The sequence below is a fragment of the Rattus rattus genome, chromosome 2 (genome assembly GCF_011064425.1).
Source record: "Rattus rattus isolate New Zealand chromosome 2, Rrattus_CSIRO_v1, whole genome shotgun sequence".
In the NCBI taxonomy this organism is placed as follows: Eukaryota; Metazoa; Chordata; class Mammalia; order Rodentia; family Muridae; genus Rattus; species Rattus rattus.
In genome coordinates this window covers 101751216-101812163 of record NC_046155.1, presented here as the reverse complement: position 1 = coordinate 101812163, position 60948 = coordinate 101751216, and the positions used below count along the sequence as shown (strand labels likewise).

The following is a 60948-nucleotide window of genomic DNA, read 5'->3' as shown; positions in this document are numbered from 1 at the left end:
TGGTAATGGGGGGAGGATGGGTAGGGGAACACCCATATAGAAGGGGAGGTGGAGGGGTTAGGGAGATGTTGGCCCGGAAACTGGGAAGGGGAATAACAATCGAAATATAAATAAGAAATACTCAAGTTAATAAAGATTAAAAAAATAATAAAAAAATATAACTGGTGCTAGTGGGCAGCCCATGGAGGACGGTGTCACCCCTCAGCACGTGTTTCATGATGCTATAAGAAAGCAGACTAAGCAAGCCATGAGGAACAATCAATAAACAGTGTTCCTCCATGTCCTCTGCTTTAGTTCCTCCCTCCAGGTTCATGACTTGAGGTCTTGCTCTGACATCCCCCCATCCATCCCCAAGTGAGTAAGAATTGAGAGGACTGAGATATGTAAATGTTTTCCTCCCCAATGGCTTTTATCATGGTGCTTTATCATATGATAGAAATACTAAGATCTCCAACTCCCAATTTCTCTGCATGGTTCTTTGTTCAATCTGTCTACTTTGTCAATTTTTTCTTTTAGATCTCTATAGATCTTCCAAAACGTACATTCTTTCTGTTCTTATTTTCCCCATATAATACCCTTTCACTTCTCAGGCTAAGAAGAATGTCTGTAGTTTGGTTTCTTGATGTTGAAGGCTGGAATGTAAAGAGAAGAGGTATTTCTGATTCAGTGTAGCACCCTAGCACTCCAAAGCTCCCTCTCTTTTTATCATCAAGGCCTTTGGATCTTCATCCCCTGCCTAAACCGAGAACAGGATGATCCTTTTCTATTTATAGTGTTTCTCTACCTTATCTAGGTGTTTCACTATTCAGAAACATCTTTCTTCATCTTGGTCATCACCAGCAACAAATATTCAATAGTAATGGCACTTGATGTCCCTTGCGAATACACATACATTATAATCCAGTTGTGTTTTTCAAATTTTAAAATATATTTTTCATTGTTTAGAATTCCATACCGATATACAATGTATTTTGATCACAACTGCTCTCTCAAGTCATTTCCCCAGTCTTCCCAGAAACTCTTACCTGATCCTTACTTTATATCCTCCTTTTGTGACCCACTAGAGTTCAGCTAGTTCTGCTCATATATGCATAGATGTAAGAGCAACAATTGGAGCACAGGCAAACCTCTAGGATCCACAATCTGAATTAAAATTAAATAAATATAAATATATAAATAAAAACTGCCTTTCAAGGGGTTGGGGATTTGGCTCAGTGGTAGAGCGCTTGCCTAGGAAGCGCAAGGCCCTGGGTTCGGTCCCCAGCTCTGAAAAAAAGAACCAAAAAAAAAAAGCAAAAAAAAACTGCCTTTCTCTCATTAAGTTACCAAACAAATTAAAACGGATTCTGTGTTGTTCCTTGATCCCAGAAGATTTACACAATTTTTAATAGCCTCTCCTCCATTGATGGAAGATTTCTCTTCCCATTTTACCTATCTCAACTCCTCAGTGGATGCACATAATCAAAATTCACTTAGATTTTTCTTGGCCATGGAGAAAATAATAAGTTCTTCTTCAGCTTTCTCCAATTCAGTTAAGAATTACATATGCATATTTATTATTGCACATAATATATTACATATACTGGTACAATTTTAATAGTCTTCACTAACACCCTAGTAAATCTTCCTACTTATAGGCTCTCTAGGACCTTTCCCAGCCCTAGAAAAAAACAAAGTAACAACATAAAGAAAAATGAAATTTAGCTAATTTTTTTTACTTGGGAGAAGCTGTAAAGGTGGACATATCTCCTTGTGCATAGAAAATAATGTTCCAGTACTCTTGAGGAAATGTCCAAGGCCTCTGTAGTAATTGTCAGCCAGAGCCACGGCTACAGTAGCCACAAATATCTGCAAAGCAGCCTGCACTGCTGGGGTGAATTCCTTGCCAAAGTGGAGAAACAGTATAATCTCTACCATGTTTCCCAAGAGCTGTGGGGAAGAACACACACACACACACACACACACACACACACACACACGGTTAACAGAAACCAAGCTAGTCTTCTAAGAAATTACACCAACACCATGGATTTTCAGGAAATTACTTCTAAAATAAAAAGAATGTAAATGTATGTATTTCTGCATTTGTAATAATATTTATATTTACCACTTAATTATTTAGTTCCATGGTGGGCTCTTTTTCAGCATCTGCGGTTGCCTCATCTCTAATATGACTTTCAGGCCTTCTAGCCTCAGACATTCATTCTTCTTCTTTCCTTATCTTTGCAATCACTATGCCTAAAAATCATGAAATTCTTATTATTTAAAGAATGGTGCACAGACTCTAGAACCATGTGCATCTCTTCCCTAATGAGCCTCTCAAAGGCTTAAGGGATGGTAACAATAAAAGGATGTTTTCCAAATGTACAGTAGATGAGAGGCAGTATGCATTACTCAGGAAGTGGTCCTACAAAGAGGATTCGAAGATGAATAAAGGGTGGGACTTTGGGGAAGGGACGGAGAAAGAGGGAAAGAGATTTGTTAAAGATTATGGGGAAAAGGGGTAATGTAGGCTTGTGAAGGAAAGTTGAGAAAATAAGAATGTTAAGTGAAGAAAAATAAAGGGAGATGTGGAGAAAAAAGCAAATGAGAAAGAAGTGATAAAATGCACAAGAACATGAACAGAGGGCAGAGCATCTGGTCCACTTAACCCTGAAGTTCTCAGGATCCACATGCAGTTTGTCATGATGCAGCTTCATTCATGCTGGAAAAGGTACCCTTGAGGTTGTCCAGGTATTTCAGATGAATAGAGAAAATTAGTTTCTGCCAGGCATTCTGCTCTTTCTTCACCTACCAAGCTTCCACGTGTCCAGCTTACACAATATAATACATCTCCAGTGACTCGCCATCAATGTTCCCCAAGTTTCCCTTTTCCCACAGGCCACCTCTCATTGTCAGTCAATGCACTCTGGCATGGGGTTGCTACTAGTGAACAACCTGTGTCAGAAGCAGGTACAGGCACAGCTAGCCCTGCTCTACCTTTTATGCCCAGCCCAGAACAGCTGACCTGCCTGGATAATGTTACTTGTGCATATGTTTTCAAGTCTGAGCATTTGGTAGTGAGTAGCCACTCGGTTTGCTCTTCTCTGGGCAAGACTATTTCTCTAGTGTTCAGCATTCTTTAGTTGCCTGTTGTTCTTCGTTGGAGGGCTGAGGCCCCTTGCGTGTATTGTCCCCTATCCACTAGCATGTATTGTCATTGTTCTTCTGTACCCACTTGCATAATAGTGGTGTGAATGTTATGAAAGTAACTAACCACAATCTGATTGAATTTAAGGTCTGCTTCACAAGATAGTACTCGTGCCTGATACAGTTAACTGGGCCCAAAACATTGCTGCTTAACTCATAAGGAAACACTAATATAATTATTCTCTTAAATAAATAGGTATAAAAGTAAATTGATCCCTAAGTACTTACCCTTATACCCATAGAATAGGACAGTTTTCAACTCTCATTAGAGAAGCTCCTTCCTTGGCACAGATATCAATAGATAGAGAAACATAAACCTGGTCAATGTGCAGAGAATAAGATTGCGGTAGCTCTTAATGGGATTCCTACATCATAGCTCCTTCTTCAAAGGCTAAAGGATCATTTGGAAGAGGAAGGGGTGAAATATTTTAAGAACCAGAAGTAGTGGACACCTACAGCAAAGTGGTATTTGCCATGAATGACAAGGCAAATGACTGGCTTTAAAAATAAGCCATATGAAGTTGAAAAGGAAAGGGGGTCAGGTAGATAAGGGAAGAGATGAAAGGGAAGGACTGAAGGGTGGATTTGGTCAAAACATTTATATGTATGTAAAGAGAATTTAACTGCTTCTAAATGTATACTCCAGCAAATTAATATAATAATCTTAGTTTATAATTTAAACATTTATAAAATTTTAATTTAATAAAAATTAAACAAATTACACAATTCTTTCTTTCAAACCAATTGCTATCCTCTCTTTTAAAAAAAATCTCGATTTCATTTATTAAAATTTTTTCATATTTATTTATTTATGGGATATTTTATGTATTTACATTTCAAATGTTATCCTCTTTCCCCATTTCCCCTCTGGAAACCCCCATTCCATCCTTCCCCTCCCTGCTTCTATGAGAGTGCTCACCCTCCCACCCACCTACCCATTCGTACCTCAACCCCCTGGCATTCACATGCACTGGGGAATTGAGCCTTCTCAGGGCCAAGGGTCTCTCCTCCTATTGATCCCAAACAATGCTCTGCTACATATGCTTGCTGACAGGAGCCTGATATAGCTGTCTCCTGAGAGGCTCTTCCAGAGCCTAAAATATACAGAAGCAGATGCTCACAGCCAACCATTGGATTGAGCATGGTAACTTCAATGGAAGAGTTAGAGAAAGGACTGAAGGAGCTGAAGGGGTTTGCAACCCCATAAGAAGAACAACATCAACCAACCAGACCACCCCAGAGCTCCCAGGGACTAAACCACCACCCAAAGAATACACATGGTGGGACCCATCCTTTTCTTTTTGTCACACAAATCCTTGCCTATTCAATAATGACAATCCATTTAAAGGGCAGATAAAGAGGTTTCTTAGGCTCTTAATTCAAAGGAGAATTTACATTCAAGTCCATTTATCCCTTCATGTCTCAAAGCTCATATCTGCACATAGATGGGGATGACTACATGGCCAAATAGGAGAGCTTTTTATATCAGAAGTAACTTTTTAATTTATAGCTGCAACAAGTTTTAGATCTTTTATATAGGAATGACTATAGAGAGGTACAGAATGTAGAGAGTGAAATAATACCATCTAGATTCTACTTGTGAGTCAATAGTTTGCATACAACTCTTTCAACATAGCCAAATATCCCATTGGTTTCAAAGTTGGAGATCTGACCTTGTAGGATACCCGGATGTCCAATATCTAAACTTCAAGGCTCTTAACTAGTAAGCCTCTCCTGTGTCTCTTTAGACACTTAGGATATCTGTGAAATTAGGTGCAGAAAAATCAATGTCATCACCTTACTAGTGTTCAAGGAGTCATCTTTAACAATTGCTATCCTCTTCAGCTTTTGGGGCTATTTCTTCCAAAGGTCAATTAATTCCTATATATTTATAAATATTGTACCATCATTTCTTACATGCCATTGCTCACACCTGAATGGTTACCTACAAGCAGCTTCTGGGATTCTTTCTCTTTCTCTCTTTCTTTTTTTCTTTCTTTCTTTCTTTCTTTCTTTCTTTCTTTCTTTCTTTCTTTCTTTCTTTCTTTAATTTGTTTATTCATTTTGCTCCTAGGTCACAGTACCTGCTCCTTCCTTTCCTCCCAGTTCCATCCTCCAAAACACCTCCTTCAATTACCCCTCCCCTTCTCTTCAGAGAAGGGGAAACCCCCACTTAGGTACTACACACCCTGAGACAGCAGATTGCACCAGGACTGAGTGCTCACTCACTTGGGCCCAGACCAGCTAGAGGAAAGGAATACAAAAGCAGGCAACAGAGTCAAAAAAAGCTTCCTTTCCATGAAAATCAAGCTGTACATCTGCTACCAGTGTGTAGGGGGCCTAGGTCCAATCCATGCATGCTCTTTGGTTGGTGGTTCAATCTCTGTGAACACTCACCGGCCCAGTTTAGTTGACTCACTAGATCTTCTTGTAGTGTCCTTACCCCTCTGGCTCTCTCAATCCTCTCCCCTACTCTTCTACACCACCCCCTGAGCTCTGCCTGATGTTTAGCTGTGGACTTCTGTATCCATTTCCATCAACTGCTGGATAAAGCCTCTCTGAAGACAGTTATAGTAGGTTCCTGTCTGAAAGCATAGCAGAGTATCATCAATAGTTTCAGGGATTGGCTCCCTCCTACAGGATGGGTCTCAAATTGGGTCAGCCATTGGTTGGCCATTCCCTCAGTCTCTGTTCCATTTTTATCCCTGCACATCTTGTGGCCAGGACAAATTTGGGGTGGAGGTTTTGTGGACAGGTTGATGTCCCCCTCCTCCACTGGAAGCCCTGCCTGGTTACAGGAGGTGATCACTTCAGTCTCCATATCCCCAGTTGCTAAGAGTCTCAGTTAGGGTCAACCCTCCATTGTCTTCTGGAATCCTCCCCTTTCCCAGTCTCTGACTAGTCCCAGAGACACCTCCACCAATTTCTGTTCACTCTCCCAGGCCTCCCACCCTATCCCATCCCTGTTCCGACACTTGATCCCCATTCCTATTCATCCTCGCCCCCTCTCTCACCCAGTTTCTTTCCCCCTGGTTCAGCCATTAAGGCTAGGCTTACAGTTTCATATTATAACAAGCATTCATTCAACAACTATTTGTTGAGTAACTATATCATAATAATCCTTAGTCCTAAGAATTTATGAAATGAAAGACAAAATTAAATTTTCCTCTAGGCTCATAAACTAGGAGATGATAAATATGGAAAATTAAAAGAGTAAATCAATTGAATATTATTAATATGATTTTCTAAGAATATTAATAGTAGGGATTCATAAGAGTAGGACATGGTTATATCACGATCATTCTCTCTAGGATAAAGTTACTATTCTATATCGAAATGACCAGTCATGAAAAATTCTTGTGTGTGTGTGTGTGTGTGTGTGTGTTTTCTTTCTGAGACTCAATGACTTCAAAAAGAAAGAGAAGCCAGGTTCTGAATAACAAGTAAATCTAAAAGAAGCCAATAAGATACCAATTTCAAGGAATACATTTGAGTCAGGAATTTCTAAAAACCCTTCTAATTTCATATATAGCAGAAAGAGCATTCAAAGAAAGAAATTATTCTACACATGATCAGAAGTCTCTGGTTTCTTCTTCTTTCCTTCCTGTAGTTTGTAGCATTTATAAGAGTAGAGCTTTATATTAACCTATTATTATTCAGATTAGCTCCAGCCCCAGATGTTTCAATGTAGGGAATAATGGTTCCATTATCCATGATTATTTCATTGAATTAACCTCAGCTTACTATCTATTTAATAACTTAATTTGAAAATACAATTTAATTGCAAGAACAGTGTAAATATCTCTCTTACAAAACAAAAATTTGTAAAGCATGCCCATGTGTGTGCACACATGTGTGCATATGTGCAAAAGTGCATGTGTGGGAGTGTATGTATGATTTAAAAAAATTTGAAAAGTTGTTAGAGTGAGAAAGTTTACAAAGATTTCTTTAGGCAGTATTAGTTAATTGATTAAGGGGCCAACATAATTCGGGAGCTAAATTTTAAATTGATATTGGGGGGCTAGAAAGACAAAGACAAAGAGGTTTTTTAATCATTATTTTTATTGAAGGGAGACTTGCTATGATGTAGTGTAGGGTAAAATCTACAGATAAAGGAAGAATCAAGGCAATGCTTTGGATAGTCAGTATGCATTAAATTGGTGCTATCATTGCATGATAATTGTTAGATCACAATAGTAGCTAGCCTTGAGCCTTTTTTTCCAGTTTGAGGTCTCTAATAAATCTTCTAAAATGATAGGACCCTCTCTATATGAACCACTTATGCAAATCCTATGTTTTGTCTTCCCTTAGTATCTATATAGAGATTCTTCCAACTATTTGCATAAACACTCAGTAGCTCCTTCCTTATAGATCCTCTATGGTGTTGCACATCCTAAGGAGGTAAATTAAATAATAGACCATGAAATTATTTATTGGGCACATGCTATATCATGAGGATTGACATTTTCTCCCAAACTTCAAAAGACAGGATTCTAGGGAAGGATTGTCCAATGACCATGCAAAAGGAGAAGTCTCAACAGTACTTGTAAGCCATAGCAGCAGCGACAGCAGCGACCAGCCTCTGAAAAGCAGCCTGAACTGCTGGAGTAAATTTGTTGCCAAAGTGTCGAGACAGCACAATCACTATCATGCTGCCCAGGAGCTGTGGGGAAGAGGAAGACAGACAAATACATATGATACATAGAGAAATGAATCTTGGCTTCTGAAGAGCTGTACCCACACCATGAGTTTCTCCCAACATTCTATCCCAATTTGATCCCTAGGTAATTTCTTACAAAATAAAAAATATCCAACATGTGTGACACATATTGACCACGTAACTGCTTAAAATTAGAATGTGACCAAAGACCACAAAGGAAGGACAAACCACACCGATTTTTATTCAAATGGGCTAACAGAGGTTCTACTTTAGTTGTATTTTATAATAACTTATATAATTTCTTATAATTTATTTATAGCAACTTTTATGTTTTGTCATTTATTTCCTTATCTAACTGTTTATTTAGACAGGTTTCAAACTCTGTTACTCTGGTTGGCCTAGAACTCACTATACATATCAGCTTGGCCTCAAATATAGCCTCTGCCCGCTAGTGCTGGGATTAAGAGCATATACTATGCCAGATTCTTATCATTCCTACACATAAGTGGACTTGAGAAGTAAATTAGAGCCAAAGCACTACAGCACAATCCTATCAGGGAAAGAAGAGGCAGGACTACCTGTGTTTCCAGGCAGGCCCATGAGGCTGCTAGACACTGAAAGGGACATTATAAGAGGAAGTCAAGTTCATCAGTGTGCTCTGGTGCCCACTGTATTTGATGCCCCCTAAAGCAAGTCAACAGGAAATATTGAGTATGTAACTTGGGAGCCCTCAAAGAACACAACCAGTTTGAGAATGGAAGAAGACTTAGAAACAAATCTCACTGTGTACCTTAAACTTCTACCTTTAAAAAATAGCAGATAATACACTTACTAAAATATCCTGGAAATCTTGCAACACATTTATGATCATGAACCTTTGACCCCTTTTATGAAACTGAAAATTGATTCTGAGGTTAAGTAAAAGAATGCATGCTGTTACATGATTTCAATTCCAAAGCCACTGTCAAATTTTTTGTTACACGGGAATAGCACTGAGAGCAGTAGTATAATAGAAGGAAGCCTTAAACTAGATAGACGTTAGTCATTTAATACATGTTATTGATCACAGGAAATAAAACAAGAAAAGTCAAGAACTAAGTTTCTACTTTGAGAGGGGCACACAAGCATGTTGTAACTAAAGCAGTTGAAACTGGTGGAAAAGCCTTGGCAGAAAAACTGAAAAACCACCAGCTACCTTTAGGGTACCTAGAAGAGAGCTGTATAAATGAGTCCAATAGACACTTCAGCATGCCTGGGTATTTGGCACTGAGGTCAGAAGAGCTAGGATTATATTTAAGGTATGGATTATGCAAATAACACTGAAGAGTCTAAAAAGTAGTGTGGTAACTACAAATTAATGTGTTGACCGTGAAACTTTAATGAGCATAAGAAAATCTGAGGTAAAATACAGTCCAAAATTACCCAGTGTTTTTTTTTAAATCAGCATTGACTTCAATTAAGGAAATGCCAATTTTGATAGGATGGAGGGGAAGAGGAATACAATCTACTATTGGTGTCAGAGTAGATGAGAGACAAGACTCTGGAGATTGACAGTGAAAGGTTTTGTCAAATGACACAAAAATTTGCACAGCTAGGATGATGATTAACAGTAAAAAGGAGAGAGTGGAAATCATTGAGTGCAAGACGTGTATGTGAGAAAGGTAGGCCACAGAATAAAAGAAAGAAAGAAAGAAAGAAAGAAAGAAAGAAAGAAAGAAAGAAAGAAAGAAAGAAAGAAAGAAAGAAAGATAGAAAAGATTGTAGGGTGACACAGACTCAAATGTAAATACTTTCTGCCAGTTTACCACATGGCTATCCTGATCTGCTTAAACATTTGTGTTTAATCAGTAAGTGTAAAATAACTCAATAATTAGGCTCAGTTCAAGTTCTGTGTGCTTGAATGACTTGTCATACTAATGCTATTACTTCATTTAGTTGTAAAACTCAAATTTACCTGATTGGTAATACTCAGATACCAAATATTGAGACAAGTATTCACATACATAACGCAGTGTATAGGAAGCAGATTATAAGTCTGAGAAGATGGCATTATTCCTTTTTTCAGTTCCATTTCTTCAGTCCTCTCCAGGAATCTAACTTGTATTGACTTCTTTGAGAATGTCTTTGTCTGTACTATCTTTTATTTCCTTTTATTGAATTTTTCATTTATATTTCAAATGTTATCCCCTTTCCCCACTCTCCCTTCCCCACTTCTTCACCCCCTACTTTTATGAAGATGATCCCACTCACACCCACCTACCCACTCCCACCTCAATCCTTTGGCATTCCTCTACACTGGGGAAGTGAGCCTTCACAGGACCAAGGGCTTCTCCTCCTATTGAGGCCAGACAAAGCCATCCTCTGTTACATATGTGGCTGGAGCCATGAGTCCCTCCACGTGTACTCATTGTATCTCTTCTAATCTTCCAATTTATGTCTATGTTTACTGCTTCTATTAATGTTGGAATTTTTATTATATAATAAAGCATCTAAAAGTTTTTCAATCATTCAGAGTATATTTTTTGAAGCTTGCTTGATCATGCTAAATGTTGTTTTAAAAACTAGTGATTTTTATAAATCAAAACAGACACATATGGGCCCTTATAATGGTCATGTCTAACAAATGGCCATTCCAATAATTTTCTTTAAGGAACATGATTTTATTCATAAACTCATAACATCTGTAGTTGCCTGCACAAAGTCAAGTGAGACAAAGTCCAGAAGAGTTGGAGGCATTCTCTAGGCCTCAGCTATCACTGAGAAGATAGTGGCACGTGAAAGATGCTGAAGGGGGGCGACTCATTCCTCTGTGTATGTGTGTGCATGTGTGTCTGTGTCTGTGTCTTTGTCTGTGTGTGTGTGTGTGTGTGTGTGTGTGTGTGTGTTTCCAATGGAAGATTTCCCATTCACTAGTGGAAAACCCCACAATCATCTGCATAAGGGCAGAACTAATTAAAATTAATGGGTTATATTAAAAGAACAAACAAAACAAGGAGACAGAGAAAGAGAAAGAATTTGGTAGGGATATATGGGAGGATTTGAAGGGGAAAAAGGAAGACATGACATAATTATATTATAATAAAAAATAATAAGGTCAACTGAAAAATTCTGAGGCTTGTATAAAAACGTGAAGAAAATAAAAAAGTAAAAATTTAACATTTCACTGTAGATAAAAGGCAGAGAAAATAGAAATAAGGAAAGAATAAGAAAAATCAGAATTGTAGAGATGATCTCAGCCTTATTCTCTGGTTATTACATTCGATAGAGATTTAATTACATGCCATGGAAACAAATGAAGATTAATATAGCTAATGTTAGTATAATCTCTTATCAATTTGCCTACAACAACCTGGCTTTCTTAAATAACCTGTGTATTACAGTCTATAAATATGGGTAAGTTTTAGTGATGTAAGAGCTCAACAGCATCTATACAAACCCTTCCCACTTCCATTACATCTCATATCACCAATCTTCTCAGACATGGATACTGCTTTTTGATAATTTGTTAATATATTTCTTACACAATTAACTCCATTTCCCACAGGAATTTTTAAAGATGCATCTTCCTTAACATGCAATGATCACCCTACATATTTAAGTATTGTCTTTCATGAGGGAAAAGACTGAATTATACACATATATACTAATGCTTATTACATTACAAATATAAAGAATTGTTCATTGGAGTTGACTTAAAATAGCAACTGTCTTCTGTTCTGTCAATACCTTCAACCACCAATCCAGTCTCAGAAAGGCTATAGAGTTACAGGGCTCTTAGAAATTACCCTGACTTCAATAAAATAGGGTTAAGCATGAGGTCTTCCCAGTGGGTTTGTGTCTGTTCTTTAAATCAACTGTATTTTCCAGACCTTGACTTCCATAAACTTTCATTTCCACCAGAACTCACCTAAAGTATTTACTTTTCCTTGAAGCTGTGTGTTTTACTCAGCAAAACACACATTTTTACAAAATAAATTATACAAAAAAATAATTGGGAAACACACACACACACACACACACACACACACACACATTCTGAACATAAAAATCCTTGGGCTTAGAAAAGAAGAGTAATAATCAGTCTTACTCAGCTGTGAGCACTGCAAACTATAGTGAAAAGCACCCTCACAACACATGCTCACTGGGGTAACAGTGACACAAATGTCATTGAGTAACTAAACATTTTCTCATTAGAGTTTATGCTTGTTCCATGTAGTACAGCCAATTTAAGTTTATCCCCAAGTAGTTTACAAATAAATGAGACTCAGGCTATACTTAATTTTTTTCTAACTGCTAACCTGGCTACTTCCCCAGATACTTGCTATTTTTCCTTGCCATGTGCTCATGGCTCATCTCCCCTCATGGCAGCTTCCTTCTCTCTCCTCCCCTTCCTGGTCTCTCTCCCTCTTCTCCAACCCAGACCAGGTAACTCAAAACCCACTACCTCTAGTCCCTTCAGTAATTTGCTGTAGCCAATTTTATTTAACCAATAGTTGTAAATTAAGGAACAAAGTTTGCAGAGCAAATGCTTGTAAATGTGAGAATTCACTTGTAGGGCTAGACCTTCTGGCACAGATTTTAGCATTACAATACAGAGTAACAGACTAGCAACAGCTCAAGTTGAAATCCATACTTGGCACTGTTATTTTGGCAAATAACCTGAGGCTAGACCAGGAGAGAACCTACTACTATAATTGCATTCCTTATTAGGATAGTATTAAACTATTTCCTAATGGCTTGTTGTTATACACACAGATTCATGAATCTTTCAACCCTCATTAGAGACGTTTTCTTCATTTGACGGCAATTAACATAGATATTTTCCAGGGATCAAGATGAAGGGAATAAGAGAGTGTGTAATTCTTAGCCTTAAATGGAATGTGTATATCAAACTCTCCCTTCTCAAGGCTTAGTAATAATTACAGAAGAGGAATTAGAGAGATTTGAAGAGCAACAGATGGTGAATAACTATAATGAAAAAGTGTCTTCCAGATTCTAAGACATGTGTGACTATTGTTAGTCCTTGTTTTCTATATCATTTTAAATATATTAGCATAGTGCCTTTTTTTTTCCTCATGAAGAGCCATGGAGAGAAGACTTAGGCACAAAGCCCCATTTCTAGTTAAGTAGCTATCAACAACTGATATATCTTAGTACAGGGAGAGTCAGTTTTCTTTAAGGATGTGACTGACTCCTGGTAGGTTGACCACAACCAGTCAAAGGTCACATATCCAAGAGTTTATGAACTTGATGGTATTTGTTGTTGTTGTTGTTTGTTGTTGTTGTTGTTTGTTGTTGTTGTTGTTGTTGTTGTTGCTGCTGCTGCTGCTGTTGCTGATGTCTGTTTTGTTTCTAATGAAGAAACATGGTTGGGAGAGTAGGGAAGTGGGAATGGATATGGGAGAAGTGGAGGGAAGGGTATCAAAATTGTCAAAGAATTCTTTAAACATTAGAAAAAAATCCATTGGTGAAATGTATTTAAAACAGCATAAAAAGACTAGCAGTAGTCACACATGGATTCCTTAGTAGAATCATGTTTTTATTCCCAGTATTATTTTAATAACCAAACTTCTTTCTTACAGTTCAATACTAGCAGCAGATGTCTCGGTGCATTTTGTGAGGCAGGATAGTTCTCAATCCTGCCACCACAATATTATGTGTCATAATTCTTTCTTCACATTCATTTTTAACCCTATCACTACGTGTTTTTAAGTTTTTAACATCTTGTCAAACTCCTCTCCACTAGCCCACTTCCTCATGAGAATTAACCCCAAGTGTTCAACTATTTTTTTCAAACCTATACATTATTCCCGCAGTCTCTACACAAGGTACAGAAAAGCTCTTCTTTCATACTGAGTCTTTTCTCACGCATGATCTCATCTATTTCTTTTGCTTTAACATTAATTAAAAACCAGACAAAACAAACCAGGGTTGGTTGCTCAAGAAAATGAAATTTATTAAAGAGAAGATCATACTCTAAAGTTTCAGTGAAGACCTCACATGGGCAAAGGGGGGATTGGGTACATAGAAGTGCCAATTTACTGGAAAGAATGTTCAGTGATATTTGGGGCCCAGAGCACTGGCCACATTATTCACCATCTTCTGCCAGGAAGCTTGCACCATGGGGGTGAATGCATCCCCAAAGTGACTAGACAGAACAATAACGATCATGTTACCCAGGAGCTTTAGATGATAGACAAAATAAGAAAATGATAAGTAGAGTTGTATAAGATTTTTCTTGTGAAAGAATATTTCAAGGTTATATTATTGAGGAATACCCTCCAACCGCTGATTATGCAGTTATCTACTACAGACTTCACTCAGCTGAATTATTGTGAGTCATCTTATCTTTGATTTAACATTTCTTGCCTAGGCTCCTGCCTTTCCTTAGTCTGCCAATTTTGCTTGTCTTTTATGTTCCCTTCCTAGTTCACCAATGACCTAATTGCTGTAAAATGAGGATCTTAGTGTAGTAAGGTGATTAAAGAAGGTAAGTCTCTATCAACATATGAAGAAGCATCAGCTTCTGACAATGTTCAACTGGAAGGTGACATTAATATTTAGAAGTTTGTCAAATGGATTAAAAAGATATGCTTTTTGGCATTCCCTCAGATTTTACCAGCACATTAATTAATAGTGTATACATAAATAGCATATCTCTTTCCCTGTAAGAATAGGTCTGTTCCAAATCTCATTTCTTTTCACATATATCTGTTGATTTCTAAACTCAGACTACATAGCAAACAAACCCAATCTTCTTTTCCTCATTTCTCCAGTAGTAGTAATGAAACCTCAGTTCTCATTCAGGCTACTAGTGCACTCTACCAATAGAGTTAAATCCCCAAGTGCCCTAATTCTATTCATGTAAGGTTTTCTGAATAGCTACAAATTAATTTGGACTACTAGGAATTGGCTGGCACTAGATCTGGACAATGTATTTTGAGATTTGAGCTGCCATTAATAGACACAGTCTCACCTTCCACTAGTTAAGTGCACAAATTATGCATGAACATAGTTTGAACTGACCTTGAAGTTTTCAGGGTCCATTGAAGCTTGTCACAGTGTAGCTCACTCAGATGAACAAAGACCTCCTTGAGGTTGTCCATTATCTTAATAGCACTTTCTTGCCATGAGCTTTGACTTTGGGGTTGTTCATGATGGCTGAGGGACAAGAGAGGTCTCCAAAGCTTTCAAAGAACCTCTGAGTCCATGGGTAGACAACCAAGAGCCTATAAGGTAGAGATTAGATGCAAAAGTCAGAGTGTATCATGCCTACTGAGCAGAGCTCCAGATTTCTGCCAGCCAGTTTCCTTTCTTCTCTACCCTTTTCCTGGTCTCCACATCTTACCTTGTCAGGGCTTCTGCTCCATCGTCTGCCACATTTACCTTTTCCCAGATGCTCTTGATGGCTGCCTTCTCTTCACAGGTGAAATAATTCATTGTGTCTTGTCAAGAACTTGAAGAAGGTTTAAGGTATTTACAAGCAAGTATGCTCAGCTGCTGCAAGACTTGTCTTTTTATTCTTCACCCCTGGCCTTCTAGCCCTTACCCCATTCCCAGTTCTGTGAAGTAATTGGTTAATGGAGCCTGGGCAAGCCAGGGTGGGGAACAGTGGGGTAAACTTTAGATAGCATTCCCATGAAGATAGTGCCAACTAGGCCTCTCAAGGAGACCCTACCGCTGAAGCTCTTGGAAAATTGTCTTTCTTTCTCGTGTTTTTCTCTTGAGCTTAGTCCCTTGTCCCAGCAAGAGCATATTTGCTAGAAAATATTTGTCAATCCTAATTAGATAGATAGATAGATAGATAGATAGATAGATAGATAGATAGATAGATAGATAGATAGATAATTGGAATGGCCACATAATGGATAGCTTAGAGCTTTCAAATACTGATCTTACTATTCAGTACAGCCAGTTTTATTCTGCTTACTATATCTATAAGTGCCCTCTTTAGTGATTTTCTTTTGAAACAATTGTTAAGTAGCATCAAATATTTCTGTTGAGTAATGATCCATATGTACTGCCACACCTGTGATACACCAGCACATAACAAATCATCTGTAGTTCGTGTCTGTCTTGCACATTTCTACGTCAATGTGACAAGAAGCGGCCTTTTCTCTCTAAATGTGACCTGTGTAGATAATAATGCCTGGAGCTTTGGATATTTGATTTTTTGCCTTTATGGCCAAAATTAGCAGTAATGAGATAAGGAAAGTGAAGAAATTATCCATACTCTTTGTTTAAGGCTTATTTTCAGAGTGGTTTGTCACCTAACCACTTAGATTAAATGACTTTAACAGCACAGATGATGTCCTTAGAGGAGAAGTACAAGAATATCAATGAAAAGTATCCTATGTTACAGATTGAGTTAAAATCACCTGTTCTATAGGGGACCTTGCTTCAAACAATGAAAACAAAATAGTTACAATAATATCAACAGCAAATTGGTATGGATCATGGCTCAGTAGGTGATATACTTCTTATGCAAGTATAAAGATTTTTAATTTGATGCCCCATATGCCAGATAAAAACTAAAACACCTAGGCATGTCAAGATTTTAGATGTTTCTAGAACTAGGGAGGCAGGAAAAATGAGATTTCTCAATAACCAGCCTAAGCTGCACAGGGTGTTAACTTGTATATACCATGTAGGCTGATATTCCTAGGAGGGCTGCTCTCTTCTGAAGGGAAATGAGGTGGAATATATCTGTGGAAGGGAAAGTGGGGAAGGAGATAGGTGGATAGAACTGGGTGGAATAAAAGGAGAGGAAATTGTGGTCAGGACGTGTTGTATGAGAGAAAAATTTAAATTAAATTATAAGGAAAAGATGAATAAAATAGCTGGGTTTGATAGCCCATGCCTTTAATTCCAGCACTCAGGACACAGAGGCTAACTGGTCTCTGTGAGTTCAAGGTCAGTCTGGTCTACAGAGTAAGTTCCAGGACAGTGAGGGCTGTTGCACAGAGAAACCTTGTGTCAAAAATAAAAAATAAAGATGAATATCACCAGAGACAAATTTGAATCCTGTATTCTTCAATGCATAGTCAGACTAACATATTGCAGCGTATGTAGAGACTTACATCCCCTGTCCATATGATTAAATACAGACATATACAGAAAGAATTAATAATAAAAATATTGATGTTAGTAAATTATTGTCAGCCTTTTTTTATATCTTCTCTCTTTTTTTGTATTTCAATTAAAAGAAATTGCTAAAGAACCAAAAAGTTTTTTTTTTAACAATCATGTCATCCTGATCCATGTGCAAGCAAGTTATAAACAATTTTAAAGTTATATTGTTTGGACTTTTGACTTGAAAGGCATAGATTGATCTTTCTAAAGGCAGAGAGCATATCTCCTGCCACCACTGCATCACCAAGCTGTTTTACCAAATAACATGAGAAGCCAGAATCACAGAGCAGGCAAGAAAAAATACGGAAAATAGATATAGTTCTCAATGGTTTGCTGAATCACTTCGAATGCAATGAGAACCCACGTGTATTCTGATGTGACCATCATTGAAATCACATGGAGCTCAGCTATGTCCACATCTCCACATGTAAGGTCTCCATCCTTGTGGTGATAGAAAGGAAAGTCAGATTGCTGACAGTGTGTGGAGTTCAAGAAACTAGAACTGAAAGTATTTTTGCCATAGATCAACACCGTTGCTTCCACTGTTTGCAGACTCCAGCATTGTGTGTAAGACTGACTCAGGGCAAGAAGGTCAGACCTCCCTGAGCACCCTGTACTCTCAAGCAAATTCATTGACACAGGGGTCTCAGGTCAGTTCATGGCCTCCTTTGGCTATGTAAACCAAAGTGTGATGATTTCAGACATCCTCCTCTCATCTTTCTACTCAGTCTTCCTGGTAAATCAGACACCATGTTTCCTTCATGTGTTCTCTTCTACCTTTGGCATCCTTTATGGGCTGGATGTCTTGCTTTACTTTCTAGGTTTAAACAATTATATCCCCTGTGGTTTGGTGGCTGCTATTTTACATTCATATTACATACACCAGAACTTTCCTGTCTCCGTTATCCCAATTTTCAGAATAGTTATTTTACGGAAAGTTGCAATTACTAAAAATTTACTCCATTGCTTTGTACTGTATGAATAGCTATGGACTGAACTCGGGGCTTTATGCATCCTGGCAAGTGATATACAATGAACTACACCCCCACCCCCTCTTTCCATTTTCATTGTGCCACCAGGTCTCAGTAATTTCTCTAGTGTGATTTCGCATGCCTAAATGACCTTGGAATGTCTCAAACTCTGTTTTTGCCTCTGCCTCCTAAGTATTGGGTCGATCATCTCCAGAAACATAATCATAAGTTATGTTTTTATGCTCAGGGACCTGTAACCTCTGACCATTGTCACATTTCCCCTTGTTCAACTGTTCTCTATAGTGAGTAGTCTTTATTCAAGATCCCAACATACCCTTTGATAGTCAGAGACTCTGAGCCTTCTTATAATCATATAATCTTCACTTACATGAAATATTCCTTTTTCACAAAGGATCCTGAAATTTCTCACTAGTCTCCTACGTGAAAGCTCATTTCATGTAAGCTCATGTTACACCCCATTACAAAATCTGGAACACTGAATGTCATAGCCTTTATTCCTCACTGTGCCAGGGAAATAACCTTCATGTGTACCTAAAGAAAATGTAGCTACAGTAAGGCCTGTAACTCTTTCAAGAACGTTTCCAACTTTTACTTAATTACCTTTACTTTAATGTCTCAGTTTCACAAGATGTAAGATAGGTCTTTCAAAAATGCAACTAATTAAAAATAACACTTTTAGTTCATATTCTAGATACCTAAAGCACTCTCCTTAAACTCTCCAGCAGGTCTCAGGCTAGAGAGGGTGGCTCAGTGGTTAGATCTTTCAAAGGACCAGATTATTCACATAGCAGTTCACAATTGGTTGTATCTAAGATTCCAGGGCATGTGATTATCGGTTGTGGCCTGCATGACCCCCACACACATGTAGCACACACACAAACATGCAGGCAAAACACTCATACCCATAAAGTGAAACTTAAAAATCAAAGATAGCATGTATCACTAGTCTCCCCTACCCCAGGCACCTGGTACCCTAGTTTTTACCCTTATACAGTAAATATTTTGTACCCTATTTATACTGAACAGACCCTTTCATTCCTGGAGAAAACTTCCTCATCTTTTCATCCTTCTTGAACCTTACCCCTTTCCATAATATATCCTTGCCTCTAGTGTTTATCTACATAAACTATCTAGTTTTTTCCTTCTGTCTTTTCCCACCAATAAGCCCATCATAATCTTTCTTCAACAGAAAGGTAAATACAAACAAAGCCCAAAAAGTCAATGTTAAATTATTTAAAATTAATTTTATTAAACAAAATTTGTGCTCTCAATGCCCAATCCAGTCCCCATGGGCTCAAAGAGAGTATAAGAGACAGACTGGATTGCTGGTCTACTGGAATGGAAATTTAATGGTACTTGTGGGACAGAGCATTGGCCACACCCATCACCAGCTTCTGCCAGGCAGCCTGCACCTCTGGGGTGAATTCCTTGGCAAAATGAGTAGAAAGGACAATCACCAACATGTTGCCCAGGAGCTGTAACAAAATGGTACATAGGAACGATAGGTAAAGATTCAAAACCATGACATGTAAGAATTACATTCCTTGAGGATTCCAATCCCTCACTACCTACCACTTCATCTGTGATACACTTGACAACTGAATTACATGACTCCTCTTGTACCCACCCTACCCAACTGGCTATATCTGTACCTTTTCTCATCCTGCTCTTTTTTTACATCCTTCAATCCTTATGCCCTGTCTCGTTCGTCAGTGGCCAAAACCCATGATTGCAGTACAAGATACTTAGTAGAGTTGAGTGTCCAACCAGTGAGAATGAAGCCTTAAATTATGGCAATGCTCAGTGGGAATGTAAAATATTTAGAAAGTTTGTCAAAATATTAAGAAAAATCTGTATTTTGATTTCTTGTCAGATCTTCCATAAGGGGTTGATCATTAAGAATAAACCAATAAATTAAGATATTTTTCCTTTCTAATGGCAAGATATCAAATTCAAATTCAGTTTCTGCTTGCATAGATGTACTAATTTCTAAAAACCTACTCCTTAAAAACAAATACGGTATTTGAACGCTTCGTTTCCAATGCTAGGAATCAAATCCAAGGCCCCAAGCATGGTAGTAGCTCAGTCTAACCTGCACCCCAATCCTTGTCGTCCACAATACTTGGACAGCTAAACATTAATTAGGACTTCTACCACGTGGTTACTGACGTGAGTTCTGGATCCGTGCACTCTAGCATCTGTCAAGGCATTACCAATCACAATCTCAACTCCAAGTATTGTGTCTAATAAAATTCATAAGGAACACATTCTCAGAACTCACCTTGAAGTTCTGAGGATCCACATGAAGCTTGTCACAGTGCAGCTCACTCAGATGAGCAAAGGTCTCCTTGAGGTTGTCCATGTTCTCAACTGCCGAACCTAGGGACGTCAGCACTTTCTTGCCATGGGCTCTGATCCGGGGGTTACCCATGATGGCCAGAGCAGAAGAGAGGTTTCCAAATTTGTCAAAGAATCTCTGAGTCCATGGGTAAACAATCAGGAGCCTAAGATACAGGGCATTAGCAGTTAGAAAGTCAGAGTGTGTCCCAAACCCCTAAAGGAAGCCTGAAAATTTCTGCCATGCACAAGGACAATTTCCCTCCATTCCTCCCCAGTCCTGGTCTCTGACCCTACCTTCCCAGGGTTTCTCCTCCAATTTTTTCCAAGTCCACTTTTTCCCATATGCTTATGATAGCAGCCTTCTCCTCAGCTGTGAAGTGAACCATGGTGTGAGGTCTAGAAGCTTGGAGATGATCTCAGGTGTGCAGAAGCAAGTGTGTTTAAGAGGCCAAAGGCCTGTCCTTTTATTCTTCACCCTGGACCTTTCCCCCCTTCCCCATCCCCAGGACTCTGAGACTATTGGTCAAGACAGGGGTGGGGTCCAGTGGGGTAAGGCTTAGATAGCATTCCTACTAAGATAGTGTCGAGTAGGGCCCCTGCCTCGGAGAAAGTGACCGTCCAGCTGCAGGTTTTTTCTTTTCTTTTTTTTTTCAGTTTTCACGGAATTTACCCATTTTCTTTTCTTCTTTCTTTCTGTTTGGTCCCTTCTCCGAACAGATTTATGAAGGTATCTTTTCCATTCTTTCCTTTTCATTTCAGACTTAGATGGAGTAGTAGATTAAAGTTCAAGCATAGACAAAGATAGGAAAGCCCCAGTGAGTCTGAGGATCTCTGTAGGCCTGTGACTTAGGACATAAGTGACAGAAATATGCCTGTTACCTACAAGCCACTAATGACAAAGAAATGGTGTGCAAACCATTGAATGCATTTTCTGTAGTTTTAGGCTATGATCTTCCTAGTATCCACAGCCCCAGAAAAGCAATTCCTAGTACATTTCAGTTTGTGAGTAAAAAATACTTACTGTGTTGAAGTACAGCATGTCTCCACATTTACTTCTCTCATACATGAAAACAGCAATTTACTCTGTGTACATGTTTCCATGATCCACCCCGTGAATGAACTGTGCTGTCACCCTGCAATTGGCAGCCCCCAGGAAAAGTGTATCTGCCTGGTGAAAAAGGTGTGAGTTTAGCCTTCTCTATGCTCATGACTGGTTAAATATTAATAATGCTGAGTGACCAATCTTTCAGGTATATTTAACCAGCCTGTTTTCACTTTTTGTGTGTTTGTAACCTAACTCTGAAGTGACAGGTGATATTTCCATGCAGTAACATCCACATGCACTATCGCAGCTAGGATAGAATTATGTCCTATGTATTATGAATTCATCCCTAGCAGTGACTTTCTACTGACAGCTTTTAAAGTTTTTTAAAGATTTTTTAAAAGTTGTGGTGAATAGAGATTTTTATTTGTGTGATGGTAAAGAACCCATGGCATGAGCAACAATAAACTACGATCTTCCTTCCTTCCTTCCTTCCTTCCTTCCTTCCTTCCTTCCTTCCTTTCTTCTTTTAGTAATAAATTTCATCTTTTTTTATAGTCCAGTCATTATCCCCCTCCCAGTCTGCTCACTGTTCCTCATCCCATCCTCCTCTTTTATCTACAAGAGGATGTCCCTTACCACCACCACCAGTCTTCCCTTCTCCCTGAGACCTCAAGGGTTAGGTGCATTGTCTGTCACTGAGGCCAGACCAGACAGTCTTTTGCTGTATGTCAGGGGCCTTGTATGGGCTGGTGTATGCTGCCTGATTAGTGACTCAGTATCTGAAAGATCTCAGGGGTCCAGGTTAGTTGAGGCTGCTGGTCTTCCTACGGGGTCTCCCTCCTCCTCAGCTTCTTCTAGCTTTTTCCTAGTTTAACCACAGGGGTCAGCAGCTTCTGACCATTGGTTGGGTGTAAGTATCTGCATCTGACTCTTTCAGCTGCTTGTTGGGCCCCTCAGTGGGCAGCCATTCTAGGCTCCTGTCTGTAAGCACACCATAGCATTACTAACAGTATCAGGCCTTGGAGCCTCGAGCTGGATCCCAATTTGGGCCTGTCACTGGACCTCCTTTCACTCAAGCTCTTCTCTATTTTTGTCCCTGCAGTTCTTTTAGACAACAACAATTCTGGGTCAGAGTTTTGACTGTGGAATGGCAACCCCATCCCTCTACTTGATGCCCTGTGTTTCTACTGGAGGTAGACTCTACAAGTTCCCTCCCCACTGTAGGGCATTCCATCTAAGGTCCCTCTCTTTGAACCCTGAGAGTATCTTACCTCCAAGGTCTGGTATATTCTAGCACTATGATCATTTAAAAGGAATTCATTTATGAGATGACAAATATGTACATCCATATTCCTTTAGCATCTATTTCCATGGTTTAATCTTGGAGGATACTTGGAAGTCCTGAGTTTAAACTTCCAACAACATTAACTAGTAAGCTTCAGTTGTTCTTCAGCAGACTCTGGGGGGCAATTTTCTACAAAATCTTATTAATTAGTTCATGTCTTTTGATAATACTGCCCATGTCATGTTTATGCAGAATCTGGAAACTGTTCCTTTATGACAACTAATTCATGTAATGTCAAACATTCACTCCACCATTATTTGTCTCATAACTATGTCATAATTATATTATCATCCTGGGATTTATAATGTATGTTTGACAAGACAGAACTTTAGGCTCATTCACGAGGAGATAGAAGATACAGAAATGAATAAGTAAATCAAACAAAAAGTTTTTTATATGTTACTTCTAGGAAGAAAATTAACAATTGGGATTCACAGGGATAGGTCCTGGGGGAACGGGAATTAGTTTCTCTATGTAATGAGGAATTTACTTTGTTATGTACAGAATGACTAGTAACCTGTCATAGAAAGATACTGGTAAAATGTCATAGTGAAGTCAGTGTTTTGTAGGAGAAGAAAATTAATATTTCTGTGACAGTGAAGCTGATAATGTCCATATGTATTGAATATAAAAATAATAAAGAGGACCATGGTGAGTTTGTGGTTGCAGTGCACATAATCTAACAGAGGAACCCACCTTCCATGGTAGAAATGAGAAGCTGTAATTACATAACCTCTAAATACTGCTCATTTCTGATGCAATACTATTCTAGGGACACATTACTTCTCTCAAATCATGTTATTACAAATGTATACTGACTATCATAGGCTACATAGAATGGCACATGTCTTTAATCCCAGCACTCAGGAGAAGGAGGCAAGCACATCTCTGTGATACTGAGGCCAGTACACCGTCTACATAGTAAGTTCTAGGCCCTACCCAAGCTGTAGAATATGGCTTTGTCTAGAGAAATAAAACAAGAAGAACCTTTATCATTCTGAGCTGAATATGTGTGTACATATATGAAGAATTATTTTTTAGTTATTTTTTTAACATTGGAGTGGTTATAGGCATATCTAGCTCTGAAACATGTAGTGAATATACTCTCTTCCCACCACTGCATAATTACCATCCTTCATCTCCTGACATCTAGAGCCAAAATATTCATGATGGCAAGAAAAAAAAAGAAAATTTATAAAAGAAATGGGCAAGTCTCATATTGACAGGTCCAGTAGAAACTAATTTGAGTGTCATAATCAAGGCCTAAATTTTGTTGTTCTTGTTGTTGTTTTGTTTTTGTTGTTGTTTTGGATTTTTTTTCTTTTTCTTTTTTTTTTTTTTATTAACTTGAGTATTTCTTATGTACATTTCGAGTGTTATTCCTTTCCGGTTTCGGGCAAACATCCCTTCCTCCCCCTTCCTTATGGGTGTTCCCCTCCCACCCTCCCCATTGCCGCCCTCCCCGACAGTCTAGTTCACTGGGGTTCAGTCTTGCAGGACCCAGGGCTTCCCCTTCCACTGGTGCTCTTACTAGGATATTCATTGCTACCTACGAGGTCAGAGTCCAGGGTCAGTCCATGTATAGTCTTTAGGTAGTGGCTTAGTCCCTGGAAGCTCTGGTTGCTTGGCATTGTTGTACATATGGGGTCTCAAGCCCCTTCAAGCTCTTCCAGTTCATTCTCTGATTCCTCCAACGGGGGTCCCGTTCTCAGTTCAGTGGTTTGCTGCTGGCATTCGCCTCTGTATTTGCTGTATTCTGGCTGTGTCTCTCAGGATCGATCTACATCCGGCTCCTGTCGGTCTGCACTTCTTTGCTTCATCCATCTTGTCTAATTGGGTGGCTCTATGTGTATGGGCCACATGTGGGGCAGGCTCTGAATGGGTGTTCCTTCAGTCTCTGTTTTAATCTTTGCCTCTCTCTTCCCTGCCAAGGGTATTCTTGTTCCCCTTTTAAAGAAGGAGTGAAGCCTTCACATTTTGATCATCCGTCTTGAGTTTCATTTGTTCTAGGCAACTAGGGTAATTCAAGCATTTGGGCTAATAGCCACTTATCAGTGAGTGCATACCATGTATGTCTTTCTGTGATTGGGTTAGCTCACTCAGGATGATATTTTCCAGTTCCAACCATTTGCCTACGAATTTCATAAACTCGTTGTTTTTGATAGCTGAGTAATATTCCATTGTGTAGATGTACCACATATTCTTGTAGTTTCAGGCTATCAGCAACATTGACCTTTCTGGTTCTGTCTGCATTTTATTATGGTAATAAACAGGTTTTAAAAATCCAAAACAACATTCCTCTGTTGTTTTAAAAATCCAAAACAACCCAAAACAGAGGAATGTTGTTTTGGATTTTTAAAACCTGTTTATTACCATAATAAAATGCAGACAGAACCAGAAAGGTCAATGTTGCTGATAGCCTGAAACTACAAGAATGATTGTTCTTTCATCTTTAAAGTGGACAAAGGCAACTTAAAATACTATCCACCAGACACACTCTGGTCAATCTGTGAGGAATCAGGATGTGAGGAAATAGTTACATTAGCCAAGATGTGGTTTTCTAACTTCTACAATTTAAAGATCCCAATCCTTGACAAGAGATTGACTACGGCTTGAATTTCTTTGGGCAGCTTTAAATTCTCTCAAGTATGGTTCACCCACATGAGTCTCCCAAGCCAACATAACTTTGTATAGTTACATCCACTCAAGATTTGTGATTTCATCCTCTACTACTTCTGTTTTCTTTGCATATATTCTGGTAAATCTGACACTATGTCTCCCCCATCCCACCTTTGGTTATCACCTCAGGTTACATGCCTTGCTTAACCTCTTCATTTTAAACTTTTATATCACTGTGATTGTTCCTATGCATTTAAATTAATTTGGATCCATAAGGAGGGTATTTTTTTGAGTAATTCTGTTTCTTGAGTCAGTCATCCTGAGACCGCTTACTCTCTACTAATCAATTCACTTGGTGTCTTTAGTTTAGAGCTATGGGAAATGAAATTCCTAGCAGTCCACATGTTAGGACAGGGCTCAGCACCAGGTTTTTGTTATTCATTCTGAGGCAGTGACTCACTGAGCAAGGTAGGTTGGCCTTGAACTCAATTTGTAGCTTAGGCAATCCTTGAAACTGTGACATTTTGCTTAGCCTTTCAAGTAGTGGAGCAACAAGCAGGTCTCACCAGGTGTGTGATATTGCTTACTACTTAATAAAGTGTTAACATTGAGATTTTTTTTTAAATAACGGTCCCTATTGTCTAGTTTTGCCAGTATTTTATCTCTTCAACACCTTTCAGTTTTATACAAATCATCAAGATCTAGTTCACTGACCTTAGATAACAGAACTTTTTAGTATTTGTATAGACATCTGAGTATGAAATTATTATGCCCACATGACCTGAGAAGGTTCCACTTACATTCTTTCTCTATTGTCATCCACTGCTCATATGGTCACACAGATAAGTACAGTGGTTGCACTTCTTAGCTTTCATTCCTCCTTGAGACAAGGAATGCCTTCAAATACCAAGGCTGCAGTGGTGGCTTCATTGAAAACTTTTCTTCAATATTTACTGCTTTCTATCAACTTGTCCCTTTTCTTACATGGGTCTCAGAGGACACCCAATAAAGTATCTGCTGGAGAACTTTCATTCACGTTGATTCAGTTTTTAAGAACAAATACTTCCCTTAGAGTAATTGAGTTCAGTTCTCAGCATCCATAGCTTTCAACCATCTGTAACTCCGGTTCAAATGGATCCTGACGCTCATAGACTCTTGTACTCATATGCAAAAACCCAAACACAGATAGACACAGAGACACTTGATTAAAAGAAATAAATCATCTTTTCTAGTCAGCTACTGGGTGGAGCCTCTAAGAGGACAGTGATGCTAGATTCCCGTCTGCAAGCATAATGGAGTATAGGGTCAACCAGAGGGGATAGGTCTGTCTGTCTCTAGAGCTGTTGACTGTATGTCGAATCCATTCTCCTTAGTGGGCAGCCTTGTCTGGCCTCAGTGGGAAAGATGTGCCTAGCCAGGCAGAGATTGCGGGGATACCCTAGAGAGGACCAATCCTTTCAGAGGAGAACAGGAGGGGGGATATCAGAAGGGACTGTGTGAGGGAGGTATGGGGGAGGCAGCAGTAAAGATGTAAAGTAAATAGATTAATTAGTGGGGAAAAAAGAAAAGAAAAAAGTAAAAAAATTTATAATAAAAGTAAATTACTTTTAAAAATAAAAAAAAAACAACCCAATACATTAATGAGATCATCTCAGGCTGCGCATCAGATCTGTCTAAAGCTTTGTCTTAATTAAATGACACATATCACAGAGAGCAGGCACCCAGTTGCCATGCTTTTCTTCACCCGTTACACTAGCTTTTCAGGGCTGCCACACAATTTATTCTTCAGGGAATTAACGCTTGGCATTTGTACATGAGAATTTCCCCAACTTTTCATCTTTTCTGGGGCCCCAGAAAAATTCTATAACATCTACTCCCCTCTCCTAACTGCCAACACAGTTTTCAAAGAAACTTCTATGTCTCTCCCTTCCATTCTGCCCATCAGCCTTTTTTCTTTAAACAGAAAAGGAACAGGCAGGACAAACTATGACTCATGGATTACTGAAGAGCATGGACTTTATTAAGTAGAAGTCTTGCTTGCAGAGACCATCAGAGTGGTCATGTGTAGGACAGAGCTGGGGGTATGCAGAATGCTGGAAGTCAGGGAAGGGGCTCAGTGGTACTTGTGGGACAGAGCAGTGGCCACCCCAGCCACCAGCTTCTGCCAGGCAGCCTGCACCTCAGCTGTGAATTCTTTGCCAAAGTATGAAGAAAGAACAATCACCAGCGCGTTACCCAGGAGCTGTGAAAGGAAACACAAAAGGATACACAAAAATGAGAAAAGGAGATACAAAAAAGAATTTATAGGAAAAATGGTATTTGTAAGTTATCTTTCTTGAGGACTCCCCAGCAACCTATCCACTCTAGTGAGGAGGTTGGCTCCATTTCACTGCTCAAGGGCCTGCCCTCCTTGAACCCATTAGACCCTCTCCTGCTTGCACCTTACATTTCTTCAGTCTGCTATTTTTGTCTCTTGCCCCTTTTCTCATTCACCAATGGCCTGGCTTCACTAAATGCACAATTCAGTGTAACAACATGTTTGCTGGAGTTCAAGTCTCCAATAATGAGGGAAGAATGCACTACTTATGATATTACTCATTAAGATTGTAACATTTTTTAGGAAGTTTATCAAACCAAATGGGAAAAACCTGTCAAAAATTTCTCTTATATCTTTCCTGAAGTGTCAATCATTAGAATCCACAAAATGAGGTATTTCTCCCTTCCCTAAAACAAAATGTCAATTTCAAGGGCTACTTCCACTTACATGTATGTGCTACCTTCTAAAATAAAACACAGAGTGAGGAGGATTCTGTAACCAACTCTAAAGTCTGTCCCTTTGTGTTTTGTTGGTAGTGTTCCAGTCTCAGGATTCATATATCCCAGAGAGGCATTACATCAACTTAGTTACCGAGACCGTAAATGTCTGTCTGAAAAACTTTTCTGGACAGTTGCAAATGTTTCTAGCAATTAGTTGACACAAGATCTATAACCGCATATTTTGAGATCTGGCCTAGCATAACAAATCAAGGCATTAACTTTTATTCTTTTCCCCATGTCAAATTTAAATTAAACACATAAGCATGCTCAAAGTGACCTTAAAGTTCTCAGGATCCACATGAAGCTTGTCACAGTGCAGCTCACTCAGATGAGCAAAGGTCTCCTTGAGGTTGTCCATGTTCTCAACTGCCAAGCCTAGGGACACCAGCACTTTCTTGCCATGGGCTCTGATCCGGGGGTTACCCATGATGGCCGGAGCAGAAGAGAGGTTTCCAAACTTGTCAAAGAATCTCTGAGTCCATGGATATACAATGAGGAGCCTAAAACATAGCAGTTTAAAAGTCAGAGTATATCACAAACCCCTAGAACAGGGTTTTTCAAGCTATGTGTGTCATGGCCCCTTTGAGAGTAGAAAGACCCTTTCACTGGGGTCACCTAACACCATCAAAAAAGACAGATATTTACATAACAGTATCCAAATTACAGTTATGAAATAGCAACTAAAATAATTGTTTATGGTTAGGGGTCATCACATGAGTAACTATATTAAAGGTTATTAGGAAGGTTGAACACCACTGTTCTAGAGGAAATTTCTGCCATGCACAAGGACAATTTCCCTCCATTCCTCCCCAGTCCTGGTCTCTGACCCTACCTTCCCAGGGTTTCTCCTCCAAGTTTTTCCAAGTCCACTTTTTCCCATATGCTGATGATAGCAGCCTTCTCCTCAGCTGTGAAGTGAACCATGGTGTGAGGTCTAGAAGCTTGGAAATAATCTCAGGTGTGCAGAAGCAAGTGTGTTTAAGAGGCTGAAGTCCTGTCCTTTTATTCTTCATCCTGAACTTTTCCCCACTTCCCCCTCCCCCAGGACTCTGAGACTATTGGTCAAGACAGGCTGGGAAAGAAAGGGGTGGGGTCCAGGGGGGTAAGACTTAGATAGCATTCCTACTAAGATAGTGTCAAATAGGCCCCCTGCCTGGGAGAAAGAGCCCTCCTGCTGCAGTTTTCACAGTATTTACTCTTTCTTTCCTTCTTTCTTTCTGTTTGGCTCCTTCTCCCAACAGGAGATTTGCAAGGGTGTCTTTTCCAATCTTTCCTTGTTGTTTCAGACTTAGAGGGAATAGTAGACTGAAGTTCAAGCATAGACAAAGATGGGAAAGCCCCAGTGAGTCTGAGGCTCTTTGTAGGTCTGTGACTTAGGACTTAAGTGACAGAAATATGCCTCTTACTTACAAGCCATGTATTTTCTGTAGATTTAGGCCATGATCTTCCTAGTTCCCAACAGCCCTGGGAAAGCAGCCCCATTGCTTTGCAGTTTCTAAGTAGGAATAAAGGACTGTGGTATAGTATAATATGCTTCTTCATTTATCTTCACTGTACTAGTATATGTTCTATAAAATATATATTACATGGAGGAATCTACTGTTTGTAACATGGCATTTTCCACCATGTGTATACACTGTATCTGCAGTCAGTCACTAAGCACCATGGATTCCTACTGGTTCAGCCCTTTTTGTGCCAGCGGTTAAGTACCAAAATAGCTGAAGGACTGATCTTTCAGATTGCTTCAACCAGGCTCTGTCTTCGCTGCTTTGTGTTTGTTAAAATAACTTGGAAGTGGCAGGGATATTTCCATTCAGTCCACATGCCTTGTCACAGCTGGGACAGACTTATACATTAGGAAAATTATCTCTAGGTTTTATTTTCTAGTAATAGCTCTAACAATTTCTTGGATCCTTCTATATAGTGGTATGACAGTAAAGAAAATATAGTCTGAGAGAAAACCAACTATATATTTAACACAAGACATTTGTGAGATGGTAGTAATGTATATAGATCTACCAGCATTACTACCTGAACTCCAGGTCTAAGGGGAAACAGTAGCTTTGGTCCCAGTAGCATCCCCCTTCATATATTCAAGCATAAATATAGAGATACATGCAGAGTCATCACTAAAAATAATAAATTTGTGAAACTCTTTGAAATTATAATAGTTACAGCATATCTCCCTTTTCTTTTGCCATTCCATTTTGTCATTGTTGTATGTACGTATGTATATGCATATATGTTTATGTGTATTCGTATATGTATACATTATAGTCTTTTTTCATGAAAAACACTCTTTGCAATAGATGAAGACAATTACAGAAATCCACAACCATTCAAACTTCAGAGTTCTGGAGCCTAACCCCAGTGGATACATCTACAAAAGACTCTCACACTTAAAGTTCAGGGAATACTTCAGAAGAAAAGCAAAAGACTGTAAGAGCCGAAAGACCAGGAAGCTTGCTGTGCTGCACATTTGCTAAAATGGGTGTGGGATAGCCCATGAGACATCAAACATACAGACAGAATTACAGGCAACTACGGGATGCTGAGAGCTGGAGCAAGTGTCTTCACCAGGGTGGAGCACACCAATTGGTTATCCAATAAATGCTTTTTAGAAGAATGTTAATTCTGTCTTAGATCTTGGAACTCATGAAAGCTTTTTCTTAATGGTAATGTGATATCACAACCTGATGCCAGATATCACTGTCACCCTTTTCTTCACCCTCTATAATAAATTTTCATATGTTCCATACACAATTCCTTCTCCACTAAATTTCTTTCTTCTCTTTGAGAACTCTTTCCCAGCTTTAGACTTTCCTTGGCCTTATAGAAGCCTTCCATGGCATCTATGTTTCTCTATTGAGTTCCTACAGTTTTCGAAGAAATGCCTGTGTCTTCCTCTCTTCCACAAACACATCAAATAGGTATCGTTAGCATAAAAGTAGAAAAAAAGACAAGACAAAATGAATTTTTGATTACCAGGAAGAATGATCTTTATTAAACATGCTGTGCTTTCAAGGACCAGTCCAGTACTCATGTGAAGAAAGAGGGCATAGGGGACACACAGGATTGCTGGACAGCTAGAGAAAGGGCTCAGTGGTACTTGTGGGACAGAGCAGTGGCCACCCCAGCCACCAACTTCTGCCAGGCAGCCTGTACCTCAGCCGTGAATTCATTGCCGAAGTGACTAGCCAGAACAATCACCAACACATTACCCAGGAGCTGTTGACAGAAGGACAGGAAAAAGATTGGCATGTTAAATGAAGAGTCAAAAAACATTCTTAAAAAGCAAAGAAATATTTTGAACCTATACTCTTTAACACATTCAGCTTCAAAGTTCTCTCAATCATCTCTAATGAGATAGGTTCCATTTCTCTATTGTACCCCTCTCTCCCCACTCACCACTGCCCTACCTGAATTCACATTCCCATCGTATTTATTTGCCTGTCTTGTTATTCTCATTCTCCAGTTGTCTAATATCTGTATATATAGAATTTCTATGCTACAACTGCTCTTGGTGGAATTTTAAAACTAACACCAAATGTAGGAACAAGACTCCATTTGTCATGATATTCATTTGGGAATTTAATATAGTTTTATATGTTGAATGAGAAATTCCATCTTTAAGTTGTCTCCCAAATCTTTTCTTCAGCATCAATTAATAGGACCCACAGAAAGTTAAGCTATTTTCCTCTCCCAATTCTACTTCTCCTTGCACAGATCTGCTATTCTTTCACTCTACTCTCCACAATCAGTCCAACAAAATTCTATCATGACAAAATTTTCTAAACGCCTATAAACTAATTTCTTACACCCATTCTCTGACACTCTGCCTAGACCAATGAGCTTTGACAGCTAGGTTAGCACTCCCAACTCATATTGTCAGCTTCTATTTTTTGCCCCTAAGACAAACCCAAAATAAATTTGTGAGCTTGCCCTAAACTCACTTTGAAGTTCTCAGGATCAACATGTAGCTTGTCACAGTGCAGTTCACTGAGCTTGGCCAAGGCAGACTTGAGGTTGTCTAGGTTCTTAATGGTTTCTCCAAAAGCAGTCAGCACCTTCTTGCCATGGGCTTTGACTCTTGGGTTACCCATTATGGCAGAGGCAGAGGACAAGTTCCCAAAGCTGTCAAAGAATCTCTGGGTCCATGGGTACACAACAAGAAGCCTGTAAAGTGAAGAAAAACAAGTAGAAAAATCAGAAATCCTCAGAATTCTTGACTCCTAGCTCCTTGTCCAAGGAACTATTCATCCTTCTCCCAGATGCATCAACCGCCAATTCTTACCTTCCCAAGGCTTCACCACCAACATCCTCAACGTTCACTTTACTCCATAGGCCATTGATGAGGCTCTTTTCCTCAGCAGTAAAGTTCACCATGATGTCAAGTCTGGGAGGTTGCTGGTGATCACAGAAGTGTCAGAAGCAAGTGCATGCTGCTGCTAGAAATGGTGGCCTTTTATGTTTCACAGACAATGCTCTGACCCTTTGTTCTGCACAATTCTTTGAAGTCATTGGCTAGCCTGACCCATGGCCCTCATGGGCGGAGCCAGGTCATGGGAGGGTCAGTGATAACTGTACACTGTGTTTATGATAATACCTATTAGATATGGAGGCCTTCTTTCTTTTTGGCTCCTCCTCGATGAAAACTGTCTTTGTTTCGCTTATTCTCTTTTCGTTTTCTACTCTCCCTTGTAAACTTCCAGTATAACACTCAGCTCTCTCGTCACATTTTCCAACAAAGGCATAGAGAGAAGAGCTTAGCCCACTATCGGAAAAACTTTCCAACCTAAAATAACTTTACCATTCAGGTCAAGAAAAAGGAATTTGTGCTGTGAACACAGAAATGTCCACATTGCATCTACTTCTCCTTTTCTTGGGATATGTGGTTTATAACTATATCTCCTAGATATGTGTTACCCCAAGCAGACGCGAATCATACATAGTTGCATCTAGCAGATGAATACAGGAGCAAAGGATTGACAATGGGTCTGAAGACTCATCAAAACTACAACAGGGAATGACATTGTAGAGAAGATGGATATAACAAGTTCACGTTCTATGCTTCTAGAGAGTCCTCTGACCAATCATCTATGGACTTTGGCTCCGTTGGTAACATTGCTCTGAGCTCTTTCCTTGCTTATTGTCATATACATATTTCTCAGCTTTGAGATGAAACGGTAACAACTTTAAACTAGCCCTTGTGATCCAACTGAGGAATGAGGGAGTTGATGCATCAATAACCTTGAGAAACATTTGTGAATAGTCAGTGTTTGTTATAGCTGAAGTATGGCTAGTGTACTTAGTTTCTACTCTCTTCTTGGGATTACTAGCTATCTCTTAAATATTAGACCTGAAATTAGAAGCCTAAACGTGTATGTGTTTAACTGCATCCACGTGCAGGAAGGGTAGTTTTACACCATCCTATTTAGTCTGCATCTGGTAAGACAGTTATCATTATCCACCCTTCATTTAAAGGAGGGGACAAAGTCACAAAAGTGGTATAACTATAAGGTGAGAGAACTGTTGAACAAGGGAGGAAGGATCTAGATTTGTTCACAATTCGGCTTTCTATCTACAGGAGAGTTCTCCTCCATCCTGCCTTTGGCCCGTTCTGCCTGCATTTTTCTTTTACTTCCTCTATCACTCCCTGTGCTCCTAATAACCCTAAGAGTTTCTCTTCCAACACTTTCATTTTCTTTAGTTTAGTTCCAATTTATTTTTTACATTTGTTTGTCTTCTGGTATTTGTCATTTGTTTGTCTGCTAGTACCTGTTTTTCATTTAGCAATGTGGCTTCTGTGTCTCAAACCTTTGTGGTCCAAATTTACCCAGAGGATCTTCTCTATAACTTTTGGCTTACCTTGACTTTTATGATGATTCCTTATGTATATAACACAGCCATTTCTGACACATGAGAACACCTCTCCACTTCTTTCTCCTATTATCACAGAAGCTTTATCTAGTTCAAAGTCTTCCCAAGTTGGCATTATTACAAACCATTGAATCTCTGCCCCACTCTCCGTTTTTACTCTACATTATCTTTTGGGCACAGATTCTAGCCCACGGCCAATATAGATGTGAACTTATCTTTCCATGACATAGACTAATTTGGCAAACTATTAACTACAAAATAATGTACATAGAAGTATATTATAGGATTGACTAGAATATGGATGTAGTTACCTTATACATATTAAAATAGCTATGTTTGATGTGACATTGCATGTACTGTCTTATAAACACATTAGATTAACTGGAAGACCAACAGTAACCATAATATCTACTTCATACAGACTGAGAGGAAGGATATCTGAAACAACTAGAGCATAACATTTTTAAAAAATTCTGTGGGTCCAATTTAAGTTTTTCTTACAGACAGTCTAGGAAAATATAACTCTAGGTTGAGAAAGATATTTGATTATTCAAGTTTAAGACTGAATAGACAAAACAGCTGACTGTCAGCCTGAGAGCACAACAAGACCATTGTCTCAAAACCCCAAGCCTGAAATCCTCAAACAATGCAATGGGCAAAGCTCTGGGAATGGATTCAATCCTTATGGTTGCAACAATATTTTTAAAAGAAAGAATCAAATGCTGTGCTAATTTTAGATGTTATTAATATGGAAAACTTTTAAAAGTATTGTATGTAGTAAAATAGGCCCTTCATCAAAAGTTTTTCAGTGTTATCCAAGAAAAAAAAATAAACTCTATAGATGTTCTTCATCAAAATAGTTTTAAAATTGAAAAATTGTGAGAGAAGTTTCTGAACAGGAAAAAAATGTTTTGCAATTCTTTTTAAAAGAAATGGTCACCTACTCTGCTTCCGTTGTGTGTCTCCATTCATATTCCCAGAACAGCAATAAACTGGATAGAATAATTCTCTTAGGTGTTTTATTAACCAGGAATGACTTACATACTAGTGGCAGCCAGGTGGCAACCCCTACAGAAAGCCTCTAACCTTTCAAGGAACATGCCATGGACAACGTCAGGGACACTTCATGCACCAACCTCGTTATTCGTAGGTGAGTTGTAGGGACAGACAGGTCTTATTCTTAGACTGAGTTCCCTCCCTTTTCCCTTCAGAGCAGACAACTGCTTGACGGACCTCTGGGGTCACACTGAAAAACCAGAGAAGTGTATGACTCTTAGTTACCAAGAGAGTTTTTACTAGGAAGAGAAAATAGAAAACCATAGTCAGCCAGGTATTCTCCTTTTCCTTCAGCTATTGAACTTGAAATTTATACTTGAACCTGGTAACGTGAAAAAAGGCATAAATATCCTATATTCTCCCAAATAGTTCCTTTAATTTCTTGGCTTCTTTGGCATATTTTAATGTTATACAGTATTGCTATATTTATTGTACAATACATTAAACATAAACAAACTGATATGTAGAAGTGTAAAACATTTAAGCAGTTTCTCCAAAGCAAAAATTATAAAATGTGACCATATAAGGCAGGTTAGTTTTTCAGGCAAGAACACAGAGATGAGTCACTTGTCTAAGACTATACATCTTTATTAAACTATAATTTATTGTCATTATTTAAATTCAAGCAAAACCAGTCAGACTGTTTCTTAATCCCATTTTTACTTTCTCATCAGCAGGAAGGTCTCATACCTTCCACATAAAACAATTTTCTGCATTTTTACAGTGTCCCATAGTAGCCCATTTGCTTGTCATCTTCATAGCATCCGTTTTTAACTTGAGTCCTTGAGTAAATAAAGTTGTCCATTCTCATGATTCAAATTCCAGAGAACTCTTACCTTTTTATGTTAAATAATTTCACCTGTGTATTTTATAAACCAAGAACAACTTATCCAAACACTCTGGCATAGTAAAGCAGACACTCTTATTAGGGTAGGTGGATACTTTTTATTTTCAATATTTCCCTTTAGTTTATACTGCTTCACTTTATACCTTGGGAAATAGGCAAAATGCTTTGTTTTAGCTAGCTAATTATTTCAATTAATAACTGGTGAACTTTATTCAAATATAGCCCCTCTTAAATACATACTAACTAAATATTTAAATAATTTCTAAATAAAGTTGGTTCAAAAGCCATACTGATGTACAGATATTAAAATTCTATGGCTAAATGTGATTTTTAAAAGGTTTAATTGTGTGCTTAGGGTCCATCCATACTTGTAGCTTGCAAAATGAATTTCGTAAATTTTCAATTTGGCAATTTTTGAAACCTAAGAAAAAGGAAAAATAGTATATCTTGGCTAGGCATGCCTCTTCAGCATTTGCAGTGTCCTAGGAAAAAGCTACAGCTTAGGGTAATTCCTAAACTGTAAACTCACATCTCTGTAGGAAAAGAGAAAGATATTAGGATTGGCCAAGTAAGCAGAGATTAAATAAAAAACACCTTGACAATGGCCAGGCCCTGTCCTTTAGCAAGGTCACCACCAGTAGGCTTTGTGAGAAACTGGGACCCTGGGCTCATTGTCCCTGACGTTGGCAATATTTAATGATGGTTCTAGCCCCACACTTTATAGTGCAGAAAAGTCATTCTGAAAGTAAGTCAGCTCAGCCTCTAGTTTATTGAATCTAAGACATCCACAAAGGGAAGGAGCTTTCCCTTTTCAGGATCCTAGACCAAGGTACCAAGAGAACAATTCTCAATAATTCAGCCTCACTCAAGCCTGTGTTACAGTTTCTCACTAGACCAATTTTCTTTCCTCCATCTTCTTTTTTCTTTTTTTCTCTCTCTTCTTTCTCTTCATTTTTTCTTCTCTGTCTAGGGGCTTAGGGTTTTATTTTAATTTTGTTTTATTTTAATGAATAGAGATAGAAAAAACTGTTCTTTTTCTTCTTCTGAAACTTGGGCTGCTGACAGCTTGGGTGGGGTCAAAGAATGTGGTGACAGATAAGGAACAGAGCTGCACTGAGCTGAGTCAAGGTTGGGGCCTCCCTGAAATGGGGATGGGGGAGGGAGAAGCCAGAGTGTTTGGGATCCTGCTTTCTTCATCCCATCATTGCTCCTTCATGAGTAGATCAGAGCGATGAGCTATGGGAGAGTGTTTGAGGTTCTGGCTTAGGAAAGCCTGATAAATACATTTCATGTAATATACATAAAAGTTTATAGATATTATTAAATGGGAGGCTACTACCAAAATTTTCAAGGACACAGTGTCAATATAACTTATGAAGACCACAGAGTCAAGGAAATAAATAAATCACATTCTCAAAATCAACTGAGATGTAATTCTTTTTAGAAAAGAAAAAAACAAACAACCCACCCAAATGATCAAAGAAGGGAACAAAATACTGTGAAGCAGTTAAAATGGTTTCAGAACAAGGGACTTTTAACTGTAATCTTATTAAATCTGATATATGATTTAAAAGTTAATAATTAAGGAACTGGCCCAGTAAGAACCTGTAGAAAAGAACTGTTTCCTATTGGCTACCCTAGAGATATTTTGAATCTAACATTCTTTCCCCAGGCCACGGCCCTCCTTTCCCTAAAGGAAATGAGTAAAAGTCGTAGCTGAGCTGTGGGCACAATGCTGGTCTCATAATTTATACATATTGCAGGATGCCTGCCATGATTGCACACACTCATGCTCACACTAACACATGCTAATTTCTAAACTGGAGTATGTATGGTATAAGAATTTTGAATAAGTAGTAACTTTGTGCTCACCTTTCTCCAAGCCTTTGGTCATTATAGTCGTGACCTCAGAAATGCCTAGCAAATTCTACTAGATTGGGAATTATTTTGAAACTTTTCTATATATTAGACCTTTAGTCAAAACAATATCAGAATATCCCTCACAGACGGTAACTAGTAGCTTAGAAGCCATGATTTTTTAGCTGGAAGAAGTGTATACTTTCTTTGAGGAGAGGAAACTGTGCTGTCAGCACAATCAGAGGAAAATACATCTATGCAGAGAAAGCCTTTGGTACAGAAGCTGTGGCTTCTACAGTAACAAAGAAGGACTAGGTGCTTCCTTTTCTTCCTCCAAATGTGAATTTGCACCCCAAAGTATCACCTGTCTTTCTAGGGGTATCTTTACATCCCTGATGAGTATCTCTCATGTTCACAGTGGAGTGAGAATGGTAGAATTCTACTTACCCAACATTGACTATTGCATATTTCATGAACAGAATTCATTCTCTCTCTCTCTCTCTCTCTCTCTCTCTCTCTCTCTCTCTCTCTCTCTCTCTCTCTCCTAAAATGTGTAACACTGTTGCTTCTAGGTATGAGACTAAATAAGCTTTCATTTCCAAAAACTGATTGTTTTATGACATCTAATAAGTATCATGAGAATTTTTAACCAGAAAATAAAATATTTTAGGTTATGTCACACAGCATGGCAGGGTCCACTTTTCTTCATGATGCTGGTGGAGGTTGTGGGTTTTTTTTTTTTTTTCAGATAACAAACTTCTTTTCTTTCCACCTTCCCTGTGGACTTCTTCCTGGAGACCCAGATAGCACCGATCACTCACAGCTGCAAACATCTGGCCACACACCCTAAGGCTCAGCATTACTCAGCATGACTCAGCGCAGCTGTGCTCAAGCTAGATGCTGCCTCAGAAGGCCAAACACATCTGAAGGGTGGGAACGAGAGAACTGACTCAGCCCGGACCCAGCCAACCTCCTCTGGTTTTGGACTATGGTGCTGCAACAATTAAGATCTAGACACAGAATATGAAGAAATAGAAAACCGGAAGTTACTTAAATTAGAGATGGGAGCTGGAGAAAAACAGAGGGTTGTGAATGTGTAGGAAGCTTAATAGTCATTCAGGAAATGTTTGGAGAAGCCCTGCAATGTGTTGACACTAACATCAATGCTTGAGGACTAAGTAAGACTAACACATGCCACTTGTCTGCCAGAAGTCCTGTTCAAAATTAACAGTTAATCATAATTCAAGATTATAATATATTCTGTAGTTTGTAGAGATTACAAGCTTGGAAATATATGTCTTCCTCAATGCAAATTCCTTTTAGAAAATAAGGAGTGGGTAAAACATGAAGTAAAATGTAAAGACCATAAACTGTGTTTTTCTTATTGAGCAGGCCTGTGCTCTCTCTCTGTTCAGAGCAAAGTATGGGAACTAGTCAAGATGCACTGACACACAAGCCCCATTGAAGGAACAGATAAGGCAACTTCCTCATTTAGCACAGGCTTTTCTCCTGTTCTCTTCTACACCAGACATTTCAGGAAACAGGATGCCAGTGAACATCTTCAATGAATACAAGCCCATTTCTAGTGAAACTAAACCATCAGTGGTCAGTATTTTTGTTGAATATAGAGTGCAGGAGGTCACACCTTTATCCTAAAACCTCAAGAGGCAGAGGCAGTCAGATTTCTGTAAGTACCATTTGATTCTGACCTACATAGTATGTTCCATGCTAGCATGGCTATATAGTAAAATGCTGACTCAAAATGAAGAAAGAAAAGAAGGACAGAAGGAAAGAAGAAAGGAAGGAAGGAAGGAAGAAGGGAAGGAAGGAAGGAAAGAAAGAAAGAGAAAGAAAGAAAGAGAAAGAAAGAAAGAAAAGAAAAGGATGGGGACCACTTATCCTAGAAATATTACCTACTTCCTATGTATACTTGAGCAATTTGCTTGGCTTTTTCAAGTTGTAAAATACAGAATAATAATATAGCTTAGAATGAAAGGACTCTAAAGATTAAATTTGTAGTTTACAGAGCTAGGATCATAGAACACACTTGGTAAATGTTAATGATAACATCTCAAGTTACTTTAAGAGAGTGATGAACTCTCCTCTGTTCTTGTGCCCTCTTTGTCCCTGTCCCTTCTCCACCCCTCCCAACCCCTATTCCCTCCATGTGCTCACGATCGGCCTTTGTTCCTCCCCTCTTCTACTCTTCTTCTCTCATCAAACCTCTCCACGTGGAAAAAAAAATATAGAAAAAAGAAAGAAACAGCTCTCTCTCCCACAGGGTTTGAGAGCTGTGGGCCAGGATCAGCGAGGATTGGGCCCCAGCCCTCTTTGATCATTTTTAATTGTGTTGTCTCTTTTTTGTTTGGTTGTAAGACTTTCTAATACAGTTTTTTATATAAATTAACTTCGAATATCATTAGAATTGACAATTTCATAATGAAACTTATTCTTTCCGTTGGTCTCTCATTTTCCATTCACTCCTGTCATTTCCCTTTTCTTCTTTCAAATCTCCATCTACATACATTCTTTCTGTTTTTGTCTGTCATTGAGTTTAGCCAAGGCCATTGGTGTGACTATGTATTTGTAACTATCCTTTAGAGGTTTTTGAACTCAGCAACTAAGTATAGTGACTACACAACTAAACATAGTGACCCCATTTCTCCTAAAAATTTCAGTAATGATGGACCCCAGGAACCCTACCCTTTACCATAACTGATTTTTTTGACAAGTACAGTCTTGAGAAGTCAGCTAACTACATTTTCTATGAATTGTAATAGCAATTTCTTGCCTAGAATATAGAAATTTTGGTTCTTCTATCTTATAGCTCTTCCATGCTCCCTCTTCAGAGATATTGCCTGTGCCTAAGAAAAGAAAGTATACATGTCTTCTACAATGCCAGTAGCCTGGGTTACTCAGCAAGTCCTTTCCAGGAGAAAGGAGGAGGAAGAGTGCTGGAGATATGGGTCATGGGTAATAGCACGAACTGCTCTTCCAGAAGCTCTAGGTTTGGTTCCCAGCACTAGAATAATGACTGACAACTATCTGTCATTCCAGTTTTAGGGGATCTGATGCCTTCTGACCTTCTCAAGCACCAGGCATGGTCATGGTACACAGACTTACATGCTGGAAAAATACCCATACACACAAATTAAAATATAAATAAATAATTTGATGAAGATATTGGGAAGGTAAAGCCACACCCTTGTACATGGGTCATTAACCCTGATCCCTGATTTTCATCCTAGCAAATCTTTTTCATTGTTATTTAATTTTTACAATCCATAAAATTGAATTCTGTCTCATTTATTCCACTGTCCCCTAATTGCACTGGATAATATTTTGTCATTTTCATTGTGCATATCTCAAACTTCCTTGCATACGTGGATTTGTAAATATTACTTTTGATTACATTGTAACTAGAATTACTTCCTTATCATTAGCTTTATTTTTCATTTTTCATGTATACAAATACAACCAAATTTCGTATATTGATCCCGCATCTTGCACCTTTGTTATTGTTTATAGGACTTTTATGAATTTTCTGTGTACACCTATGTCAATAAATACTGTTTTCCTTCCTCAAAAAAAAAAAAAAAAAGAAAAAAGAAAGAAAAAGAGTGATGAAAGTATGTTGGGGTATTTTTAATATTCAAAATTAATCCCACTTTTATTTAACAAATATAAATGTGAGTTCTATCATATCTCTTTAGAGAAAATACAGATTCACCTATGAATTTTAAATTTGTTGAATTATATAAATTTATACTGAGTATTTTATTCTTAAGCAAGAACCACAAGCAAGGAAAGAGGACAGGATTACAGTAACTTTAAAATGACCCTTGAACCTGAGTGTGGTTCTAGGTCCTTCTATTTGTGTGGCCTTGAGAAATCTACTTCTTCCCTCAAACTTTCAATCTCCTTTTTGACTAAATGGAGAAAGTGAGGGTTAGGGTTGAATGCTGGATGTCTCTCCCAAGCTGGATTTGATTACTTAGTCCACAGCTAGCGTTACTATTTCTTCTATCACTTGAATGTCTTATTTAAGCAGACTCATTTTATTGTAAAACACTATTTCAATCTCTAAATATAACTTCACAGGAGATATTTGAATAGAAATCATCATACAGGAACTTCTGGTCAACCTTCTATCTCCAACACTCCTATTTACCCATTTTCTTTACTCTATCCCTATTTAAGTTCTTTTCTTCCTAGCCTGATTCTGACCAGTAGGCATTTTCCCAGATAATATGAAGCCTCTACGTTTAGCCTGAGAGAAACAATGCCAGTTGCCTTTTGAACAACAATAGCTGAGAGCACTAGCCTGACAAGAATGGGAGCAGAATGTCTTCAGGCCTGGGTTCTTCCATACTCATTGAAGATGAGAATAACGAGATGAAGCACAGAGTTATTTTTGAAGCTGTTAGTATGTGGAGTAAGATGCATACTACTAAGACATGAGACTATTCTAGTGTCAGACTGTACAAATATAGGGTCTAATAATACTTTGTCTCGAGTCTAGTATTCTTATTCTAACAACACAGCATGCTGCCTTTCTTGGTTTACTGAGGTCTTTGGACCTGACCAGAGGTAAAATGTCATATAGACATGCACTGGATGGTAGGTTTATATGCTTTGGGGATAATGAGGCTTTAAGTTAATGTCACTGAATGGGATGTCAGTTTGAGGACAAAAAAATTAATGGTGGAATTTAATGCATGCTCAGTCTCCTTAAGCAAATTTGCCACTTGGTGAAGGGCTCATAAGGCAATCTGAGCATAAGATTCCTCAAAAAGCACACCTATAAATAGTTATCTGTAAAAACCTCTGTGATTTGAAAGAGTATCCTTTTTTATTCTAGATATTTTCAACATGTCTTTAAACTTCCTTCTCATATTTTCCAATGAGATATAGCCATGAGTAAACAAGTGGAAGATACTCTATGTTTGATATATTTAATTTTTAAGATGGTATTTTCATTAATTTTTAAGAATTTTCTACAGTGTACTTTTATCATACTCACCCCTCTTTTTTCTATCAGACACTCCCAGATCTGCTCCTACCTCCCACTCCTTCTAAATTTAATATGCTGTTCTTTATTGTGTGAAATATTTTTAATAATTCCATGAATCCAATTCATTCTGCCCATAGGTGTAAGAGTACCCACTGGAGGGTAGTTGAACTACTTGGAACCCATACTCTTCAAGAATGGACTCTTCTCCCTGTGAAGTCACCAACTGTCAACACCTCTTCCATTAAAGATGTGAACCTCTCCACACTCCATGCTAGTGAGTTAACAAGCTTGTTCTTTTTATAAATGTAAATTTACCATTTATTAAACATGAAGGCAGTTCTGCATGGTAATGAGATCCATTTGCTTGCTTCTTTTTACATTAAGAATGACATGTCTCAATGCCAACCAACCAGAGCTTCCAGGGACTAAGCCACTACCCAAAGACTATACATGTACTGACCCTGGGCTGCAACCTCATAGGTAGCAATGAATAGCCTAGTAAGGGCACCAGGGGAAGGGGAAGCCCTTGGTCCTGCCAAGACTGAACCCCCAGTGAACAGGATTCTTGGGGGGAGGGTGGTAATGGGGAGAGGATGGGGAGGGGAACACCCAGATAGAAGGGAAGGGGGAGGGGGATGTTGGCCTGGTAACTGGAAAAGGGAATAACATTTGAAATGTAAATAAGAAATACCCAATTTAATAAAGATGGAAAAAAAGAATGACATGTTTCCATGTTTCTTTAATATTTGGTACTGTAATATATACATCCTAAATGTTTTTCAGCTGATTATTTGGAATTTTGAAATCATCATGTTGAGAGTACTACTTCACATAAACACATAGTACAAAAAAGTCTGGTATTTTTGTGGCTACCTGGCTTTGAATCTTCATGAAGTAAATGTTAGAAGAGGTGATCAGGGAGATGTTTGTGTTTCTACTTCCTTGAGCCCACAATAGACAATTTTCTTTGTGTTGTGGTGTTACAGGATTATTCTTCAGCAAGAATAGAAATAATCCTGTAGTGTCACTTTGGGGAGTTCTGTGGGCTTGGGCCAAAGATATCTTCTCTTTAGTTCTCAATACCACATGCCCAATAAGAAGTAATATATTATACATAGCACAATAGATAGTTCACTTTGGTTATGATCAATACTTCAATTTTATGTACTCTTAGAAATTCACTCACACTGTTGTTTGTGTTCCTTCCTCATCAATAAAGACAACAATGCATTTTTGTCATGAATGCTGTCATGAGCATAAGTAAATTCTTAATAATGATTTAAATTACACTGTAGCCAATCAGTACTAAAAATATCATTTGTTTTAGTTACACATTCATTAAAGAATTAAAGTATCATAGAACTACAATGGCAAATGGCATGGAAAATTTTCAATTGAGTACTATTCTTAATTTTCATTTAGTCTGAATCACTGTATCTTCGAGTATCTCTCATCAGGTTTTCAGCTCCTTAATTAATGTTCTTCTCAATTCCTGCTGAGGTTCCTAAGACTCTTGTATGCCTAAGATTCTTATATATCTTCACATGATGACAGCTTAAGGAGGTGTTCTTGGGTTGCAAAGTGGCTATCAATGGGCTTCAAGTTGGTCTGTGGACTTCGGTGAAATACCTGGTTAGATGGCCCTAATATGGCAGGGTATAGGTTTGTTATTTTTTTAATAATATCTAATCCATTGGTAATAAGTCATAAGGCTTTAAGGCTGCATTAGAATTCTTGGAGTGTCTCATTATTTTCTCTAACTTATCTGCTGTGTAGGCTTTCTGGTTCTGAGAAAGACTGTTCTTAGCTGAACTTTTGGGCACTGATGTATAGAATTGTGTCTTTCACTTGATTCATCAAATATCCACTCAGGATAGGAACGATTATGACCCTGATTTTTATAAATGATGAACCTAAAATCAGGAGTCATGGAGTTTTTTTTACATAGCTGAAAGAATGAGGATCTCATGTGGTAGAACATAAAAAAATATCTTATGCTTTTTCTCCCCACCCTTTGTCCTGCTGCTCTCATGTTTAGGTCTATCTTTTCTGAGAGTCACAGACTCCACCCTGAGCTGAAACCCAGACCTGGTCATTTATCTGAGCCAGCATGTATGTGACCCTTCTTGATAGCTGGCAGCTGGCTTCAGATGTATAGGTATGGGACCTCTGATAGACACAATTTCCAAAGCAGCATCTCTCAGTCCCTAAGACGCCTAGGGTTTGCTGAGTCAAAGTCCTCCATAGTAGGTTCCCTAGAAACTATGCTCCCAAATTTACACTCGCATACCTCCTGTTTGTTTTCTCCTCCATCTGTAATCGGTTCCTCTTCTTCACCTAACCCACTGAATCTTCCTCAGGGCAACAAGTATCACTCAGCAGCAGCTTTGCACTGAAGAGTCTTGTATTTCCCCAGACATTTTGACCTTAGGAAAATGTGCTAACTCTTCTGAGCTCAGTCTTATCATAAGAAAGGAAAATATTACTGGAATTTATTCATAGACTGAATTGAAGACTTAGCAAGTAAATTGTTGGACTATATAGAGCAAAAGACTTTAAGTGGTGGTTGATCTTATCCCCTACTAATCTCTGTCCTCACAATCCTCATTCATCTTTCACTCCTTTATGTAGCTTTTTTTTTTTTTTTTGCTTATATGAATCTTCTTGTTACATTCCCCTTACTGTGTCCAGATACGAAAGTAAGTTTTAGAGTGAGTCACCTGTGGTCTTTCTTAATGAAGTGATTCTCACATGGACCATCTCAGCAATGCTGAGAATGTGGGAGAAGAGCTGGAACCAAAGCAGGGGCTCATGAGAATATCTAAACTCACTACCGCTCAGAAACCGAAAATACATTCTAAATGGCCCCCAGGTGCTGGAGGAACTTCTGTCATGGGCATTCTGACTACGAAGGCTCTGAGATCATGAGGAAGTAATTTCAGTATGGAAGGCTGGTAAAAAGGGAGCACTCCAAAATCTAGGTTACTCAGGAAAGCATCTTAAAGGAATGAACCATGCCTAGTCTAGTGTAGAGTAGAATAGTTTAGATAATGTGCTTTAGAGTAGTGTAGAGCAGTGTAGTGGAGAGTAGAGTAATATAGGGTAGTGTAGTACAATGTATAGTAGTGCAGTGTAGAATAGTGTAGTACAGAGTAGTGTAGAATAGTATAGTAATGTATAGAGTAGCAGTGTAATGTAGTACAGTGTAGTATAGAGTAGTGTAGTATAGTACAGTGTAGTATAGAGTAGTGTAGTATAGTACAGTGTAGTATAGAGTAGTGTAGAGTAGTGTAGTGTAGTATAGAGTAGTGTAGTATAGAGTAGTATAGTGTAGAGTAGTATAGTATAGTACAGTGTAGTATAGAGTAGTATAGTATAGAGTAGTGTAGTGTAGTATAGAGTAGTGTAGTATAGAGTAGTGTAGAGTAGTGTAGTGTAGTGTAGTGTAGTGTAGGTTCTTGACTCATTCTTTATATTTTGTGGGGTCTCTGAATTTTCAAGGTGCCTCAAATTCTTTACCTGCTAGAGTTCTGACTATGGAGAAAGAATTACCGTTTCTACTTAATTCAGAACTAATTGACCTGTTTATTAAACTCAATGTATCCATTTAATAATCTGACTTATCTCATCAAAAAGTAAAGGACAGGCCTTCTTTGCCTTGTCCTATGGCTCTCATTGGATAAATAATCAAGCTTAGGAATAAATGTCAAAACATGTAGCTTTTCCTACCTATATATGAATATGGACTTCATCAAAACCAGCCGTTCTTGAGCTTTTCATCCATGGGGAAAAACCATCTATAGTAAGGATGAAGGGGAGCTCATGGATTTTGAACTGAGCCCTTTTGTTTTGCCAGGTAATTTTTTTTCTTTTGGTCTTTGGAAACAATGGTTTTATTCGTGTTTTTTACATATGTAATATATCTTCAAATAATACATAACATTATTTCAAAGCTTTAGTGCAATATTTAATTGTATTTTAGCATATGTGTTCTTCTACTGTTTTCTTTATTTCTTTTATTTTGGGGGTTATAATATCATTAAATTATTTTACTTCCCTTATCTCCCTCCAATACCTATCACACACCCTCTCCTTGTTGTATATAAAAAATATGTAAAAAATTGCCTGCCTGTCATGAATCTCCCAAAGACAAAAATGATGGGCATTATATATATATATATATATATATATATATATATATATTATGTGTGTATATATGTATATACATATATATTTAGAAATACTTCAATCCTAAGTAACACAACCATTTTATATTGGAACAGTAAACACAGGGATGCCCTTTACCATAAACATATGGATGCTAAAAATAAACATAAACCAGAAAACCATAGTCTTTAGGCTCATGAAGATAATTAATGCATGGAACATGATCATGTCTATCCAGTACACCTTCTCCACTTAAGAGAGTCTCCACTTAAGATGGCCTTGAGTAAATGGTTTGGGATCCTCTGGATCTGGAGTTGCAGGCTGCCATGAACTACCCTGCATGGGTGCTGAGAACCAAACTCAAGTCTTCGTGATGAGCAGCAAACATGCTGAACCTATGAGCCATTGCTTCAGCACCATGGTATAAGTTTACAATAACTTGAGACAACAGAAATTTGTAGAAATTGTAGAAACAAAAATATGTCTTGTCAGGGCCAGTTAATGTGGTTCACTGGATAAAAGCACTTGTCACACCAGACTGATGACCTCAGTTTGTCCCTGGATTCCATGTAAACAGCTGGATGCTGTGGTGTCTATCTGTAATTTCAGCACGTCTGTGGTGAAATGGAAGGCAGAGACAGGAGAATTGCCCTCAAATTCACGCACTAAATCCACTGGAGAACACAGACCAGCAGGAATAAGAAACACCCTGTTTTGACAATGGGAAAGAGAGAACTTAGTCCAAATATTTACTCTGATCTGTGTACAAGAGCAAGGGCATGTATGCACCTGAACTCATACATATATCACACACACTACTAATAGTAATGGCAATAACTGACACAGTCAATAGAGATTAAAACTTAAATTCCAACATCCTGAATAGTAAGTCGTATGACGTAGATAAAGGTTCTAGAAAAGGGAATTGGAAATTCAACAAGAAGAGTAGTTGAGAGATGAATTCAAATCCCACCATTTGTATGTGTATACGTGCCTGAATATACTAGAGAAAATTAATTTTCTTAAATTAGCTTTCTTAACTGTAATAAGATGAGAATATTAATAGTATTTACTTTAGATAATTAAAAAGTAGTCAATGGGGTCATTTATCCAAAACATTTTTAGTATTTTCATAAAATAAGCCCTCAGTAAATGTTAATTTCATTATTAATGTATTATTTAAAAACAAATTAGAATAAAATGTGCTCCAAAACATTTTAGCTGTAGTTAAAATAATTATATATAGATAGATAGATAGATAGATAGATAGATAGATAGATAGATAGATAGATAGATATAGATAGATAGATATATGGAAAATTTTAGCAGCCAACTTTCCCAGAACATTTACCATGTACAAGGCACTACTGTAAATGCTATATAATTAACCCAAACAATTCTCACAATAGTCTTAACAGACTTGTGGAAACACTACAGAACATTAGGAGGTGGTGTAACACTATGCCCATTTAGGAGGTGGAAATGGGGAAGACTGTAAGAATGTGAGATCCAGAAGAAGTGGGTAACTACACAAAATGTCCTGTGGACACAGCAGGCAAGCTACAAATGTGAATTCTAAACAACTATGACAGCATCCATGATACGAACAAATCCAAGACAGAGCAAACACCTATCCCATCCCTCACCTCCTTCTTTTTAAGGGTGTCCTTCCTCTACCAACCCCTTCCCTCTTCTCTACCCTGACATTCCCCTACACTTGGGGGTCCATCCTTGGCAGATCCAAGGGCTTCTCCTCCCATTGGTGCCCAACAAGGCCATCTTCTGTTACATATGCAACTGGAGCCATGGGTCTGTCCCATGTGTACACTTTTGGTAGTGGTTTAATCCCTTGGAGCTCTGGTTGGTTGGTATTGTTGGTCATATGGAGTTGCAAGCCCCTTCAGCTCCTTCAATCCTTTCTCTAACTCTTCTATTGGGGACCCTGTTCTCAGTTCAATGGCTTGCTGCTAGCATTCCCCTCTGTATTTGTTATGCTCTGGCAAAGGCTTACAGGAGACAGCTATATCAGGCTTTTGTCAGCATGCACATCTTGGCATCAGCAATATTGTCTAGGTTTGGTGGTTATATGATATGGGCTGGATCCCCAGGTGGGGCAGTCTCTGAATGGCCATTCCTTCTGTCTCAGCTCCAAACTTTGTCTCTATATCTCCTCCTATGAATATTTTCCCCCTTTTAAGAAGGAATGAAGCACCCACACTTTGGTTGTCCTAATTCTTGAGCTTCATGTGAACTGTGGATTGTATCTTGGGTAATTCGAGCTTTTGGGCTAATATCCACTTATCAGTGAGTGCATACCATGTGTGTTATTTTGTGATTGGGTTACCTCATTCAAGATGATATTTTCTAGTTCCATCCATTTGCCTATGAATTTCATGAAGTCATTTTCTTTGATAGCTGAGTAGTATTCCATTGTGTAGATGTACCACATTTTCTGTATCCATTCCTCTGTTGAAGGGCATCTGGTTTCTTTCCAGCTTCTGGCTATTACAAATAAGGCTGCTATGAATATAGTGGACAGTGTCTTTGTTATATATTGGAGCATCATTTGGGTCTATGCCCAAGAGAGGTATAGCTGGGTCCTCAGTTAGTACTATGTCCAATTTTCTGAGTGGCATACAGTTGAATGAATATGAAGGAGGCTATCAATCTGAGTACAGTCGAAAGGGTAAAGATGAACAAAAAGTTGTAATGTAAAATGTAAAAAAAAAAAAAAGAATTACTAGAACTCAATAATAAAATGCAAATAACAAACTGGAGAATATCCATATAACATGTGAAGGAACTGAGGCACACGACTAGCTAAGAAGAGCTGCTGAATCTTCAGTACCTCACGTGGTCTGATGAGAATCTTGACCAGTGTTCTCTATGAAACTTCAGTGGAACAAAGGGTTGTAATTTCAGAAATGACCCATTGGAAATTCATATGTATTAGGGAGTTCTTTCCTTAAGTTATATGAGAATAGAAAGGGGGGCATCTTCTCTCCTCTACTGTGTGAAATGCTCACATAACTTTGCTCAGTAGGTGTGGTTTACCATGGGAATTTCAGTAAATAAGAAAAACCTTTGGACAGGCTGCCAGTAGAGGGTCTTAAACTTGGGGACTTCCTGATAGAGAAAGTGAGGCAGTTCATACATTTAATTGATGTAATATATATTGAAAAATATCTCATAAGAATAATTTACTAGTGCACTTTACTTTCAGAAGAAACTAAAGGTCATAAAAGGCTAGAGACTGTCTTAATAGTATCATATTTATCTTGGGAAATCCTGAACTAGGACGCAAAGTTCTTGCCTGGTTGGCATGTGCATTTACATGAAGTTTCTGCCTCTAAATCTGCACATCATGAGAGAAAGATCAGAAGGAATGAAATACACACACACACACACACACACACACACACACACACACACACACACACACACACCAAAACAAAACCTTTTCAAAGTGGTTTCCATAGCACAGTCCAGGCTGTACAGACTTTAGTTATTTCTTTAAAAATAAACATACAACTTAAATATACAAAAGAGCAAACTTCTGCTCTGTAACCTGGCCTCCTGGTCGGGTAAGATAGAGTTATCAGAGGCTTGGCAGGATCTCTCTCTCCTTGCTGTGGGTGGGAGGGTTCCAGCCTAGCCAAGGGGTGGGGAAAGCCATCTCATTCTGACATTGCTGCTAGATGTAAGAGAGGACAAATGGTTTATTATCTATAAACTCGAGTCCTGGCTACCCTCACCTACAAGAAAATGCAACACTGGGTGGTCTGTGTGCACCCTCCATGGCTACTCTTAAATAAAAATATGAAAAGTTCTTTATACTGAATTCATTTCTATCCCAAATTTCATATTCTTCAAACACAAGTTATGGGTAATATCCCTCCACTCAATGCTTGTCTTTACATATTAGTCAAGGAAACCCTTGAACTTTCTTCCTTCAGTCTTACTGTGTTCTCCCTCTCTCAATGACTCAGTAGGGAAAACACAATGTTTCACTTTTTTTCCTAAACTTGATAACAGACTTAACATAACGACTTAATTGCATTTGTGTAAGTTCATCTGATTTTTATGGTTCTGAGAAAATTACATTCTAGTGAGTAAATACAATACAAATTAAGACAATAACAACATAGCTTTGAGCCTGTACTTTCTGTCAAAATTAGAAACACCAGGACTGGAGAGAGTGACAGCTCAATGGTTGAGAGCACCTTTTACTCAATTAGATGACTTGAGTTTGGTTCAAAATACCAATGTGCTATCTCACAACAGTCTCTCAGTTAGTCACATGGTATCCAATGCCCTCTTCTGACTGTTATCGGCACTAGGCACATCCATGGTATACATACACACATGCAGGCACAGTACTCATACACATAAAATGAATAAATAAATTTAGAGTGTAGAAATGCTATAAAAATAATCCAATGGTTGTGAACAACAATGAAATAATGTATAAAATCTTTGGATAACATGTGGTATAAAAATTCAAGAAATACATTGAAGCATTTTATTTTATTTTATTTTTTAATTCTGTTTATTTTTTGAGTAATTGAAATATTAGTACTGTTTTTACACATTTGTGTTTCTCCTTTCTCCAATTCCTCTTGAATACCTCCCACTTCTCAAATTAATGACATTTTATTCTTTAATTGTTACTTTATGAATAATGTAAAATATTTTATATTACACACATGTTTATAAATACATTCAACCCAGATCAGTTAGAGCTGCTGAGGTGTGCCTAAAGCTGCCCATTTTAGACTGGCTAACCAATCAAGGAACTCAGCTAATTCTCTCTCAGCATTCATTAATTGCAGTAGCTCTCCTTCACAGGTAATTTTAGTGCCTAATTCCTGGTACTACCTTGTGATTTGGAGAAACCACACATCATTTATATTTACCAAAACTGACTGGGAAAAGCATCAGACGTACATCAAAACTTAATTTTAATAACCAGAAAAATAAAAAGACACACTCTTTTCCTATCAATGACAAACATTTGGTTTTTCCAACTGTTGGGACTGTGAATGAGTAACTAATAAAAGGCTTCCAGATGCTGTTTATCTGTGTGAAGGTAGAAGTCCTGGAAAGAGCAAGTGTCTCAAAGCACTGCCTGATGGGAAATTCTGCACCAGTGTGATAGTGACCTTATGTAAAAAGTACCAACCATTTGTCTGGTCCTAAAACAGAAATGATTTTCAGGGTTAGAGAAGGCTGAAGACATTTTGGTTTCCACCTTTGAAGGCTGACACTCTCTCTTTCTTGTTGAACAAGTGCAAAACTCTTGTTTACTCCCAAGATTGTATTTGGATTGAGTTTAAAGATCACAAAGTTGGGATGTCTGGTGTAGGGGGGGAAAGGGACAATAAAACCTATGCTGCATCGCACTCTCATGAAATGCTTTAAGCCAACCATGAAGCTGATGTGTCAAAAAGTGTTTTCATGTCTTTTAACTAATTTTATTACATAATATAAATTAGGGACCACTGAATTAAGTCAAAGGCAAATACTTCAGATCAGTAACAGGAGCATTTTATATGAAGAACACTAAATGAGTGCAGAGGTTTTTTTTATTATTTGTAGATTCATATATACCAGTAATAAAGAAGGTGAAACCATGCATTTGGGAAGAGATGGGAGACAAGGAAGCAATTTGACATGAAAGGGAAAGGTGAAATGATGGCGATATACTGCTTATACGTGAAAGTCTCAAAAATACACTGATTTTTTTAAACAAGGAAGTTAATTTTGAAGACCTACATTTATCATCATTTTCCTGTCATCTAGCTAAATTTTTACCATCTATCTTTCAATCATCTATTTGTCTATTTATCATTTGTCCTTTATTCTTTTTTAAACATGAATGCAAAGTTTACAGTGTAGTATAGCAAGTGCATATTCTGTAGAAGTGGGAGTTCTTGGAGCAAAAGTGAACACAACTTTGCTGCCCTCTCTCGTCCTTCTGCTATATTGCAGTTCCCCTTTTAAATTATTCTAACTTCAATTTGTTCTTTTACACACCCATTCAAGTATATAATACATTCCGATTACTGTCCCACCCATTCTGTCTTGTCTTCTTCCCAATCTCATCAGGACCATCCTGCACATTGATATCTTCCTGCTTGGTTTTGTGACCTGATGTGTTTATTGAGGACTGTCTATGAGATCATGGTTTGGAGCCCTGTTAGCTCAGCAGTGAGAACACAACTGAAGGCAAGTCTGTGTCAGCTACTTGGCATAACCAACCATGAGATCCTTTTGTAGGGACCATGTCCTCAGTTTGTTTCAGCATTTCACAAAAATCCAATACTAGTAATCTCTAACACACAACAGAATATTGAACAGAATATTGACATATTGGGAGGGCAGTATACGAAAAAAATCAAAACATGATTTGAGTTGAAGCCTTTCAAAAAATCCATGGCAATAGACAACTTACTCACTTTCATGAGTTCTGAAGTTCTCCAGCCCAATATTAGGATAATTTTATGTGATTTCTAGTGTTAAAACATAAACTTTGTTCTATATAATATAGAACAACTTTGCACAAGTTAAGAAATTTCAACTTATTTCAACATTATTTTAACAGTACCTACTGTGTGTCAGTTCATGTGCCTGATGAAAGTTTTAGGTGTGTCATCTTACTTAATCCTCACTAATTTTGAAGGTGTTTTGTTGTTGTTGTTGTTGTTTGTTGTTGTTGTTGTTTTGTCTTTTCCCACATGAGTAAATTACAACTTAGAATACTTAAAGAGCTATTAGAAATTTAACTGGAAAATCACTTTATATTATTAAACAATACAATAATATAGATTCATATAGCACCTATATCTTTTCAGACACACTCCTCTACCCTGAGGACATTAGCTTTCAGTTACCTGACATTAGCTCTTATAATGTATTCTTCTTGAGAGTTGAGAATGTAAGGAGACTTGTTGAGGGAGACAGATGGGGGGGATGTAAGAAAAGGAGGGTAGTTAACAAAGAACCCAGTTGTTTGTCTCTTAAAAAATTTCTCTTTCTACTACACTAAATTAAATGTAACTTTTCCCTTTCTGCTTTTCTAAAATAAAGACTGCTTAACACTTAAAATAATTTGAAAGTCTCTGGCATTTGTAAAATCCAAGGTGACTTTTTACTGACTTTGCTTAAGTATTATACATAGTGACATATTCTCAGAAGACAGTGTGGGGAATAGAGAAAGAAGGTAGGGAGAACACATAAGTGTCCTGTTCCTCTAACATGGAAATAACACCTCCAGGCAAGGGGTCTTTTCACCACTATCCTCCCTGGAGGTTCCACACCCCTAGGTCTGTTGGTCCCATAATAATTGCCTTCCCTCTAGTGGTGAAAAAGCTTTGTTCTTTTTCTCTAGTTTTGTCAGGTATGAGTCAGTTTATGTAATCAATGAATAAAAGCAAGCTATCTTGAATTTAGTCATTTATTTTATTGTTGTGATCAGCATTCAAGTTCTCATTCTTCACTGGTGACCACTCAGGCCCTGCCACGGGCAGACTGACAGGCTGTAGCATATTCAACTGGAATAAATTCCTCATGCTTACTGTACTAAAGTGAAACTGACACAGCCAAATGAAGCTTTATAGATACTTTTCAAATAAGAAAAAAATCACTTTCATAGCATATACAAAACAGTTATTTACATGTTCATCGCACTATGATAATAAACTTCTGCAGAAGACCACATGAATTATTAATCTAAATACAAGTTCAGACTAACAGGACCATGACAACAAAGAGGAACAGGGCCGGTTATAGGGTCAAGAAAAGAGAAGCCATTTGAACAAACATCACAGAATGGACCAGAAGGGTACATCAATAAATGTATGCCAAGCCAGCAAGAGAAGTAACTGGTAATGAGGACAGCTGTCCACAGAAGAAGGAATCCCGGGACACGGAAGCTCAGAAGCCGTGAACAGCGAGACACTGAACTGTAAGAGCCCCATTTATGGAAAACGTGGTAAAAGTTAATACTAAGACTACTAACCTGGTGGGTACACAGCAATAAAAATATGTATAAGCATTACTCGCTGTGCTAATGTAGGCACTTCCCCCTGCAGTTTAGATGTGCAGTTACAGTCTGGGGCTGAAAAACCTCTTAGGAAGGAGAACCCAGGAAAACTGAGTTAGTCATCTTGTACATGGAAGGATGGAGGAAGAGAGTGCAGTTGGAAATGAGGGAGGTACTCCACCTTTGCCAGGTGCATATCATTTTTAATGTCTGCTTTTAGTCAAACTTAAACACATAACCTAATGATTGTAGAGAAGAACAAACATTTTAATGATGGCCTTGTTCTTGTAATCATAATCACAAAGGGCTATCAAGACCCCATGCTTCTAAACTAAAATCAGAAATATTTATATGTTTCATAAACACACAGAGCAGTAGAAGTCAAACTATAAATGTCCCCAAATGAAATTTTATCTTACTTTCTAGAATGTAGACTCCTTCACCCTAAATATATATTTCAGAATAAATATATTAGGCTTTGAGAAACATTTTATCAAAAACCAAATACAGAGTTGTGGAGCCCAGTAACAATGGAAATATCTACAAAAGAGTTCCTATACCTAAGGCTCAGAGAACACTGTGAAGAGTAGGTGGAATGATTGGCAGAGACTAAGGGTCATGGAGCTTGCTGTGAGACTCTCTCTCCTAGGGATGTCAGAAGCTACATCCATAAAGTGTCACCAGCACGACTTCCTAAACATTAGCTGAACAAGGAAAAAAACGAATATAGACTCCAAAGTGGACTGGGAAAAATTGATGAGACCTCTGCTCTACCCAAAGAACTAAGCAGGAAACTAAAGAGAATTCTGAGGCCTCCTACCTCTCCCTGTAGAACTCTCTAACCCCTTCAACTTTCATCCATTTTACTCTAGAGGTCAGCAAAAATGGAGAGCTCCATTTGAGGTGTAATAAAAACAGGATAGTTTACTGTTATTCCCTGACCAACACAAGAGAGAAGATTGGACGACATACTATTTATATGGATAAATCCACCTGGGTCACACGTTATTTTGATAAACTACTTAGCCTACTTAAATCACCTATATAGGCACCAATCTCTTCAGGGTAATGAAAAGAAACTTGAAGGTTCTCCAGAGAATTGAAAACTGTAAAGTTCATAGAATAGATTTGGACAATTACCATCATTCTACTATTGTATTCTAAATTCACACGAGGTTGTAAGCTCTGTTTGTTTTACTATACTTTGCTGTTACCATGGAGGTGAAGGCTCATGCATCATGTTAGTGGCCACATTTAGCCTCCAATTCATTTTTCACCTTTTATTTCTTGCTTGCATCTTTCAACAATGCTTCTAAATCCAGCTGGCTAGTGAAGATAACAAATGATGCTGATGCAGAGAGGCCAGGATAGACTATCAGAGGAGTCAAGGCCAGTGAGCACAGCAGGAGGATCTGTGAAGCCAGATAAAATGGGTGCTTTGAAAGGATGTCTCATAAGATAAGAGACAGAAGAAAGGAGAGTGAAACGTATAACTCTGTCAAGATGTAAGTGATTTCAATAAGACACATGAATAAGAAGACTACAATAGAAAGATTCGGCATTTAAACTGAGACTCTCGAACTATTCTGGCCAAGAAAATGTCACAGGAATGGCTATAAGAAACGATAGAAATTAATACTAACAGGCTGAAGATAATTGGGCAATAGGAAATCACGCCTACATTTCTTGTGTGGAATACCTTACTAAAGAGCAATGAACTATTAGCAAGCAAATCCAAGAACTCTACTAAATCCAAAAGGCACTATGTTGGGTGAAAGAAAAGAATTTTCTTTTGCATAACTTCTAGTCTTGTGGTAGAATATGCTTGACCATGTAAGGAATAATAATGACTTATGTTATAGGACTTAGCATTGGGTGAGTCCCTTAACAATAGTGGCATCTAACGTGCAGTGAAGGATCTGTGCTATGTCCATTTCATAATGTGTTACTCAAGAAAGGAACAGAGGTAAATGATTGAAGAGAAAACAGGTATGACATCAATGATTTTGTTTCACAGTGGGAAAGCAGATGTCTGGAGAATGTCACATGTCCATCCTCACTATCCACACACAATCGAGTGACAGGCATGTCCATGACACAGACCACATAAGAGAAGGGAAGAATGGGATGAAGGGATGAAGAAGGAAGAATGGAAGAAGGGAAGAAGGGGATGTTTGGATGTTTGGTAAATTGTTCAGAAATGTGGGAGTAAAAGAAAAAATTCAGCTTTTAAGTGGTACAAAAGGAAATAAAAGGAATAACAATCTTTGTTATCATGTTTACCTTGCTGACTGACTTAGTACCTCAGCATCATGAAACAACTGTAAAATTGCAGGAGTCATCTTATCAAGGATCTGTTGGCGTTTAGTAAGAGCTGATGAGGGATCACAAACATGAACTGAATGTGTTCATGCAAAGCCTTTGAAGAACCGACATGATAATTGCTACATCTATAAGATAAAGAGTCTGGCATGAATGTGTGAGAACCCTGTCAGAAATAACAGGGAACCACCCTGCCTAGGAGAAGGACAGATAAGGAAATGGCCTAAACAGGAAACTACCCTGACTAGGGTGAAGACAGAGAGGGAAGTGACAATGCCAGGAAATACCACAAATTCCACAAAATGGGCAGGACAGGGCAAAATGTAGGAGACAACCTTCTCATTCAAGTTCACCAATAATTTTATTGAGTGGGGGGGTCTTCTGGTGGACTTTTACAAATGCAACACAACCAGCCACATTATATAAAAAATAAAACTTTAAAATGTATTTATTCTTTGGGGGTTTAATCTCTGAGAAGACTTTAGGCAGATGGGGAAACAACTCAGCTTAGGAAACTCACAGGATTGAGAAAACAAAGCTTCTGCCTCCCTGGAGAGCAGGAATGTGACACTGAGATCAGAACTAACAAAGAACCCTGTGTGAGGAACTAGGTAAGACTTAGCATTGGGTGAGTCCCTTAACACCCAATTAAGGGAGGATAGTTGAGTGACCATTAGGATGAGACTGAAACACTTGTCTGAACAATGCTCCTGTTGAAGTGACTTTTTATGTGATTATATCTATGCTGTTGTCTTAATAGCATAAAAGAACTTTATAAAACATAGGTTATAAGATTCACTTAAAATTATATTTCATTAAGGTCTATTTACCAACAGAAAATGATTTTAAATAGTCAACCTGTTTTTTCATTCATTTTTGACAACTAATCTGAAAGAATCAGAGGATCAAGGAGTTTGCTATGAGATTGTATCTCATAGGAATCCCAGAAGCTATGCCCATAAAGTTTCACCATCATGACTGCCTAAACATGAGCTTCTCAAGGGAAGGTGTGATAGAGAAGTTAACATGGATGGGAAAAAGACCACAAGGCCCCAGCTATACATTAAGAACTACAGACAGAAAACTCAGGAACCTGGAGAGCAGAAGAATTAGTCTGCCCCAGTGAAAAGTACACCAATTGAAGAGCCAATAGAAGTTGGTCATCCTTCACAATATGCATACAAGTGATATCATATAGACTGAACAGGTTATATTCAGGAAGATACAGAGATAGATAGATAGATAGATAGATAGATAGATAGATAGATAGATAGATAGATAGATAGATAGATAAAAATATAGATAGGTGTGTATGTAACGACATTTGATGAATTTGGAAAAAAGCAAGGATAGGTATAAAGGAGGGCTTGGAAGTGAAAAGGAGAAAATAATATAATTGTATTACAATATCAAAAATAATAGAAATAATTTTTCAAAAAGGATTAATGGACTGACTGATGGACCTTGGGAATCAGAGAGTCACTATCATTAATTCAGTAGCACTATAACCCCACCAGGTTCTGATGGAGACTTCCAGAGTCATGTAGATGGCCCCTGTTATCCCTATTATACTTGAAACAAAACAATAACGTGTAAATATAGACTGGAGCCTTGTTTGGAGGAGAAAAAATTGATAGGGGTGGGAAAGACACAAAAAGATGAGAGTAAGCAAATGACAATATCAGGGACAAGTTGAACTTTAAAAAACTAATAAAATACTATGCTGTTTAAGTAAAAAAGCTTCTGATCATCTCCTTCATTGTCACATCAATAAATGTGTGCCTCAGCCAAGCTATTTCTATCCATTCAAACTTGAATTTCTTCCCTTTAGATACAGAACCTGTATTATTCCATCTGGGTAAGAGAGAGAGAGAGAGAGAGAGAGAGAGAGAGAGAGAGAGAGAGAGAGAGAGAAACAGGTAGAGAGACGGAGACAGAGACAGAGACAGAGACAGACACATACAGAGGAGAGAGATGATAGATTTCCTTGCTTGGCTTAGTTTCCTTCTTTGTGTAATATGGAAACATCATGACATAGGAAAGAAATATTATTTAAAAGAAGGATTATTTCTAATACAGGGCTAGAAATCATGAAGAATTTGAGAGTCTAATTAAGAATTCAAGCCGTACTATGTCTGGACAGTAGACGATGAATACTCCTCTGAATCTGCTTGGTCTTGATGCTATAAATGATGGGGTTCATTAACGGAGGAAAGAGAAAGTGGACATAGCTCATGGTAATGTGCACCACATGGGGGGCATGCTTTCCAAACCTGTGAATGAAGGTCAGGCCAATCACTGTGATGTAAAAGACCAGGACACAGCTAATGTGGGAGACACAGGTGTTGAGAGCCTTTGCTCTCTCCTCTCCAGAGGCGATGCCCATAACTGTCTTCAGAATGAGAACATAGGAAAAGACAATGATGAGTACATCAAGGAAGAAAGTCAGGGCAACCAAAACAACTGGGTATATGCGGTTAAAGGTAATGTCAGCACATGCGAGTCTCATGACATCTTGATGAAGACAGAAGGCATGAGAAAGAACATGGGAACGGCAGTATGGGAACCAAAAGAGAGGTAGAATTGGGGGCATGACGGATACAAAACCTCTGAGCAGTAACCCCAGCGCCATCTTCATCACCCTAGAATTGGTAAGGATAGAGTTATAATGCAAAGGGGTACAGATGGCCACAAATCGATCATAAGACATGGCAAGCAAGACCCCTGATTCTACAATGGCTAGGGAATGGATGAAGTAGGACTGAATGAAACAGGCTCCATGTGCAATCTCCCTCTGGTTCAGCACCAGAACACCCAGCACTGTGGGCATCGTTGTTAGTGTCATCCCAAGGTCTGTACTTGCCAGCACAGCCAAGAAGTAGTACATGGGTTCATGAAGGCTGTGGTCATTCCAAATGATGAAGAGAAGGGTACCATTCCCTAAAATGATGGAGAAGTAGATGACAAAAAAAGGAATAGAGATCCAGTGGTGAATCATTTCCAAGCCCAGAAAGCCAGTCAGTAGGAAAGGAGCATCACTGTTGTTGGACGACATGGTGGGAGTGCAGCTAAAGACAGTTTCAGAGAGAGACAGTCTAAGTAAACAGTACTCTTCCTACCACCACCTCATGGTAGCATACCTTCAGGTCACAATTCATTTCCAAATGTTCAAGCTTTTATGCATCATCTCAGACTTTTTTTTTTTCAGCAGATCTTTGCCTAGAATAGGAACACCGATCACCGTAAGTCAGTATCACAATTTGCTATTAAGTATGTAGCTTTTAAGGTCAGGATGCACTCCAACCTTTTTACTTAGTCTTCGCTGTCTGACTTCAAATCAATCACATTCTTTTCACTCTTCCTTTCATAAACTTTTTTTAAATTTTATGCGTGTGTGTATGGTGACTGTATGTTAGTGTATATCTGAGCACACTGTATGTAGTACTGAGAAAGGCTAGAAGAGGACATGGAATTGCCTGGAGCTAGAGTTGTTGATGATCAGAGTGGCCTTGTGGTAGCTATTCTGATAGGAGAGAAAATAAGGACCCCATCACATCCCTCTAGATTATGACCTGTTAGGGTGACACACCCGAAATGCAGAAACTAATTTGTGTACCGTAAG

At 38.3% G+C, this 60948-nt stretch overlaps 4 protein-coding genes and 1 pseudogene across 4 annotated transcripts; all 5 read right to left on the bottom strand.

The window, feature by feature from the left end:
- Window positions 1-13903: 13903 nt before the first annotated feature.
- LOC116894013 lies at window positions 13904-15289 on the bottom strand (annotated as a pseudogene).
- Window positions 15290-19197: 3908 nt separating this feature from the next.
- Window positions 19198-20754, bottom strand: LOC116891795 (hemoglobin subunit beta-H1). The gene is made up of 3 exons (XM_032893149.1): window positions 20608-20754; window positions 20255-20477; window positions 19198-19448 (listed from the first exon to the last, which is right to left on the bottom strand). The coding sequence occupies exons 1-3, from the start codon at window positions 20697-20699 to the stop codon at window positions 19320-19322; spliced, it is 444 nt and encodes a 147-aa protein (XP_032749040.1). The 5' UTR covers window positions 20700-20754; the 3' UTR covers window positions 19198-19319.
- Window positions 20755-27435: 6681 nt separating this feature from the next.
- On the bottom strand, window positions 27436-29100 carry LOC116891796 (hemoglobin subunit beta-H0). The gene is made up of 3 exons (XM_032893150.1): window positions 28972-29100; window positions 28417-28639; window positions 27436-27564 (listed from the first exon to the last, which is right to left on the bottom strand). Exons 1-3 carry the CDS (start codon window positions 29061-29063, stop codon window positions 27436-27438), a joined length of 444 nt encoding a protein of 147 aa, XP_032749041.1. The 5' UTR covers window positions 29064-29100.
- Window positions 29101-31113: 2013 nt separating this feature from the next.
- Window positions 31114-32580, bottom strand: LOC116891794 (hemoglobin subunit epsilon-Y2). Its single transcript, XM_032893147.1, has 3 exons — window positions 32434-32580; window positions 32093-32315; window positions 31114-31367 (listed from the first exon to the last, which is right to left on the bottom strand). The coding sequence occupies exons 1-3, from the start codon at window positions 32523-32525 to the stop codon at window positions 31239-31241; spliced, it is 444 nt and encodes a 147-aa protein (XP_032749038.1). The 5' UTR covers window positions 32526-32580; the 3' UTR covers window positions 31114-31238.
- A 26865-nt stretch (window positions 32581-59445) lies between these two features.
- On the bottom strand, window positions 59446-60381 carry LOC116894012 (olfactory receptor 51B4). The gene has a single exon (XM_032895727.1). It carries the CDS (start codon window positions 60379-60381, stop codon window positions 59446-59448), a length of 936 nt encoding a protein of 311 aa, XP_032751618.1.
- Window positions 60382-60948: the final 567 nt, after the last annotated feature.

Bases quoted from the DNA above. Each gene is read 5' to 3' on its own strand.
- LOC116894012 (XM_032895727.1), bottom strand. From the start codon at position 60,381: ATGTCGTCCAACAACAGTGATGCTCCTTTCCTACTGACTGGCTTTCTG.
- LOC116891794 (XM_032893147.1), bottom strand. From the start codon at position 32,525: ATGGTGAACTTTACTGCTGAGGAAAAGAGCCTCATCAATGGCCTATGG. The intron at 32,316-32,433 runs GTAAGAATTGGC...TTCACTTTACAG, and splicing joins GGTGGTGAAGCCTTGGGAAG to GCTTCTTGTTGTGTACCCAT. The intron at 31,368-32,092 runs GTGAGTTTAGGG...TTCTGTCAACAG, and splicing joins TTGATCCTGAGAACTTCAAA to CTCCTGGGTAATGTGTTGGT.
- LOC116891795 (XM_032893149.1), bottom strand. From the start codon at position 20,699: ATGGTTCACTTCACAGCTGAGGAGAAGGCTGCTATCATAAGCATATGG. The intron at 20,478-20,607 runs GTAGGGTCAGAG...CCTGTATCTTAG, and splicing joins GGAGGAGAAACCCTGGGAAG to GCTCCTGATTGTTTACCCAT. The intron at 19,449-20,254 runs GTGAGTTCTGAG...ATTTTGTTACAG, and splicing joins TGGATCCTCAGAACTTCAAG to CTCCTGGGCAACATGTTGGT.
- LOC116891796 (XM_032893150.1), bottom strand. From the start codon at position 29,063: ATGGTTCACTTCACAGCTGAGGAGAAGGCTGCTATCATCAGCATATGG. The intron at 28,640-28,971 runs GTAGGGTCAGAG...GCTATGTTTTAG, and splicing joins GGAGGAGAAACCCTGGGAAG to GCTCCTCATTGTATATCCAT. The intron at 27,565-28,416 runs GTCACTTTGAGC...TTCCTTTCACAG, and splicing joins TGGATCCTGAGAACTTTAAG to CTCCTGGGTAACGCGCTGGT.